This window comes from Ipomoea triloba, chromosome 8, assembly GCF_003576645.1.
Source record: "Ipomoea triloba cultivar NCNSP0323 chromosome 8, ASM357664v1".
Classification (NCBI taxonomy): Eukaryota; Viridiplantae; Streptophyta; class Magnoliopsida; order Solanales; family Convolvulaceae; genus Ipomoea; species Ipomoea triloba.
The window spans coordinates 3,031,712-3,101,438 of record NC_044923.1 but is presented as its reverse complement, the minus strand read 5'-3'; the positions used below and the strand labels follow the sequence as shown (position 1 = coordinate 3,101,438).

The window sequence follows — 69,727 nt, the reverse complement described above, 5'->3', positions numbered from 1 at the left end:
GGTAGTGATCCATTGTCACTCAATTGCAAATCTTGGCAAAACCCATCTAAGATCGTCAAATGATTAATTTAATAACCACAAGATTTCAAATATGACTTTATATAAAAATGACCGAATAACATAATGTTTGGTCTTATCATAACAATCTAAATTGATTTACGTCATGATTTGAGTCTTTTACCAACTAAGGGACGAAATTTAACGGTACACCTCCTATAGTAGTGATTATGAGTTTTTCTGGTTATCATTAAAAAAAAAAAAAAAAAAAAAAAACTAGGGATTCTCATTAGATTGATGAGAAAGAGGGATGAAGTTCATATAATTAACAAGTGGAGTGATAAGAAAAAAAAGGTTAAAATGAGTCAAGCTAAAACCATTTCAAGATTTTCCACTTCAAGATGCCCATTAATGGTACCTTCAATTGGCTTGGTGTCCAGGAACTCCGTCATGTAATATTCGAATTTGGCGACAATTTGTTGTGGCAGAGAGACCAGAACCCTAGCAGCGTTGGGGTCACCGACAAGGGGCACAAATAAGCAGTAAATATCACTGGTCAGAGGCCCCATGAACAGCGGCTTCCCTTCTCCGAAATCCAGATCCTCTAACCCTAGCTTCGACCACTGCGAAATCACCAAGCTCGACGACAGATCCGTCGTCACCGATTTATCCTCCAGGAGATCCACGGCGGATCTGACGTAATCGTCGGTCATCGCGAGCTTCGCGCGCTGGATCAGCCTCACCGCGTCGCGCAGGTTCGCGCCGGCCAGATCCTTCACCGGCGCCTCCGCGCATCCGAGGACGAATCCGTTGCCGTAGTACCCCGCCGGAAGCTCCGGCTCCACGCGCTTCCTGATGTTAACCGAAAACAGCAGCTTCACCGCCAGCGACGGCGGCAGATCGAGCGATCTCGCCCAGCACCGCCACGTGTGCGCCGCCAGCGCCTCGAAGCTGGTGCACTTTAGCGGCGGCGCGCACTGGCTCTTCAGCCGGAGGATCTGCGGCGGCGAGAACGTGAGCGATGAAGGGGTCAGTGGCTGGGACTGTAAATATCTGGTGATGTCGAGGGCAGAATGGGAATTACAGGACCTGGAAAACGCCGGGTGGAACGACGTCGGTTTGCGATTCTCCCGGGGCTTGAACACGTGACGCGAGTGGAAAGGGGTGATGAGTGAATCCACGTCATCTCTGGCGAAGTGGGCCCAGGCGTGCAAGAATTGAGCCGTTCCGATCCCGTCGCACAGGCAGTGATTCACCGCCGTGCACACAATCATTCCCCCGCAACGGAGCTTCGTTACCTGTATTATAACCGCCACTCACTTAATAATCACAAATTTTCAAAAATAAATAAATAATCACAAAATTTCAAAAAAAAAAATAAAAAAATAAACACAAAATTTCAAGTTCAAACTCTATATGAGAACTGTCTATTGATATTCTCGCCCGATCAACTATAAACTATATATACCCATGTTCGTTTATTGGCTAGCGTTATAAAACAATTAATTAATGAAAGAAAAAAAGGAGTCACGAGACGTAGTCTAGTTGGTTCGTCACTTAACTTAAAGGTCATGACGGAGGCGGTAATATGGGGTCCGTATCTACTAGAAGGTCTGTATTTGATTCCTTACTCGCCATTTATCTCTGCAGTAACTCTAGAAGCGGGATCCTGTAGACTTATGATTAATCTGGTAAAACTTTGATCACCCAAATTTTTGTTAAGGATTTGCCAAAGGGTTCTGTCTATTTAAAAAGGAATATTTGGTGACGCAATTTTTGTACGAAGGTCTTGCTAAAACCGGCCAGTGAAAGGAACGGAAGATAGAAAGGCAGTAGCAATAGTGATAAGCGGTAGGGCCTCTTGCTTTTAGGTCATTTTCAATGGACCCAACAAATGTCCTATGTACTAACCCCTAACAAGCTGCTACCCATGCTTAATCCCAAGCCTATAAAATGTTAAGGATAATTTTTTTTAATCATACTAGATAAATTCCGTTTCTGTGTAATAATCGAGCTTGAGAGAATATTGACAATAATTGAATTTATAATTTTATAGTACGAGAATCATATTTTACCAACTCAAACACCCTTTTTGAGACAACTAATGAAACAAGAGTTAACAATACTTAGTATAACTCAAAAAGTCATTATCTAGTATTCCTGTTTTTTTGAAAAGAAATTATTGTTACCGACAATTACATGTGACAATATGCGATTGACTTCATTTTTAAAATTTAAAAGAAAAAAGAGTTTTTTTGTTACTTGATACTTGATACTTGATATTAATGAAGTGTACTTTCTTACAAGGTTAGTGGGACAGTGCCAAGTGTACGCAGGTTACAGGTGTCGTGCTTTGGAATCATCACACCTCACCAAACAACTTGTACTATAGAAAGGGAAAGCTCTGTGCTTTCGATTACTGTTTTCCTTTGCCTAAATTTACCACAATTGGTAAACTTAAAGTCATGGAGTGGTAAAATTTATTCCCCATATAAAATATTACTAATATTACTTCTTTTCTCAATCAAATTGGTAAGATAAGATTTTTCTAATACAATTATCTATGTTACTAGTTTTATACGCGCATTGCACGTATGGGTTAATGCCCAATGTTTATATTTAAATAAATATTTGAAAGTATATCAATGTAATATTATATAGGAGAAGTTTATACATGGGTAATTGAATGTCGAATTTTTTTATTTAAATATCTAACTCAAAGTATATGAATCCAAGATAATATAGAAAATTCATTATAATTATTACTAAAATAAATTTTTGCAACCTTGTAAAATCGATAATCTAAATATTTGGTCTAAAAATGATAGTCTAAATAAATACTACTTTTCATTTGAATTTTTTATTCTTAATTCTCTTTTGAATAACATTATTATTGCCTTCATCTTTACTATTTGTTCTATTCCTTTTTGTTGGTAGTGTGTTATTTGCAATTCGGTTATTGTTGGTAGCATATATGACAACGTCATGCAATGAGATTATGATATAGGAGATATGGACTTTCCTTTAGGTGTTCTGCTTGGGGTTCATTTGGTTCAACTATTATTGTTGAATGAGTTACTGTGGATAAAGAAATCCCTAGTTTAAGAAAGAAGATTAAATAAATTAATAAAAATTTGAAAATTTAAAATATTATATATTCCAAAGATATTAAAAGGTAGTTTCTCGCTTCAATTTGATGGGTAATGGGTTATTTGAGTACTTTCATTGTCAACAAATCCCCCAAGTAGTTAATATGATTGGTTTCAAACTATTCTTTTTTATTTTTTTATGGTATTAAAGAAATACATATGTATCATTTTTTGGTATAATTACTAATTTATTAAATTAAATAAGAGTAAAATAGAGCGATTCCGCTTCAATTTGTTGGGTTATTTGAGTACTCTCTTTGTCAACCAATCCCCAAGTAGTTAATATAATTAGCTTCAAATTATTTTTAAAAAAATTTTCATAGTATTAATAAAATACTTGGTAAATAAATATATAACATTATTTTGTACTATAACTTTGATATTTAATTACAAGATATTGTAAAAATAAGATAATGGACAATGTAATTAATATCAATTAATAAATTTGAATGTAAAGAATCTTTGAATGAGAGAAAATAAAGACAATATAACTAATGAAATTATTTCTCTTATTTAATTTAATTTTTTGATAATGAATAATTTTTTCAAATAAAGGTATTGTAGACACATAATTCTAAATTAAAAAAATATATATGTATCATTTTTTGTTGTACCTACTAATTTATTTAATTTAATAAGAGTAAATAGAGTGAGAAACTTAATTATGTCAAATTTGATTGAGATGAGGTTCGAACCAAAGATCTTTCTTATAGAAATTAATGGGTAAGTTAAAAGTTAACGGAATATTAACGGAGAAGAGAATATTTAACGGAAAACTTAACGGATAATCATAAAAGTAAGGTTAAATTAGGTAGTCTCTATTAATAATATTAATCTGAATTATCTTAGCTATCTATTTGATTAAATAATTCATCTGAACCATCCTTTTGATTACCGCCATTTTTTCTACCCATTTTAGGCCTAACTCTCTTTGACTCTTATTAGTATAGTAGACATAAAGCAAAATTTACTTAATACACATTCTGAAATAGTGACTGCAAATTTTCTGCATTACTAATTTTTTTTTTCTTAGTTAGACTTTTAAAAGAAAATAATATTTCTTACCCTTAAATTGTTTACACCTAACTTGGTTGGCGTGAGAGTGGCTCGACACTTTTGCCCCTTAAGAGGAGGTCGGGAGTTCTGCCCCTTAAGAGGAGGTCGGGAGTTCTGCCCATTAAGAGGAGGTCGGGAGTTCGACCCCCCTGTATGGAAAAACCAATATGGCCAGCACTCATGATTCTTCAATTTTCGAAATTTAACCAGTTCTCTCGAAAGGAGTATGGAGTTGAGCTGAGTACCTGAAGTACAAGAGGAGGGATATGCAAGAAAGTGGGAGCTTCAACTTTATAGAGCAGCTTTCGCCAGGAGCTATTGGGCTTTGCGGAGAGCTTTAGGAACTCATCGGCGCTCAAATCCATGAAAGCTTCAGCGAAGACGGCGCCGGCGCCATTGCAGTCGACCTCGAGCTTCCGATGGTCGTCCGGGCAGGGCCGGAGCCTGCCGGCGAGGGGGTAGTAGTCGACGAGGGCTCTGGCGAGGGCGCATTTGAGGCGGTCGACGGCGACGGAGGTGCGGAAGAGGTAGAGGTATTTGATGGAGAATCTGAGGAAGTTCTGATCGTCGAGGTTGGAGAGGGGGAGGGAGTGGGATGGGGTTTCGGAGGTGGGAGGGATTAATGTTGGGGTGGTTGGGTAGAAACAATCTGGGAGGATTTGCAGAGGTTGTTGTTCCATCATGTTGTTCTTGTTCTTTGATTCTGGGTGGTGATGGAGAGCTTACAAGGTTGACCATGGTGGGAGGTTTAATTTGTAGACAAAATGGGTGGGGGTGGAAGGGGAGGGGGGGGGGGTATGAGGAATTGTACGGATATGGATAAACAAATTGCTGGATTTTAATTTGGAACTATGCCAAGTTGAACCAACACAATTGGGAATTCCATGATTTTTGACCACCTACAATTGATTTAATTTTAAATTTAAATTTAAATTAAAGAATAAAATAGTTGTAAATAAGTTTATAGTTTCACTTTATTAATAGTTGCAGAGTGCACGATTCGATTTCTACTAAAGACTAAAAAGTGAGATATGAAATAACTTTTGCACGACATTAGTATACAACAAACATTTGGGAGCTTGTGAGTCAGGTGTAACGTCGAAAATATGAAGAATGATATTGTATAGATTCGTTAATATTATTGACCAACAGTCAATATGGCCAGTGATATTGACCTCTAATAATAGGTGTCGTTAGAAAAAAAAATTTGGACGGATAGGTCACAAAATAGAAGTTGATTGGTGAGCCGGAAGTAGGGTTGCAATATTCTATCCTTTAACTCAAATATACCCTTGCTTCATACATTATATGACAAACGATGGATGAGATACTCGAGCCTGGGTGGTTGGCCTTGGAGTGGTCTACAAGTTGAACTTAGGTAGGTGCTTGGTAAATAGTCCAAAAGGCGCAAAGACCCAAAATAGTTGTGGCGATTCAGCCTATGAAAGTAGTTCAATCAAAATTACTAAGAGATAATTACGACAATGATCAAATAAATCTAAATTAACTCCTACTCCCTAAATATCTTTCTCTATGCTAATTAAATTAAAGTGGAGTATATATGTAATTAATTAGAGTAATATGCAACTAACGTAGGAGGGGAGGGGGCCGGACATGCCGTCATGCCGTCAATTGTTTGGATGTTAGGGGACTATATTATGGATTGCCAGAATGGATCCATGATTGGATATATTGCCTTTCAATTCATTTTTTTTCCCCTCAACGACTCAGACTGCAACACACAAATGTCCTGCTATATATCCCTTTTCCTAAACTTTTTACAAACATGGAATGACCCAGAGCCATGAATTTAGCCAGGCTGACGAGACGTGAACCTAAATTTATCTCAAATTCACGACTATAATTCATAAATCCAATTCTTCATCTCTAATATTAATGTTGTAGTAGGGCTCTGAGTTGTCGACCCTGGACTTGTCTACTAGTCAAGTTCTAGGAGGTGGACGGTCCAAATGCATGACGGTTCAATCCGTGTAAGTAGTCCAATCAAAGTTATATATATGATAATTTTGCAGTTATGGAAGAACAATCACATAAATTTTATGGCAACGATCAAATATTAATAGTTCTCTATGGCAACGATCAAATATCAAGTAGTACCAAGAGTGTGTCGGACCAAAAGTCCCTCCATTTGAGGGGTTGTTTAAATTTTATAGCACTAGGTGAGGAACACATGTCGTGATTTTCGTTGGCAAGAGCACGTGGCCTGTGGCTCAATTATAGTTTGATTAGGTTGATCACACCACGTGTCTATACTAAGTTGACTCAAGCTAAAAACATGCACACTAGAAGTCTTTTCATGGTTTACTGAAATTGTCACATGGAAGAGAGAGAAGATAGGTGAGAGAAATAAAATGTTCATTTGCGAAAGTTTGGTTTCTGGAACAGTAAAGCCCTGACTGCTATTCACTGGAACATCAGTGCGCGTTTCACGCACAACATTAGTGTTTGTTTTTATTTTTAGATCTTCTGATCTGTGATGCTTCAAGTCAGGCGACTAGTAGACGTCGCTAGTTTTCTCGGGACCTTGGGGTCCCTCCATCTCACCAAAAAAAATTAAGGATGCTATTGAAAAGATATATACTTCATGAATCTTTTGTTTGTCTAGGTGGAACAATTGATTTTTTTTTTATTTGACGTGTCAAAAAGTTCATTTATTAGGTCGAATATAAAAAAAAAAAAATTACCCTTTACATTCTTTATATCCTCATCAATCTCGACCTAGTTTAATTTACACCAAACCATAACATAACCCAAACCTATTCTCAACCTCAAATGTTAATAATAAATTATACTAACATAAAAGTTATCTTACAACTATAATTCAACTAACTTTAACCATACATAGATGTCAATTAACATACATTCAGCCTTATGTTGAGCATTAAATCTTGGAAGTTTTCTTTTTCTTTTTCATCAAACTTTCATTAACCTCAAGAAAAGCCATATATATATCATCATGAGGATCGGATCTCATCCTACACACATAGACTAAGGCGAGGTCGGTTAAAGTAAAATCTTTCGATCGAGGAGTTTAAAGTGAAGATAAGCATCTGATGATGATGTTTCTGGAGCATCTCGATCTTGACGATATGATATGTATAATAGTTTGAGTGATTTCATGGCTAACCAATTAATGTTTACTACTTTTGGTCTTGATGCAGAGCACGGCCGGCGTTGAAAGTGGTGGAATATCCCCCACAAAGTTTGCCGCAGTGTTCTTTTTGGCCGACGATATGATATATTTATGCTTTTAGGATTAGAAACGTTGGGAACATAATGTTCGATGTTTTACTACGTTCGATGTTTCTTGGAGGACGTAATTGAACTTGTGATTCTAAATAAGATGTCACGGAATTGATCCCGTTGTCAAGTTTAATGCATAATTGTATATAATTGACTTGTGCATGCAAGCTTGTGTTTGGCTAATATTTTTTTTTTAAACCAAATAACGAATATATTAATCACTCATGAATAAATGTTGAATACAATCAGGAATTGAAGAAATCATAAACGAGGACCAGACTCAGAAGCCGCCGCTCGAGCTAAAGCATGAGCTAACGAATTCGCTCATCTAGAAATAAAGTGTTTGCCTAATGTTGTTTTTACGATAACCAGATTGGTTTCGCGTGAGTGATTATGCACTTGCACTTTGCCGGAGAAGGTGACCACTCTTTCCTTCTCCGTGACTGGTGACTGGTCGCCGGTCACTTTTTTGCCTGAAGATTCACGGGAGGTTGGCCGGATCCTAACCAGTTTTTGGGTTTATTTGCATCAAAATGAATTGTTAAAGGATATAATTGTACCTTTAAAAAGTTGAGAGGGCTAATTGACTTTTTAGCTAAAGTTCAAGGGTCTATTTGACCATTTTCCCGCAATATAACGATTGCCGATGCACTTTGTGGGCTTTGAGTCTGGTTTAGCAGTCTTGGGCCACTTGGATTTGGGCTTAGTTGTGATGTGTCTTTGGGCTTTTTTTTGACTGTAGACTATTGCTTTGCATAATTTATGGGCCTTGTTTTGTTAGCTGTTTAGGCCCATTCTGATAATGATGCATTCAGATGATGGATTCTGATTACCACTGGGTTGAAGTTATTAGGAATTGAAGTTGGTTAATTGGAGTAAAGGTGTTCGATTTGACATATCTATAAGGAAGCTAATAACGGTATAAATTGAATGACAACAAACTTCAATAGATTTGGATCTAGTGATTTAATCCAATTTAACAACAATTACATAAAGTTAGTGCATGTCAAAAATACCATCAATTAACTATCAATTAAACAATGTCACAGTTTATGTATAGAACAATAACGGGTGTGGGTCTAGTGATGTAGTACTGCAATTTTCCTCTATGGTCCATGTATAATTAGTTTTAGAAAACGTTGTTGGTTCAATCTCCAACAACCTTTTGCCCTCAAAATTCATTGCCACGGACGAAGTTGTGTCAGATTTAACCTTTTCTAGTTCTGCTACCACTTCTTTCATGGTCGGCCTCTTTTTCCCATTCAAGTCCAAGCATCTCCTACCAAGGTTTGCAACTACCATGAGATCTTCCTTTTTGCCTTGTTCCAACACTTGTTTGTCAAGAATCTTGAAGAGTTGATTCCCCTCCATAGCCAAAAGGAATCGTGTGGCAAGACTTCTCTCTTCTTCATTTTTCGCAAAAGAAATCGCCTTGTTTCCCGTCATAAGTTCAACCAATACGACTCCGAAACTATAGACATCACTCTTTTCAGTAAACTGACTGGATCGGAAATACTCAGGATCAAAGTAGCCAAATGTTCCTTTCACTTGAGTAGTGACATGAGTCTGATCAATGGCAATAGACCTCGAAGTTCCAAAATCTGACACTTTAGCTCGGTACTTCTTGTCTAGAAGGATATTGCTAGACTTGATGTCGCGATGCAAGATTGGAATGGAAGACGACGAATGCAGATAAGCCAAAGCATCAGCTACCTCTGTTGCGATTTTTAGCCGCATCTCCCACGAGAAGGGAAACCCATCCTTAAGGTTGTCACTGTGAATCAAGCTGAAAAGTGTACCATTTGTTATGAATTCATAAACTAGGAGCGGAACTTCTGTTTCGAGACAACACCCCAATAGCTTCACCACATTTCTATGATTGACCCTCGAAAGAATGACAACTTCGTTGATGAATTCTTCGATTTTGCTTTCATCTACTCGGACAGATTTCTTAACAGCAACAATCCTACCATCTGCTAACATGCCCTTATACACTGTTCCCTGACCTCCTCGACCTAAGATCCGATTTTCGTTGAAGCGATCAGTGGCCTTTTCCAGTTCCTTTGCAGTAAAAAGCTTTGTTCTGTCAATAATGTCGTTTTCATTGGATGATAATTGTTGCTGCAATAACAATCCACCATTTTGTTTGAAAAACTTGGCTCTAATTCTCTTTGCCCTTCTCTTCTTCAGCACTTTGTACAAGAAAACGATACATAATACAAAGAATATTATGCATATACTTATCAGTACGCCTGTAACAAATTTGAGTAGTATTAGTCACACAACATCATTTCCTCTTCATATTATTGCATTGTCAAAAATACATTTTTAATGTGATATAAATTGTAAAAAGTTAATGGATTTTGTAATTACTAAAAGATTTGATTCCGATAGTAGGATAACAAAAGTAAGCAAACAAACATGATAATGAATATTAGAACTCTTAATAGGATGTAAAAGCCTCCAACCAACCACGCTCTTAATGTTGTACTTGCATTAATTCTATTGTGTTTTCATGTAAGACAGACCAATACACCTTGGTATAGATCTAGATCGAAGTTGGATTGAGTGCAACTAGAATATCCCTACCTATCATTTATCGACACCTCGTTATGTATAAAAAAAAACATTTTTGGTTCATTAAATAATCGTGATAGGTCATTTAGTTCTCCACTATTAAATGTTGTAAAATATACTACTTAACATTGTACCAATTTTGATCCTTCATCAAAAAGAAAAAGTTATGTATGTAAACAGTACATTGGTTAGAATTTTCTACATACTAACAATCTTTACATTTTAATTCATTGTGGGATAAAAACACAATTTTATAAAGTTGAAAAAATGGTTGCACTAGATACTAGACATTAGTTGGGCGGTAAAGTAGCGCCTAGCGTCTAAATGACTAACTAAAAAAAAACAGTGCATGTGTGTATGTCTTTCTCTCTCTTTCAAACACACACACGTGTATATATATATATATATATATATATAATTAAAAAATTAACAATGCCGACTTGACTAAGACTAACTTGGCCGAGTTCACCGTCAACTCAACCGAGTCAGCTGCGTTGGCCGCCTAGGCCGATTTTCGCAACAATGGTTGAATATATATATATTTTTTAAATGACGAAAAAACTCGTAGTCACTATGCTAGGGGAGTTGAAAATATATTTTATAACTTACAGTGATAATTAGTAATAATGAGAGGAGAACAATTTCTTACTGAGTCTGAATATGTTCAGCTTCCGGTAGGTAATAACGTCCACCGGTTCCAACGGGCAATGGGCACACGCTGATCATTTAGAAATGGTATTAGCTACAATTTAATGATGTCTAAATATTTTTTTTAAAAAATACACTACCAAAAAAATGCATTTTTATTAGTGTTATAAGTTTTACGTACCTTGGCATCCATGAGCAATGTATGGGTTTCCCACCTGCCCTGTTGGGCAGTCACATCGGAAATTAGTTACAGACGTGCCGTCGGCCAGCTGAACGGCAGCATTATCGGAGGTGCGGCAGGTTATGGCCGCCGGAAAGTCCTGAGATTGAACCGTCCAAATCCATACAACGGGGGCATAATCAATAAACAATGAGGTACTTTGATTAGGAATCCATCTCTGATCAACCAAAAAAGCGGAATTACATCTCTTGAGATTATCGTTAGGTTTGCCGATTCCCGAATTCGTGAAATTGGCGGTGTAGGAGCTGAGATCGAAGGGGACGGGAGTTTCGCAGCAGTCGTAACCGTAACATCCGGCGAATCCGGCGCTGATTTTGTCGCTGCAAACGGCGGTGCAGCCGGCGAGGACGGCGGAGTTCTGAGTGAGCAGGGAGTTGCCGCAACCGCCGAACAGGAATTTGTTGCGCGATTTGGAGTAGTAGAAAGGGGAGCCGGAGAGATCTGTGCCGTTGGCGATGATGGCGTTCCTATCCGCGGAATTATCGCAGAAATTCGCAACGGATTTTAGAGTGGTTATGGTTTGGTCTTGTAGCGAAACGGCCACCACTTGTCCTTGGAGCTCGATTTGGAGGAATGAGTTTAGGTATGGTTTGGGAGGATTGCTGCTGCGGTCGCATTTTACTAAGAACCATGGATTGAGAGCGCAGCCCTCGCCGATTCCGAAAGGGAACGGAATTGAGACGTTTCCGCACCACTCTTCGCAGCCCGGCTTTGCCAGTGACGGCGCCGCTGCCGCTGCCGGCGATGGAAAGAAGAGGAAAACGAAAAGCAGGAGGCGGAAGATCATTTTCAGTTAGTTCTTACAGTTCAGCTTATGATTAATCTATTGCTATATATAAAGTTTAGAACTTAGAAGTGGCCGGAATGAAGCTTGACTTGATCAGTTTCATCATATCGCCTGAATGAATATAATAAATTCAGTGCGAAGAAACCAAAGTGTATATGCATGCCATGCGACGGCTGATTGACTAGGACATCTTATCATTAATTAATAGAAAATACTATATTATTATCTCATTTGGAACGAATCCAAAACAAATAGTTAAGAAGAGACGAGCCAAGGCAATCCGAGCCAACCTCTAAGGTTGGCCCCGAGGCTGACTCTAGTGGTTGCAGCCTCGTGCATCGAAGGCTTGTTCCATCAACCGACCTCAGGCACCCAAGGTCAGCCACATGGCCAACATTGAGCGACCAAGGCCAAGTGTAGCACTCGGCCTCGAGGGCCAAGGCTCAACTCGATGCTCGGTCTTAAATAGCCAAGGCCAAGCTCGCTGCTCGGCCTCAAACGGTCAAGGCTGAGCGTAGCACTCGGACTCAAACGACCAAGGTCGAGCTTGCCGATTAAGTAATTTGCCAAAAAATAAAAATGGACGTGGTAGTGGGCCCGCATACATGATAAGCGATCCCAGCTCGAGTTGAAAGTTTTTTAGTCTAGACAGGAGACGCAATAGTAAACAATAGCATCATATCGGGTGGGTGCATATATATAGCCGTGTGGGTTTGCATTGCTCTAGAGGCAACCCACATGCGTGTACTAGGCCTTCGCGGCAGGGTAGGCGGCCTATGCGCACAACATATATAGCCATGTGGATTTGCATTGCTTTGGAGGTAACTCACATGCGCGTAATAGGCTTGCATGACAGGATAGGCGGCCTATGTGCACAACATATATAGCTCACATGCATGTACTAAGCCTTCAGTGCAGGCTGGCGACCCATGCGCACAACATACATAGCCATGTGGGTTTGCGTTGTTCTTGAGGCAACCCACATGTGTGTACTAGGTATGCAGGGTAGGGTAGGCGGCCCATGAGCACAATAACTTACATAGCCTTGTGGGTTTGAGATGCTCTAGAGACAACCCACACATGCATACCACACTGAGCCTGCAGGGCAAGGTAGGCGGCCGTGTATCGTACGGTCACAAAGCATTAGGGACGACCTGTACCAAAATAATTATGGTAATACATTATCCCGCTTTTTAGCAGTCGACATACTTATTATCACGCTTTCCAACAACCGACACTATTTTTATCTCGCGTCTCGATCAACAATCAACATATTTTATCCCACTTCGCAGATGTGAACTAATCATGATCAAATGTTAACTATATAGGTTTCTCGTGATAAGCGTGGACTAATTTGATCCATCCATATAGGATAATCATCAATGGCTTAAAAATGATGGTGTCATCAATTTTATAAATATTAGTATAAAGGAATCAACGGGTTCCATGCATCTATTTTTTTAATGTAACAATTAGACTAAATATATATGTTCTTTTTGTAAACTAACACCAGCAACCTAATTGCACATGAGACACTACTAACAAAAACGAAGCGGATAAGCTAGCAATGAAGATATATAAAGACAATGACAAACATGAATTAACAAAACTTAAGATTAATTCCAACCAAAAGTACGTAGTACATACTACCTAATATCATACCAACTACAATAAGTATTTTAATAATTGTTTTTAGAAAAATGTAAATTAAACATTAATTTTGATGCAACCTATAATGAACTTCTCAAATATAATTTTACATTATATTGATATACTTTAAATTATTTATTTAAATACAAATATTGGACATTAAATAAGTCGTGGGAATTAAAACTCACAACGGTTGACCAATAAGATAGTCATTACATACATAGCCAAAACAACAACAATGCTCATAACAGAAAACATTAAGCTAATGGGACAAATAACGAAACTCATCATATCATATTGCATGCATTGTTCACATGTTAACCGAAAGAAATTTAAACCCTAGTCGACAAATTAAAGCACCATAAGTCTAAAGATAAATCAGCAACTTCTTCATAACTAATAATCTCAAACTAAAAATATCAATAAGTACATCGTGATTATAAGTTAACTGTTCGACCAACTTGACATAAATTATTAAATATATATACCATATATTACAGGCACCATCAGATGCAGCCTGTCTCCCCCGTGCGGCTGTGTGGCTTGATCTACACCATTAGATCCCATGATCTAAGGCTTCATATTAATCCAAACAATACAGGCGCTTCCTCTTTAGCTACGCGAACGAGAAGGATAATGTTGACAATTCACTACAATTCCAAAACCAGATCTGACGACGACGGAGATCAGACTTGAAGTCGACGAGCACGGAGCAACAAACACCTGACGAGCGTAGAAGGGACTCCATCACCAGCGACGAGCGCTCCATTCCGAACAAAACGCACAGGTCGACTCCAACAGAGGAACGAGAATGGAGTAATTCGCAATAGTTTGTGCATTATCAACATTAATCTGGTTCATATTTCAGATAATATTGGTGAAATTCGCAATAGTATGTGTATTTGGTGTGTGGTGGTTAAGTGGTGTGTTTTAATCTGAGAACTGGTACATTTTATAATGTATAATGGTGTGTTTTAATTTTGTTGGTGCATTTGAATTTGAGTGGTGTATTTCTGTATGGTGGGGAATTGTGTGTTTTAATTTGTTCAGTTGTGCATTTTATAACGTAGAATGGTGTGTTTTAATACACATGGTGTGTGAATTTACGAGAGTAGTTGCATTTGGTGTGTCGTGGTTAAGTGGTGTGTTTTAATATGAGAACTGGTGCATTTTCATACGTTGAATATAGTGGTGTGTTTTAATTTTGTTGGTGCATTTGAATTGAGTGGTGTATTTCGGTATGGTGGGGAATGGTGTGTTTTAATTTGTCTAGTGGTGCATTTTATAACGTAGAATGGTGTGTTTTAATACACATGGTGGTGATTTTTTACGATAGTAGTTGCATTTGGTGTGGGGTTGTTAAGTGGTGTATTTTAATCTAAGAAATAGTGCATTTTAGTACTTTGAATGGTGTGCTTTAATAATACGTTTGTTGGTGCATTCTGTACTCTAGTATTACCTTCTCACTTACAATTACCATAAAGCCCCTCACTTAAGTTAAGCGAATTGAACTTCCTGAATCCTAATATATAACCTCCACCGTCAGATCAACACAATCCAATGACGCACGCAAGGCCACACGACCGCACCTAATAGCAAGGCCGCATTTGATTTATATTCCCATATATTATATATATATAGCATGTTTTATGGTGTAGAATTAACAACATTAATATTGATAATACATAATACAATAATATAACTAAACAGTAGTCCTGCATGCGTATTGTGCTTGCAGCTTCCGTCCACAATTCTTCAAACCCAATCAGCTTGCTTAGCAATCTCACTTCTTAACAGTTTCCTCCTGAGAATCTCTGCAACATACATTTATATGTATTCCTGATTTCAGAAGTGCACAGAAAATCTGAAATTCATATATTATATATAGATATAGATGGAACATTATTATTACATCATAACGACATTGGTGTTGAGTTTAGTTTCATGGGAAACGTTGTTTCGGATCACAACAAGGTTTCTGTCAAACCGCTCTTTCGTTTTCTGCAACCGAATCATTTCCATCATCCATGCATCCTTAGCAGTAACGTTGGCTTCTCTGTCTGTTCAAGACTGGACCTGCCCGTTTTGCCCGTTGGCTTCCAAAGCTTCCCCTCTGCAGGTATTTCCCATTGTTTTTGCTTCATGTTTTTTAGCCTTTTAGGTGACAAACGAAAATCGAAATAACCAGTTTGGTTAGTATGAGTGGTCCTACATTCTTCTCCTTTAAGAGAGGCTGACTGGAGTACAAAACTCCCTAGTATGACAAAATTAATATGCCAGGCCAGCACTTTGTCCCTAAACCGACTTGATGCGAACAGAGATTAGTTTGAGTATGATACGAATTTAAATGTGTCTCTTATAGTCATGATTGAAAAAACCACTAGGCCCTCCTCGGGCGCTGGACGCCTAGCTCGTGTATTTTTTTATTTTTTAAAAATTTGTTTAAGTATTTTTAATTTTTTTAAAGACTAATAATTATAAAATATATAATACTTTAATAATTAATACTAAAATATTAAATATTAACCAAAAAAATCTAGAGTTTGTACAATTTAGGGTTATTTTACTTAAAATGATGTTTTGAGTGAAATAACCTAAGAAAAGAACAATAGTTAATCAACCGACTAGGCGGTTAGCGCCTAAGCGGTCTAGGCAGTGCTTAGGCGACCAGCTCCGGCCAACCGCCTAGACCACCCTTTAAAGTTATACGCTAGGCGGTCAACCGACGCCTAACGCCTAGGCGAGGATTAATCTGCGTTTAGGCGAGATTTTTGTAACACTACTTATAGTTGAAGTTAGTTGGTTGTTTACTAATGCAGATGCAGACGTTGTTGATCACACTTGGGTACATGGTACATGACTTGGTGTGTTGTCTATATTATAAGAAAATAAAGGCTAGTGATGCGTTGCACCATTTGGTTACCTGTATTGGAATTGGAACTGGACTTGTCTATCAAATGGTAAATTGGATCAACAATTTTTAATTTTTTTTTTTTTTAAATTTTGGTAATCATATATGATGATCTTCTTCTTCAATTCCTGGTTAATTTTAATTTATTGACTGGGGAAATTTTTAGTCTGGATCAGAATTGGTGGGAGCATTGTGGATTTCAGAGATTTCTGGTCCATTTGAAGACTTGAGAGTCATTCTCAAAGAGCTTGGTTATAGGGACACCAACCTCAATCTCGCAGTTGATGTAATCAAGTTTTATTTATTTATTTATGCCATGAATTGAAGTAGAGTTTAGCTATATAAAAATTTATCATTGTACTACAAGATTCTTGACTTATTAAATCGACCAAATTGTTGTGCTGATTTAATTTAATTTAATTTTTCACAGATATGCTTCGCAGTTATTTTCTCATTTGCTAGGATGATAGGAGGCACTTATCTCACATATCTCACTGTGTCTGCTGATAATCCAATCCTCATCAAGGTATTATATTATTTAACCCATCATTGAGTAGAGTGGTCAAATTTTAGATTGAGTAAGAGGTTCTGTCCGAGACTGACTTAAACTAGTAAATTATTGTGTGGACCATAAAAAAATTACTAACCCTTTATACTCTGGTCTAATGATCTTGGTCCATGTTTGAGCCCAACTTGAGAAACATCAAACTAGACCTTTTTTTATGAACTCGTTCAGGGCTGATTTGGTCCTGAACCGACAATTGGTCCAGTAAGCTAAGCCCTTCCCCAAAGACTAACTATATATATGCTGTGAACTACTACAAGTACAATTAAGATTGTAACACATTGGTCATTGTTATGCAGGCAATGGGTGTTGGGCTGCAGAGTGTGAGTACATTCTGGTTCTACAGGATTGTGAGAATTTGGAGATTCAAATTGTCAAAGATCACTAAATCTAAGAGTTAGGTTTCACCTCAAAGAATTGCTGATATGATCGATATATAACATCCCTGTCACAGAAAGATCTATTCTTTACACCAGCTTGATAAAAAAAGAAAAAACACTACAGTACTATTGCATGGGGCTATATGAAATGCTTCATTTTATAATTTAATCTTAATTAAATCATATTCTGTAATTAATAAAATATAAAACAAAAACATGTTCATTACTTTTTTTTTAAACAAATGGGTGTTGGTTCATGTTTACAATTTTACATATATTCCTATAATATGATTGACCTCATTATACGTAATTTTTTTTAATGTAATTTAAAGATTATTACGTAAAATTAGTGTTTACATAATGCACATTCTCGAGATCGATGATAAGCTATAAATTTAGGTTTAGTTCATGTTTCTTTGCTGTGTTTCCCTGTCGGAAAAGGATGTTTGCAAGCTGCATGGTTGTTGTGTAGTTTATGGGCCTTGTTATGTTAGGCCCATACTCATAAAGGGTTCTGAACCACCTCATGTGTATAGACGTCTAGAGTTGTCTTATGCTAGGCCCATTCTCATAAACGTTCTTACCCACCTCATGGGTAAATTATTATGTGACAGTGGTCCATGTAACTGTATGAATCGTGAATGTAATATACATTTTTAATATACGAGTACTAAAAAGTTTGTGTGAGATTGTTTCACGGGTCTCAATTTGTGAGACAGTTCGGATATTTGATTAATGAGTCAAACCTTTGAATAATGGGTCGGATCTTTGATTATGATTAATCAAAGATCCGACCCCGCCTCATTACACAAGTCTTTGCAAGGATAAGGATAACTTAAACAAAACTTTTTCCGTGTCCATATAGTCGAAGGAAGAAAAAAACAGAACTTTAAAAAAAAATTACATGAATTTAGGACAAATAATTGTAATCGTAAATGTCAAAAGCAACTATCCTAATCCATTAGGCAAGATGTCGTCCTTGTAACTGCCCGCACGCACTGGGCGAGACTCGCTTGGGGTGGGTGGTTAGGGTCAGGTCGGATACCTTGGGCCCACTTTGAGGTCGTCCTTGGCACGGGGACCGATCTCAAGGAGGACAACCCGATCTCATGAGCTCCCATTCTTATATCATAGATCAGGGTTTATGTGTACTGAAGACCCTGGTACATGTGTATGTGTTTTATGCTATAAGTTTTGGGCAAAAACTTGTGTGAGACCGTCTCACCTTAAGACGGTTCGGGTCGGGTCGAGTAAAGATGCAAATGTAACATTTATATGCACAAATGTCATACTTATATGCTCAAATGTAATACTAATTAGGAATAAAATTTTTGTTACTTATTAGGGTAAATGTAATACTTTTAAGGAAAAATACAATACTTTTACATTTCAATTTAAAAGTATTACATTTTTCCTCAAAAGTATTATATTTGCCCTTATAAGTGATAGGCACTTGTCAACATTACTTATTATGAAAAATGTATTACTTTTTCTCTTATAAGTAATAAAAATTGTATTTTTGATTAGTGTTATATTTGAACATATAAGTGTGAGATTTGCACATATAAGTATGACATTTGCATGACGCTTTGACCCGACCCGACCCGACCCGTCTCACGAATAAGGATCCGTGAGACGGTCTCACACAAGTGTGACCCTAAGTTTTGATGTCTTGTGTAATAAAATTCTGTACGAGTATGAATTCTGTACCTAAAACAAATTAATAATTGTGTCTTATGTTATGAATTTATGTGTCTTGTGTTGTGAAATTCTGTGCCTATGAACACAAATAATTATATATCTAAATCAGATTTGAAAAATAAGTAAATATATAACATGTGTATATGTTTTGTATGCTTTGATTTTTTGTGTCTTATGTTATAAAATTCTGTATCTTATGAGTATGAATTCTGTAATTCGTAGACCCTGGTCCATGATTTAAATTGCCCATGAGCTCAGGTCGGACGACCTCGGGGAAGGCCGGTCTAGCCCGGGTTTGTTTGCCTCCTCTCGAATTGGTTCTCCTTAGCATCCATTCAGGACGGTTCGTTCTAGACCATTCTTTATACATCCATCACTAACTTAATGCTTTCGGTAGGTGCATATTAATATGAAAATTTGTTTTTTTTTTTAAAGACTTTTAGGACATGAAATCTCATTTAACGTACGTAAAGAATATTCAATGTATTTCTATAATTATATGCTTTTTTTTCTCATGTTGAAAAAGAAAGGAAACTAACTGTCATACTTGTTCATGCGTATTGTGTTTGTGATTTCCTTCCACGATTCTTCAAAGGAATGTATTTTCTTTTGGAAAATACATTTCCGAATGTTTTCAATATGAAAATTATCACGAAACATTTTTGAAAATTCTTGAGTTTTTAAAGAGGAAATGTGTTCAAGAGTCCAAGACACTCAGTGAATAATTTAGGTTAATTTTTATTTATTTATAATTTTATTGACTACAATCACGAAATGAATTTCCTAGTGTACATTTAAAGGGTGAATTTTCCGTTAATCAAACTCCAAAAATAGAACAAGAATGAGCGGTGGAACTGCCGTGACATTGGATAAAACGATAATGAATGCCCACTCCTTTTGTACCAACCAAATAGGGTTTTATGTTCCAACATTAAATAATTTTATTTTTATTTTTATTTAAAAAAAAAAAAAGAATTTTGTATGACCGTTATTAGTTGCACCGGAAATATAGTTGGCGGCTGCACCCATGAGAGAAATTATTATTATTTTTTTTTTAATACTATTGACTCTGTTACAATCATGAGAAAATGAAAATATGAATCGAATACATGTTTATCTATATATTTTTATGATTTAAAAAATAGATAATAAAGAATGAAAATTTAGTGGGAGAAGGATCAGAAAAAATGATTTTTTTCGCTTCTAAATTATAAAAAATTAATATTTGCCCCGCAATTTTTTTTAATAGCACAATCCTCCTTTTTTTTTTTTTTTTATGGGGAACAACAATATAATGGATAAGAAAGTCATATTGTGGACAAAAAGTGACCACATATATAGTCGCAAGATGAAAAATGTTACCTGTATGAGCAGGTCAACTGATCGCAAAGGTAAAATTTATTATAAGAGATCAAGGATGGTGTCAACCTGAGGTACAGGAGCTCATGAGGTGGGCAATTCCACTTTTGTCCCCACATTGAAAAATGTTGTTTTCCCGAAAAATGAAAACAAAAGCAGGCTAAACCACCTCACCAGCTCACCTGTATGGCTATAATTGGAAGAATAAATTAATGAAACAAAGAAGTTCGAACTATTCACATTAATACTCCCACCTCCCTCTTTGTTTCCCATCTTTTCCATAATTTATTATATAAAAACCAGTTTAACGTTTTCTTCCTAAGAAACCCTGCAAGCTAGCTAAGGCTGTTCTGTGAGAACTCACTCCATTGAAGTTTAGAGATAAAGTTAATATATATAGAGATGGAAGATTATGCGATAAAGACAGTGGCGTTGAGCTCGGTTTCATGGGCAACGTTGTTTGTGGTGACAACAAAGGTTTTGCCGAAGCGGTCTTTCGATTTCCGCAGCCGAATCGTCGCCACTTTCCATGCATTCTTGGCTATAACGTTGGCTTCTCTGTCTGTTCAAGACTGGTCTTGCCCGCTCTGCCCCCTCGCCACCAAGCCTTCACCTCAGCAGGTATTTGATGCGCCATTTTTGTGCTCCCAACCTTTACTTCTTCTGGTTTTTAAGGTGTATATATATGTTTGAGAGAGAGAGAGAGAGAGAGAAAGAGGGGGAGAGATCTTCTTGATTGAGTTTTTAGTATATATCTCGATTATAATGATTTCTTAAAGTTTTTGTTTTTGGTTTTGATTCGTTTCAGTTTTAGTTCTAGACTTTAGAAGATGTTATGCTTTTTTGTTTGAAGGGAAATTTGCAATTTTGATGATTAATTGTTAGTGTTTAGTCATTTTAATCCATAGCCATCATGAGTAGGGGTGTAAATGAGCCGAGCGGTTCGCGAGCCGCTCAGTCAAAGCTCGGCTCGAGCTCGGTCAAATTCGAGCTCGAGCGGCTCGTTTAGTAATCGAGTCGAGCTCGAACTCTAATGTCTTAGGCTCGTGGCTCGTCGAGCCGCTCGCGAGCCATATAAATAAATAAATAAATAAATAAATATATATATATATATATATATATTTATTTATATAATATAATATATACATATAAAATTATAGTTTATTTTTAATTGAAACATGAATTTAAAATCAAACAGGTAAAATTTGAGCTCAAAATCAACTCGAACTCGAGTTCAACCCTGATCTTGAGCTCGAATTCAAGCTCGAACTCGAGCTCAAGATCGAGCTCGAACAATCGAGCTACTCGAGCCGAACTCGAGCAGCTCGAAAATTGGCGAACTCGAGCTCGAGCATCAATTCTTGAGCTTAATCGAGCTCGAGCCGAGCCTTCCTTAACGAGCTCGAGCTCGAGCCACCCTATGCTCGAGCTCGGCTCGGCTCGTTTACATCCCTAATCATGAGTAAGGAAAAAGTGGGATTTTGGCTCTTCAGTTGTTAGCTAGTATTTAGTGTTTAGTCGTTTTAATCCCTAGTTATCATAAGTCTAAAGGAAAAAGTGTGATTTCGGCTCTTCAATTGTTAGTATTAGTCATTTTAACCTCTAGCTATCATCAGTCTAAAGAAAAAATTGAAAAAAGTTTGATTTTGCCTCTTCAATGGTTAGCATTTAGTCGTTTTAACCCCTAGTGAGATCACTAGCATGAGTCAAAATGGAAAAGTGTGATTTTGACTATTTAATTGTTAAGATTCGGCCATTTTAACTCCTAGCTATGATGAGTCTAAAGGAATAATTAGAATTTTGGTCATTCAATTGACGGCATTTAATCGTTTTAACCTCTAGCTATCATGAATCCAAAGGTAAATGTAGGACTTCCATTGTTATAATTTCGTCATTTTAGCCCATATAACTATCATGAGTGAGCAAATGTTATCTCAATTATTTCTAATCGTTGTGATTTTTCACTTTTACCAGTAGTTTAAAGATACTCCATTAGGTTTGAGAAAACATTTTTTTAAAGTCAAGAACTAAGCCTGAAATTAATCAAAGTAGACAGACCAAACGTGAAAATACTATTGTAGAGAGACTAGAAGTGAAATAGATTGTACAAGTTTTGCTTGCCCAATCCCCCATGCCTTGTTTACTAACGGTGCTAAACTACAAGTGCAGAACCAGGCGTTAGCCATCACAACCGGCTACATGATATACGATTTGATGTGTTGTGTGTATCATCACCAACAAAAGACTGAGGATCTGGTGCACCATTTGGTTACCATTTTTGGACTTGGAGCTGGTCTAGCCTATCAAAGGGTGAATGTTCTTAGATCAAGTTTTGTTCTACTGAATTTGTTTACTCACTCTTTTTTCTTTTTTTGGTCCATTTTTTTCTTAATTTATTGATTTGGGAAGTTTTTAGTGTGGATCAGAAATGGTGGGTGCATTGTGGGTTTCAGAGATTTCAGGTCCATTCCTCCACCTGAGGGACCTTCTCAAAGAGCTTGGTTATAGGGACACTGCCCTCAACCTTGCAGTTGATGTGAGTTCCATAATTTTCTATTTTCTACTTTCTGGGATACATTTCAAAAAATTGAGACATAGGGAAAATTAATGCCCAATGTTTGTATTTAAATAAGTATTTCAAAGTATATCAATGCAATATTATATAGCAGAAGTCTGTGGACTACATTTTTGAAGTTATTGGCAAGCCATCTTAATACTCATAAAGAACTCATGGAATCAAACAAATAATTGATGTTGTATTGATTTTCCACAGATATGCTTTGCAGTCATTTTCTCATTGTCTAGGATGATAGGAGGCACTTACCTCACATATCTCACAGTCTCGAATGAAAATCCAATCCTCATCAAGGTATTACTGTTCTTCCATCTTCTTCGCTACATCAAAGGATTTATCTTTATCGTACTATCAATCGGTTGGGTGTTATGCAGGTGATGTCTGTTGGGCTGTTGTCTGTCAGTGCATTCTGGTTCTACAAAATTGCGAGAATGGTGATATACAAGTTGTCTAAGAGGAGTAAAGCTAAGAGTTTCAACTCGAAGAGCTTGTGAATTCAGTGCAGATGGTATAATAATCCCGCTATCTTGATTCCCAAAACCATTGTTGTTATACCAGTTTGATCAAAATAAAATAGAGTGGTAATGTGGCTATATGCAACGCTTCATTTCTACTTAAAATGATGTTCTATATCCACTGCAAATGATTAATAAAAAAGACGAGACAAAAACAAGTTCATTGGCAAAATCGCAAGAACAATTGGCTGAAGGAGGCATGGAATATGGATGGTTGAACAGCATAATCCGCTGTTTTGGAGGGTAGGGTTGTCTTAACTGAGGGATGGGCCGACGAGGAAGCATATTACTAAGCTTTCAATATCCCGGGGGTAAAAGAGGAGATTAATTACCTGTGCCTTCCATGAATCTTGACCCTAGTCTTTGCCGAAGTCTGCATTGTAGTGAGCACTTGACTCGAGCTTCTTGGCCTCGTTGAGCTTTCGAACGGCCTAAAAATAAAATAGTCACAAAATACATAATAGTTACCATGTCAACAGTATAAGCTTTTTTCCATAAATATAAATCACAAATGAGCCACTGGAGAAGATTTCAAGATGGTAAATACTCTTACTAGAGAGTATATGAATGTAAAATTTAGAAAATTTACCTTCATAAAATCTTCGTGGATAACATAATCTCTTTCTGCACGGATAGCTGACATTCCAGCCTCAGTACATACATTACGAAGGTCAGCTCCATTGAACCCCTAAGAATAATTAAGATTAATTGCGTACCATAATTACTCCACATAATAACTTTTTGTTTTAGAGATTGCACAGTTACCTCGGCAAGTTTAACAACAGCTTCATAATCAATTTCGCCATGTTTGGCTATTCCAGAGGCGTGTATTTTAAGAATTTCCATTCTTGACTGCTCATTTGGCAGCGGGATTTCAATCTTCCTGTCTAAACGCCCAGGCCGAAGAAGTGCGGGGTCAAGAACGTCAGGTCGATTTGTTGCCATAATCATTTTTACCTGCACAAGAAATTTGTTTTTGCTGTTGTTTCTTCCTTCTCCTTCTACAAGAGATACTATTTAAGCTTTGAAATACGTAATCTTGAAGATAAATCTGGAAAATGTGATCTTACTTCTTACAGGATTTATTTAATTGTATATTTGTATGCTTTGCATAACTAAATATCCAAAAACTTGAATAGAGAGAGTACCTTTCCAAGCTGATCAAATCCATCCAGCTGATTTAGTAACTCCATGAGTGTTCTCTGAATTTCTCGATCAGCACTTGTTCCCTCGCTAAAGCGTCTTCCACCAATCGCATCAATCTCATCCATAAAGATTATGCATGGCTGGTAACAAGAAGAAAAGGATGAGCATCTACTTTAGATGTGGGCATTCATTGATTAACTGTCCCGGATACAGACTTACTTGATGATCACGTGCATAATTAAACATTTCCCGAATCAACCTCGCACTTTCTCCAATATATTTGTCAATTATAGCACTTGAAACAACCTATGAGGAAATGAGAGAATGGTGCAAAGTGAGCCAGATCCAAAACAGAAAACGGGTTTAGAAAACCAAGAGCAATGGGAAATATGTGCAAACCTTTAAAAAGTTGGCATCTATGTTGCTGGCAATAGCTCTTGCTAGCAACGTCTTCCCCGTACCAGGAGGCCCATAGAGAAGTACACCCTGAAATCATATTCCCAACGTCTTCAAGCCAGAGTACATCTACTTGTCAATTGTCATTGAAGAAAAGGAGATCCAAAGCCCTTACTTTTCGAGAGGGGAAAGAGGAATACCTTTGGAGGTTTGATTCCAACTCTGAGGAACAGCTCGGGATTCATAAGAGGCAGTTCAATAGATTCTCTAAGTTCTCGAATTTGATCCGATAAACCACCTACAGCAGAGTAACTAACATTTCCAGGATCCTCATGGAGCATGTTATAAACAACAGGGTCAACCTGGACAACGTTACATAACAATATGCGGGATTAATAACAAATTAAAACTTGAGTGTCATAAAATCACCGACAACAAACAACATTCTCGAATTGGTTTAGCCTAAAGGTAGACTAAGCCCCTCTTTGAGCATCTGGTTAGACTTTAGAGTTCAAATTCCTCCCTCGGCCCCCTATGTACCAAAAATGGAACTCATGCTACAAAAAAAGGGGTGGATAACAAACCTCGCGTGGGAGAGCTCGCATGATTGTGAGGGTAGTCATGTCGAGGACCACCCTAGTTCCAGCAATCAATTTTTCCTTGTCAAGTTTATTTCGGCAGCCAACAACATATCTCGGGCCACTGCTCGCTTTGACAATCACTAGAGCAAAAACACACGCCATTATTAACCATCTTTATCATGCTTTAGCGAAAATATGCCTAATCAAATCACAACCATGGGTCTAATAGTTCAATGTAGCAATTATATGCAAGTATCACAAATGTTGGACCACAAAAAGAACAAGCTTTTACAAATTCACCACTAACCAATTCTTGAGGTGAAGATGCATATATGAATAATAAGACTGATAATCAGCAGAAAATTCTCTTCTTTCTTCCCTTAGGGGGGGAAGAGGGAGTGAATATGTAGACATTATGTACTTTTCAAGTTTTCATGCACTTTGATCTCAACAATTTAAGTAACTTTTTGCTTCTTTATTATAAGCCTCTAAACAGAATCAGAAATAAAAGAGGACTGGGAAATAAAAACAAAAAGGTCAAAGATTAAAAAAGCTTTAGATAAAAAATAAGAGCAATTACTTCGCTCATGGTCAAGAGGCCTAAGAACTTCACCAATTATCTGGCCTACGCTCTGAAGAGACTTCAAATCATCCTCGGTTTTGTTGAAATCCTTCTTCGCAGCTCTGAAATTATCCCTAACTGCAAGTTTTTCAATCATAAGAAAAAAAAAAAAAAAAAAAAACTCTCTTACTCAAAATCATAACAAAATTAGCAAAGGCAGTACCTGTGCGAAGCCTAGCTTCGAGCTCTTTGTGCTGAAGGAGCTTCTTCCGGTACTCCGCCGTCACATTGCGGCGTCGAACTGCATCTTCCCCTTCACTCATCGCCGGAATCGGAGAGTTGATCGGAATTCAGAAAGTTCAGGAATCGGAAAACAGAAGAAAGTATAAAAATGGCGTCTTTACAGCGGTTGAAACTTGAAAGCTTTCTACAATGATGATTTGGAAGCTTGGAAGAGTTGGAGCCTTCTGCAAGAAAGGAAAGATTGGAAGGTTTTGTTTGCAGGCTATATGGATTGATTTTGGGCTGAAAACCCAACTTTTAAAACATTTGACCCAATTGAAGGCCCATGAATAAGTCAATGGCCCAACAAAATGATGTACTTTGGTCAAAGATTCACTTTTTTTTTTTAGTGCATATAGAGAAATACACAAAACAATACAATTTGATCATAATTTGTTCATTGACTATTGATTTCGTCCCATATTTGATCATCTTGTTAAATATTCTTTTAATAGGGGCATTAAATCTAATGATCAAAATGTTAAATATTCGTTCCATTTTTTTTTTTTTTTCACATTTCGATTAATGATGAACCTAGTATATAAAGTTTATGAACTTAGTTTTGCTCATCTTAGTAACAACTACCAAGCATATGGAAAAATGTAAATCATTGTAACTCAATTGAACACAGAGGCTAAACATTTATCACTGTGCACAAAAAGCCCTCTCACTTTGAAAGGTTGTATCCATTATTCTCTCTATTCTTTGTCTTTCATTTTTATCTCATAATTTTATTGCGATCGAAACCATACAATTATTCACACGAAAATACTTCTAATTTTACAACAATGGCTACATTTTAGAGTGATAAAAATCACATGGTCGTAAAACACCCGACATGAATCTAGTCAAATTTCGTAATGTTTAATTATTGAAGATTTCATATTTTCCCAAACAATACAAGATCCTACATTGGGCGACTCACAATGTCTACTCAAGTTTTTTTTGGTTCCTCCCTTCACCCAATTAAGTCCACTAACCACCCCAATCATCTAGACAAAAGCCCATGGGGCAATATGACAATGGGTCCTATCTCTTCACAATTGTGAGGTTAGAGGTGGGCAACTCTCCATGTTGGTCTAGGACCAATATGAATATATGATGGCTTGGGTGATGGTTAGTTGTTATACAATGTACCAGGTCCATCTGACAAGGTGGACCATGATCCTAAATTGTGTATTTTTTGTATTGAAATTGTGAACTTCTAGAAATGTAAATTGTGTTTCTAGATTTTGAGAATTGTGAATACAATACAGGGTAATCATAAATTTTGAATTTTTAAAAAGTAAATTGTAAATATTTAGTATGTAAATTGTGTATCTTTGGACCTGGGTCTACATTGCAAAGTGGATCCGAGTCCATAGAATAATTTGCCAGTGATGGTAGGGAGATAAGTTGCGCTATATTGAAATCGATTTCGTTTTTGGTGTACTGACTGATCATTAGTTTTATAGTCATTCTTTGTTTTCCTTTCGTCTTGTCAATTAAAATTATATGACCAAAGTAGAGTTAATACCCGATTTGGTCTCTCGATTATTAGTATTTCATCACTATGGCCATTGGCTTCCAAACTTGCTTAATTCATCACAACTATGTAACTTTTACCTTAAATAGTCAATTGCATGTCCAAACCAAAATAGTCATGATTAGAATTATTGACATATACAGTTTTTATATAAGAAATTTATATATGCATGGATACTCATTAGAAATTTCAATATTGACCCTTGTTCTCCTCCTATGTGAAAATATTATTATTATTATTATTATTATTTTTGCAATACAAAAAGGAGGGGTAACCCAAAACAAAAATAGTCTACACCATCTCAAGAATGAGACGATTGCAAAAATATTACTTTTATCTTTTATGAATTATGAATATAAGTTTATCTTTTTTACTCCCGACATTATATGGGAAAATATATGTTACTTTGTATTATTTTTTCTCAATAAAACAAAAATATAATTTAATTATAATTGTGCCAACCAATATCGACGATATTGTGAGTAGAATTACTACGAATAGAGATTGAATGTCTAATTTGACATGATGTTGAAGCAACCTTATGTTTACTAACTCGATAGGCGTCATGGGAACAATATCAAATCCTATCAAAGCATGCATTGAATAGAGAAATAGTATATCATTATCTTCTCTCTCTTTTCTCAATATGACAAAGAATATAATTTAATTACGACTATTTCAACGGATCAATATCAACACTATTGGAATCAAAATTACTTAGAAACTGATTGTCTGATATGACTTAACGTGAAGAGGACCTTATGTTTTCCAACTCATTAATCATCATGACTGCAGTGTCAAATCCTATCAAAGCATGCTTTGAATAGAGAAATATTATACTGTTAATTATTCGCTCTTTTCTCAATATGACAAAGAATATAATTTAATTATGAATGATTCAACGATTGATCAATATCAATGATGCTGCAACTAGAATTACTCTAGATAGATCGAGATTAATCATCTAATCTGACTTAACGTCAAGAAGACTTTATGTTTACTAACATGCATGGTAGTCTTGATTGATGTAATGTCAAATCCTATCAAAGCATGCTTTGATGTGTGTATGGTGGTGGTGCATGCAGCATGAGGGACTATTGCTCATTCATCAAATGACTTGTCACCAAACATGCATCTTGCTCTTTAGGTCAATTCTAGCTAGGGTTTCGCATGCTTGGATGAATATATGGGCAGGCATGCATGCAGTGCATGCTTACTATAAACATCACAACCAACACTTCCTTATACCCAACTTCAAATATAAAGCAAATTCTGCCAAAGACCTTGTGGTCTAGTGGCACCCGGTGTCCCAGTTTACACTCTCACATGAATGATGGGAGTGGGTTCGAGCCTTAGTTCTTTGTGCTTCAGTAGGTTGAGAAAGTAGCTATGAACAGATACTACATTGTATTAGAGTCAGCAGTACTCAAAAAAAATATAAAGCAAATTCCAATTTTAGACCTCAACTATTGTAACATTGTCATATTTAGTCATATACTTTTATTTTGTCTCATTACATCCCTGACTTCCATTTGTTTGTCATAATTATATTAGTCGTCTATTTAAATTTTCATTATTCTACGATTTAAATATACTTTTATTTTGTCTCATTACATCCCTGACTTCCATTTGTTTGTCATAATTATATTAGTCTTCTATTTAAATTTTCATTATTCTACGATTTAATAAAAATGAGTTAACATATAATTTCATCGTCAATTAAAAGAGTTTACGAGAGATAGATGGAGAGAAATTACATGTTGGGGCAAGTAGTTTGAATGGTTAAATTACATGTTAATTAGTTCTCTTTGTTAAAGGCTCAATAACAAAATTTTAAATGGACTGATTGTGACAAACAAACAAAAGTTGAGGATGTAATGCGACAAAATTAAAAGAATAAGGCTAAATACGACATAGCCACCATAGTCGAGAACTAAAAGTAAAATTTGTTATATACTAATAAATTATAATGTTTACATCATTTGGCCATGTTCACTCTTCCATAGTTATTTGAATATTCAACTTGCAAATAGTTGATAACTTGACTCCAATTTTCTTGGTCATTGCTCAATTATTGAACAACTACATACATGAAGGAGACAAAAATGAATGCATGAATTATAATATATATTTAGATTAGTTATTAATTTTTTTTTAAAAAAATTAATATCAATTCATATAAAATTAAATAATATTATTAGGAGGAATATAACTAAATCCCTCAATAATACCAAATCTTTTCTTGAGTTTGGGAGGACCAATTAGGTTGAACCTCATACACGTACACACACATGACAACTCATGCATACACAAAATGACACAAATAGGAACACAACATGATAAGCATTCCAAGATTTTGGAAGATACTAAGAACAAAAATAAAGAAAGTTCTATTAATAGATATTATTAAATTATATATCCTAATAATTTGCATAGGATTATTATAGGTACGTAGGATAGCTAGCTATGTAGTGGCCCATGAATATATGATGAATCCATCATGAAGCATCCATTCATTATTAATGAATTATAAGAACACTGATTGAGAACATCATGTGTTAATTAAATGAATGAGCTGTGAAATTGTCTTGGTCTGATGTGAAAGTTTGAACAAAGCTAGGTTTCTGATTAAACACCATTGGGCTAATTAAAGTTGTAACCACACTTTAATTCATGTTCATGTGTACATGTCTCTCATATTTTCAGTGAGAAAATGATAGACATGTTATACATAAATTAATACATAACTCTAATTTCGTAGCAGTTGATCGGAAGTAATAATAGATTAAGTTTATCTTCAATCATAGTTGATTTTGGATTGTCATCGTTGTATTGCATGAAGAATGATAGAATTGCAACGAGTTTTTGGAAATATTGTCTACCACTTAATCTCCTATAGAACTAGATGGTGTAGTGATTATGTCATATGCACGAGCCGTGGGAGGACTAATATGCTTAAAAGTCTGCGTGCCATCATTTTAGGCTGTAGATATTTAGGTATAACCAAACTAAACACCTAATAACCTGGTATGACGTACCAAACTTCTAATTGGCCTGGCCTAGTTAAACTTGCACCACATGAGACCGGCCTTTTATATAATATATCTAATAGGAAAAAAATCTTACAAGACAAACTTTCCCGAGCAACAATATGCACTCAGCTCTATGATTCAGTGTAACATTGTGATTGATTCACTGTCTAATCAAGTGATTCTTTAATTAAATAACTAGCGCACTAATCATGATCCACCATGCCAAGAGAGTAGTTTCACTCTCGAAATGCATGCATACATATCATTTTCGGTATTTATCTTTCAGTCATCTTCATGTACCCTTCATTTCAACTCAATCAAGATCAATCTTTTTCTGTTCTGATTTCAAGATACAGATAAATATGTATTATATTCTAATTTTAATTAATCAAACTAGCATCCAATTAACAAGATATTGAAATTTCAATCTTATCAGCTGTTAGGTCAATGAAATTAATTATAAAACTCCACCATGCGTTATTCATTTATCAAAGACAGCATGCTACATGTGTTCGGATCTAGTACCTACCAGGTTTACATGTGAGGTCGGAAACATACATCTTCTGTTGCTTTGTCTCTTGTTCAAAACATATATTTATTCATAAATTGAGAACACATTAAAATGGTTTTTTTTTTTTTTTTTTTGTGTGTAGCTCAGGGTTTTCACCGTTAGATGCAGTAACTAATCTCCTTGCTAGATTGTAAGCATCTCTATTGAGTGGGACAACTGGTCTATTAACAATTTTATATGCACATAGGACTCCTCTGTGAGACTCGCCCTTTGTCGCGGTCCACACAGTTGGGTGAATCACAGTCCAAAAACACATAAAGTACATTATTCTAACTCATAAAATACATTATTCTAATACATACAATACATTATTCTAACTCAAAATATATTATCTTACTCCAGAAATTTCATTATTCTTCTAACACATATAAAGTACATTATTCTAACTCATAAAATATATTATCTTTCTCTAAAACGTTCATTATTCTAACACGCACGTGAAGTAAGAATTTTTTTTTAAACATCAAATAACGTAGTTTTAGACTGTGATCCACATAATAATTTGCCCTAATTAACATCTCTTTGTACTGATCTTAAGAAAAAATAAACTATTTGCCATTTATCTATATAGTTTGTGAGTGCATATTCTTAGGCTATTCTTATCCCTGCAAATCCCTCACATTTTTTAAAATGAGTCCCACTTCCACATCATCAAATTTGTAAATTATACATTTTTTATTCTACATCCCTGCAAATCTCTATCACTCTAAAAAATGAGTCTCACTTTCCTATTATATTATAAACATAATACTAAAATAATATTAACAGAAATAATCAAAATAAAAAAGGAAACAAAAGGTGGGTTGGCAAGCACAAAAGGTGCATCATGACAAATTAGAAAATTCTCTCTCCTATTGCTAATTTAGCTAATTCTCTCTTCCTTGTCAATACACATCAGCTTAAAATAAAATAAAAAAATATTTCTCTCTCTTGCCATGTCACATTGCCAATGCTAAATTTGCAGGATAATGACAGCCTTACATAATATTAATTTTAGTAAGATTCGAATCAGGAGATCAGAAAATGCAGCTTTTAGATATTTTTTTTAATTACTGTGTTAAAAGGCCGCAGTAATTAATTAATGTAAAATCAAATTAATCTTGGTGCGACACTAAACATTCGAATCCGACATTCCAAATCTCCCTTTTTCTTCTTCACTTCAACGCAAAACAGGCAATATTTTAATGGCAGTAATTAAATAATTATTGTTACAATATTAAATTATTATTACATGGTTGGTCGGATTTCGGAGTTATGGTATCTTTAAAGTAACGTTACATGGCACGCAGTCTTTATTTGTTTCTTTTTTCTTTCTTCTTTGTGCAGCAATATAAAAACAATAATAATTAATGCCTTGATAAAGTTGGTCGAGATGATGGAACATTATTCTCGTTTTAAAATGTCACGAAATCAACACTCTTCCGGTCGAGTTCGTCGCACATAATCTTCCTAGTGCAATACTGTTTATCTTTTCTCTACAATTTTTGTACCTACAGTTGACAGTTTCTGTACCTGTAACTATCATATTATGTGTCAGTAACTATCAAAATTATTTGTTTAGATGTACAGAAACGGTTAACTATAGATACTAAAATGTGCTAACTGATACATAATTTTTGTATCAAGGTTTACAATAATGTAATATGAACCTTGGTGTATGATAAAATAATTGACTTATGGAGTTATGGAATCTAAAATATAATCGAACCAAGTTAGAAAATTGGGATTATAAAAAGAAGAATAATTAATTAATTATATTAGCTAGCATATAGTTAGATGGCATAGGAGAATAAAATCTAGAAATGAATAATTGTTAAGAGAGAAAAAGAAAGGCTGGAGATTCTCCCCTCACAAAAGTACGTACGTGTCAGTTGGCTAGGTCCACCTTGCCTGTTGCTTTGCACCATCACAGTTGGCTAGATCATCACTTTCCATTGGAAAAGGATGGATTAACTCCATAAAAGCAACACAAAATATTAGAATATACATCCATATAATTAGTGGTCATCACGGCCCGAAAAATAAAAAGTGTCTCTTATAAATAAGAACTCGTTTTGAATTGTTTAAAAAACGGGTTAAGATTGATTTCGGTTCGAGGAAGGATTTGGATCGTTTTTATGAAAATTTATTTTGCTCTAATTATGAGTTATATCTGAATTGTTCTATCTCTGCAGTCATTTATACATGTAACATGCGTACAAAACCATGTCCTGTTACTACTTCATGTGCTTTGATTTCGGTTTTAGGAAGAACTTGACGTACTTGAACGATCTAACAATAGATCAAGATCGATTTTGGTTCGAGGAAGTATTTGGACTGATCTTATAAAGATAGATAGATAGATCTGTGTTCAATTATGAGTTATATCTAAATTGTTCTGGTGACCACTTCTACATGTAATATGTATATACACAATAGAGTGCTATTATTATGTCATGTGTCTCATTTCAGATTGAGGAAGAACTTGACTCGAATTGTGTAAGAATATAGGTCAAGATCAATTTCGCTTTGAGGAAAGATTTGGACCGATCTTATAAAGATAATTGATCTCAATTTCGACATAAGCATGCATGTATATATACAACAAAACCCTAGCTATTATTTATATTATGTTATTATTAGGATTTTTTTCCTTAATTATATTACAACCAATTGCAAGCTGATATCTTAGACAAACTTTATTTAGACTTTATTGATTGTTTAAAATTATATTGGACTCATTTATAGGATAAATGGATAATATATTAGAACTTTACCTAATTTGTTACTACGTATAGTATTTGTTAAATGAAAGAAGAATATATATTTTAGCATCTATCCTTGAGAGAATCAATATATTATAGTTTAAAGTTTGATAATATCTATATTAAAGAAAAAAATATTTAATGTAAAATTAAGAGTTGGAAATTAGTTGAGATAATAATAAGCCCCTTGTAAAAAGATTGGATTAATCTCATCCGTCCATCTATAATAATATTAGTTATACGTGGATGCAACACTATCAAACGTTTCTTAATGTAATGAAATAATTATAAAAATAAAACATTATTTTTTTTTCAAATTTTTCTTATATGATATTTCAGTCATTCACCCAAGTGAGTGGCGGTCTGTTCGGTGGAAGAGCGGACCGCGCAAACGAACTACCCAGACGGACCGCTCAGGCGGACTGTTCAGACAAACCGTACGATTAAATAACCATCAATCACAATAGTAATAATTTTTAAAAAAATTAAAGTTTCTACGTGGATTTTTTTAAAAAACCAACATTGAAACTATAATTCGAACATGGTAGTTCAATTCCGAAGAGAAAATTGAGCAAAATTAAACATGATGCATGGATGATGCCAATACAATTCATTATTCGATCATATCAAGATTGGGCCCTCTAATTGATCTTGTGAATTAAAATATACATCCAATTGGGATGCATGATTCGTGATGGCAGGTATATATACCCAAATTATTGCACAAGAATTTATATCTATCCAAAATATTAAGTTCATAACTCTTTGATTGATGCTGGTACCATCTGATACTTGATACAAATATGAAAGTGTAACAAATTATACATGTTGAGAAAAACGGAATCAAAAATTAAGAACAAGACAAAGATGAAAAAACACAAGATTTACGTGATTCAATAGTGTGCCCACATCCGTAAAAACAAAGCAGTTCTTTTACTCCGTATTATATTAAGTGTGATGATAATCCATTCAACGTTACAAGTATCATATTTATATGTAACCCTAACCTACAGTACATTTACAAAATTACCCATGTACCGCACCCACTCAAACTAACCCAGTTTGAGTGCAAACCCTATTTGGGAAGCTTGGAGATCAGAGACTAGTGAACTTTGTGCCAGGCTAACCCTTGTCATCTTTCAGTAACAGATGACAGTATGAGACCTATACAATAATATCAAATATTGTCATCATGCACTAATAAATTGTTAATTAGAGTACATAATAAATTGTAGTATATATTTGGAACGTGAACGCCTAGTTCTCCATTAATAAAAACATATGGCCTTGCAACATGAGAACTATCTTAAAGGATGAGATCAATCATCATATGTTTGAGCCAATGATGAATGGTTCATGGAATCATGTTGATGAATTTTAAAGTTGTGGGTGTTTAATTGTTATCCATTGTAAATTTTTATAAATAGGTATAATTAAAATTTTATAGTAAATATATTCAATTTATATCGCCTCGTCTGCTAATAACTTAAGTTAGTTTGAAGGCAAAATCCATTTGTCATGAGTTCGAACATTTTTGAAAATTATATTGTATATATATAGTTCTTATGTGTAGAAGAGTATGACACTAAAAATTGTATTTACAAATTCATTTGAAATTTCTATTTAAAAAAAGATATTCAAATTATAACTCAATTACATTGGCAACAAATAGAATATATAGTCTGCTTAATCAGAAATCTTGCGCGAATTTGAATTCTAAGAATGTAACTATATCTTAAAACTCATAGAGGGAAAATTTTGTCACTATTGAAGTCCTACCCGATACAATTGTGTAGAATTAGTCTTGGTGTTTATGATTCTAGTTGCTGAAAAAACCTATGGTTAAATTAATTAAAGAAACAAGTGTAATCTAAAATGTAAATAAAACTCTTTAAAAAAAAAAACCAAAATGATGAATACAACTCAATTCACCACAAGTCAATAAATCTTTATCTTGTCTACATGATCAAAGTATAAGTATATCCTTAATCATTAAACTACTACACATCAAACACATAATAACATGTCTAACAATTACATTTAATATTAGAAGAAAAAATAAATAAAAGAGTCGTAGACAATAATTACACCAAATTAGTTGGTAATCACAAGATCCTAAGTTCGAATCCCTATGGAAGTTATCTATTAGCTTTCTTGGGTTGACTCGTTTAGCTATATGCAACTAATAATTAAGTAATTAATGGATGTAAATTTTCCCTTAAATCAAAATAATCAAATCCCTAATTCCAAACCGGGGCCTCAAAATTTTCTATCAAACCAAGCTATGATGACGAAAACAAATCTGGATTTGGATATGGAAAGCCTGTATGTCCAAATACATTATAATAAAATGACATTTGATCATCATGAGTCATTAGCAATAGGCCGGTTAAGAGGTAATTAAAATAATTAGATTAACATAGGAATGTCACAATCTTCAAGTTGAGTTTGGACGTCACAATATTTAAAGGTCAAAATCAATAGATTTGGAGCTACTTTTGACGAGATCTTGTTAAGGTTCTTAATCCACTTTCATGAGGAGTAGTCAAATATTTTGGAACACAATGTGCTATATAGTCCATTGTACATCGTTGTTGACAATAACATAAGCTAGAATTCACGATTTGAAAATGATTTTATCGTTTAAAAAATATTTGGACGGACAAAATGGGGTATGCTGAAAACTTAGTATTTTTGTTTTGTTTTTTTTTTTTTTAAAAAATTGAATTGATAAGATAATAAGCTTGATTTGATAAGTCTAGCTAATAGTTCAATTGTTATACTATGGGCTAAGATTTATATTACATTGTGAATCCTAATATAAAAATTATATGCACACAAAGTTTCAAACAAAAAATTGTGTATATTTATATAGCTTCATTTAATTAATTTGTGATGACTCCGCAACTAATTTACTATTGATCACCAATCAATATAAATAGTTCTGATAGGTACATCAACATATGGAATTTCCAATTCTTTCTTTTTTTTGGTTACCCAAAGGTATCCCTTCAGCCGATAGCCAGAAGACTAATCATCCGTCCCAATGGTCAACACACTAAGTGGTAGGGGACTGGCCAACATATGAAAATTTGGTTGATCTAAGTTATATATATATATATATATATATATATATATATATATATATGTATGTATATGTATATGTATGTATGTATGTATGTATGTATTTAGTATTTTACTATTAAAAATGTTTTGCGCAAAAAGTGATATATTTTCAATAGTCGATAATCAAATCTAAAGGAAATTTATATTTGATGATAAAAACAAAATAAAAAGATGTAATAATTGCAAAACCAAAACTAAAACTAACTCTAAGTGATCTTTGATGTTTCAACGTGAATTATATTCCTAGAAATTAATGTAATTTTAGGGAATGTGTTTTTAGGAATAATTTTGTAGAAACATTAATAAGCATGCTTGGTATTACCCTACAAACATTTATACCAAAGTAACAATATAACTAAATTTTTCTTTGGAAGTTATTGAATCATTTGATTCTTTAAACTTTAGAATGATTGTTTTTTTTTTCTTTCTTTTTTTTTTTTCAAAGAAAAATAATTAAATATACCATTGACATATGCAAACACTTAATTAGATTTCAATTTTTAGTGCCTCTTAGCTACAGCTATGTCGGTCAGCCACGACTTGCATATATATACTGGTTTACCTCATTGATTAACTTAGGGCTTTGGGACAGGCCAATTAAATTTCACCCAAAGTGCACTCTATTAGGTAGCGACTACAGGCCTTCATATATGTTCAAGAAGCTATGGATTTTCATAAAATAGCTTAATAGATAGTGGTAGATAGATGAACATAAAGAAAAACACATATGGTGGCTCCATAAAATAGAAGTAAACAATAACATCATATAAAGAGGAACACATGGAAGAACAACAAAAAAGTATGTACTTGTGAAGAGAGAGAGAGAGAAAAGAAAAAGTAGAAAATTAAAACTAACAAAAAACATCTCCCATGTATACACATAATGTGTGGGGAATGGCAATATTTGGGTGATTTACATTTTCAAAAATGGTGTCTACTCCATCTTCATTCTCATGTTAAAACCCCCTTCAAATTCATGAGAGTGTGACACACATTATATTGGACCGACATGTGATGAACAGAAACATGACACCATTATGTTGACCACAATACCCCCATGTGTGTAATCCTTCCAACATTTAACCTCGTCGACAACATTATATATAGTACCTTATCTTGGATTGATATGATATGTATGTGATGACGAATAGAAACATGACACGATCAATTCAAAGTTTGAAACCAAAATCAATTGTTTGTGGTTCTCCAGACATTTAACGTCAAGATTATAGGTGATAAAAATATTGAGATAAGAGTTTTTGATTAAAAAATTATCAGAACTGTCAGTTTTGTCGTCACATCCAATTACTCGTCGATGCATCTTGGACAATCACATTCATATGAGAGTATGCATGTATGTTGGGTGCGTCTTGCCACCTTCGTAGGGCATTTGCTGCTACTCCCGAAGACGGACTACATTTTATGGTGATTCCATGATTTTTGTAACTTCACTAACTTGTTAATTATTCACCACGTCAACAATCAAAGACATCGCACATTATTTCATTACTAAAAAACTAAAAATGACAATTTTTTTGAAACGCTCATGATTTTTTACAAGGTAGCTAGTATATGTTCTATACTTTCGATCTCTATATTTTTCAACCCTAATAATCAATGCCCTCACCATGTATTGAGGTTCGATCCTGTAACCACCTATTTGGAATGGTAACAGATGCGTCATCACACTACATAATAATTGGCCTAAATATAACAATTTGTTCCCAAAGAAAGTTATAATTAATATGATCAATTATTTAAAATTATGGTTCACATTGAAGTCATTCATTCACAAATCACATTGAGCAGCCATAGCACAAATATGTTGAACAAACCCAAGTCATCTAGAAATGTAATGTGTACTTGGGTCAACAACTTTGAAGATATTATTTATTTATTTATTTATTATAATTATTAATATAATTAATTAATTAAATAGAAAAGTGATGATGATTATTATTCTTTTGCTGTAAAACTATGCGTCAGCTCGCTGTTGAGAGCTTACTGGTCGTCGCCATAGCAATACTTTAGATTTTGCTCTATTTCAATAATGGAAAATTTCACCCAAGAAAAAAAAAAATAAATCTAGTATAGTATAATAACAAACAATATAAATCGAAATACATTAATAAAAAGGACATCCACCACCAATTATATATATCTGTTCCTGTCCTCCTTCAAGTAGGCATATTAAGTGGTTTGAATTGACTATTAATTATTTTTCTTAAAAAAAAAAAGAAATAATAATAATATTATTATTTTTTTAAAAAAAAAGATTATGAAGCTAGTAGAGTAATACACTCCCTTTTTGAATTTTTTAAAATATTATCAAAGTTTATTTCATGACAAACGTGATCCCGCGAGGATAAGCTAATCCCAAAAACCCATCCTCAGTTCAGATTGCATGCTGCAACTCGCTTGCATGAAGTCGGAATCGCTAGTAACTGTCTGCCAGTCATACGGCGTGGTTAAAACATTTATTTAAATTTTATTTTGAAAATTTTTTGCGATTGGAATTTTTTGGTACACTAAAAAGGCCAAACAAATTATTTAAACAATAACTATCAAATTAAATGAAAGCATTCTCTTTATAGAGACTCTACTCAACTCTCTAACTAATTTGCAACTTAACTCATAACTACCTTTCACTTTTTTTAATTAGTACATTTATTGTTGGAGACGTTAGAGAGAAAAGAACAAGTTAGGCTAATCCCCAACTAATTCAATATGATGTGCCATTCACATCTCCCAACAAAATTTGACCAAAGTTATCTGTCAAGCTTCTCTTAAATGATCAAACCCTGAAAGCATATTGATCAAGATTAGCGAGCTGATAGAGCTTTTTATATAGCACACCAATTTTTCTCTTGAAGCATGTGCTGCATCTCGATGACCCATCCTTCGACAATGATTCTCATGTGCGACTCCCTACCTGCGCCATTCAACCAATATAATTATGTTAAATTTGTCAACTAATTAATACAATTCATTTTTCTCCCAAAAATATGCAAATGAAATCCTATAAACAACTTTTAACTAACATTGGATTTTTGTTATTAAATGGATATGAACTAGGCCAATAATATATCTTCAATTGCATCTGATTTATATTTCATCTTATCCTCAGTTGAATTATGCCTTGTCGGCCGGTCTTTCTCCCAACAGATTTTTAACTAAGTCAAAACTTACAATCAAACATATATATCAACCTTTTTCGTCCAATAACACACATGCACATCAGTCTTTCTTGTCGACCAATACATAGTAACGTTTTTTAGTATCCATGTGTCGATCGCCCATTAGTTTTTAACCAAAAATGAGTTCGTAAATATATTCCATTTGAGCTATACACATTTTCTTATCTTAAATAAATGCATGGTTGTTAGCAGCTCATAATAGCATAAAGTGATATTTATTTATGCCCAAAGAGGTAGCCAGTGAATTGGACATGATTCACGTATTTTAAAGTTACGAGTTTTATCGTTACCAACACTCTCTTGGTCAAACCATACAATTTACATTATTTCATGTCCAGTTTATAACTCAATTCACTCTACTGCGTAGTAACTGTATGCGAGTTTTCTAATCACTCATGTGTAAAAGTTTGTAATTCACAGTACACAATAGAGGTAAACTGTATTAGAAAGACCATATGCGATGTGTTTGACTGAGAGAGTGTTGATAAGAATCAAACTCGTGACCATTTAGATACAAGAATCGTTCTCCACTCTCTTGATTTTAATTTTTAACCCAGTTGCTTCATTTGCATGTGAAATAAGTGAACTGTTAATGCAATTTTAAGATTATGTTAAACTTTGCTTTCATGACCATATATAACCAAGTACAAATTAATTTCACAATTGTAAAGATATTGAATGATTTATGAACAAAAAAAAAAAATCACCATTTTTTAAAAAAGTTTTGAAGTGATTTTATTTACGCTGGAAAAAAAAAAGAGGTATCCATGCCGACAGTTGGAGATAAAACAACCAAGTACATAACCCTTTTTCTTCCCATTTTATCCATATAGATAAATATACACTATATATTTCACCAAAAAACTATTTGAGGATATTTACCTATGTTTTCTTGCATTTCATAGAGAAGTTTATGTTATAGATAAAACAATCACATAACATGTATTTACATATTATTATAACAGAAGTTACGTTATAAAGATTGAGAAGCTAAAAGGGATTTCCAACATTCTTGATCAATAAAAATATAAAATTTCTACCAAAATATTATTTATATATGCTTCCGGTAGACATGTATGAATAAATATATATATATATATATATATTATATAAATATATAAATATCTAACATGTTGATATTCAAAGGTGTTCTGGGTGAGCCCGTCTAGCTTGGTGTCTTGTGACTGTAGCGAGCAAATGATAATAAAGATCGAGTTAACAAGCTTAGGTCACTCATAGCTTATTGCCTCAAATTGAAAAGTTCAATAGGCAAGTATTACAAAGAGGTGGTATATATCAAAAGCCATATATGCATGTTATATATATGTGATTAATCAAATCTTAGAAAAACGCATGCAGAAAGTCTCCCAGTGCATTTAACGCAAAATTAACAGTACAATTATTCATGATTCTTACCAGGCCATTATACATCCTTAAATTATTATTCTTAATTATTCAGAAATATATGATTGCATATATATAGATAGAAGACCATTATCCGACCACAAGCAAGTCATTCTTTATACAAGATTATCTTGTTCAGTCATATCACATTTGGCTACACCTTTTCTATTGTGTTAGTGTATGTTAGTCATATATATTATTGTTCAGTCATATCACATTTGATCGCTCACATTATCATGTTCATTTATCGATTGACACCTCAATGAAAAAAATAAAAGAGAAGAAGAAGTTTTTTAGTCCTGGCCCTCAACAGCACAACCTACTATGATAACAATCAAAATTAAGTGATTATCAGGCCACTACATCAACTAGTAATGAATGTACAACTTTATTTCAATTCCTTATATTTGCATAGCCATTAGCGTTATGTTTGAATGGCAGAATACCAGACTCGATCGTCTAATTAAGCTTCCAGCCAACAAATTAAATTTATTTTTTAATAGTTACGTTGTTGATCGTTATACGGCAATTGTACACACTTACTCATATTTCATTCCCAATCTTTGAGCTGAGGCTAGGTTCCAAGTATGGAGGTTATGTGTTGTCAATAGAAGAGGCCACATTTGCTTCCACTCAACCAACCATCACATCATCAATTACCACATGGTGTGACTAACCTGAGCACCCAACCGCAAGGCACCATATCTGTGTCCTTAATAACAATTTAAAATGCTATTCCTCGACTCATCAGTATAAATAGGGGACTTCATTAACTTGTTAAGAATTTCTGACGAATTTCTCCACTAAAACAAAGCATTGTGAGCTCTAGATCTTAGACAATTGTACTTAAATTATATTAACAGTTTTCAGTTTAAATAATATTTCTACTATTCAATCCAATTTGTTTGCTCAAGTTCTATGGCTTAGCAAATCCTAGCCTGTTGCTTGAATTGGATAAAATTATCAATTATTGAATACATGCATCTCTAACTTTACAATTAAAAGAAAAAAAAACCAAAAAAAAACAAAACAAAACAAAACAAAAAGGTTATAATTTTCGTCTTTCAAATAACAAAACTATGAACCTTTATTAGCAAAAATTACATTCATATGTGATTTTACTAAAAAAAACATTTACTAATCAAACATAGAATATGAGTTAATAAATCATAATGAAGCTTCACGATTTCATTGTTCAAAAAATAAAAATTGCTACTTTTTGTAAAATTAGAGACGTATTCTATAACGATTAAATAATTAAAAAAAAAAAAAACCAGAGTTACAAAATCGAGGGATAAGGGAAAAAAAAAACATATTTTTCTCAATAAAATAGAAATACCTTTTCTTTAATGCTCAAGCTGACCTAAAATATTTGCAACCATTAATTGACCTAACTAAACTAATTTGAAGCATACCATAAGGCAACAACTATCCAAATTTTGACATTATTCGGAATTTTAAAAAAACATAGTGCTAAACATTCATTGTTAATTAAGATAGACGTCACCTAATTGAAATGTGCAATCTAAACTTAACCTGTTTAGACTATTATATATTGATATTAACCTCTCTTTTTGTTGTATTATGACTATCGCACTAAATTTCAACCAATTCATGGTCAAGTTACATCTACATCTTATTTTAAAGAGTTCTGATCTATCAAGGTTTAATTTATTTATTTATTTATAAAATTTGAATCAGATACCTTACTCAGTAAAATCAATTTATTTTTATTCAGACAAGTTAAATCGATAATTTGGTATTGATAACGACCCTTTGAATACATAAAATTATACTCCACAATCCACCCCATTAGTCCAAACCTAAACTCAAAATAAGAGTACAATTATATTATACAGAGTTTTTTTTTTTTTTGAATATTATACAGAGTTTAATTACTCAGTGCGCAAGTACAATTGTATAATGATTGTTGTTTCCTTGGTTACCAAACGAAAGAGAGAGAAAGAGAAAAGATATATATTGAACAATTAATATATATAATAACTATCTTTAATTTCAATTATATCTTATTAATCATTTTATATTTATCCAAACATCCATGTGAGCATCCTATATATCAAAATTTAATGATGTTATTCACTAAATCTTAAGAGAGTTTTTATTTTTATTTATGCATCTCATATAAGTTGCTAATGAAAATTCAGCCCAAAATATAAGACTTGCGTTAAATTTACGCTTATATGTTAGATTTTGTAGTGTAGTTAAAGTATGAATTAATATCATTTAATATCAGAGTCAGATTAGTGAATCGAGTGCACATTATCTCTAGTCCTACTCAGCTACTCTTCTTGCAACTCCACCACGCAAATCACTTATTGAGACCGCGTTGGACCTTTCACGAAGATGTTCGGCATGAGTTCAGAATAACTACTTTTTTAGAAGAACTCGAGACTAAAAGGAACCTTTGGTCTTAACCTAATCCTTATTGTATTGTCGAATTATATTGACTTCATATTCATTTAAAGTTTGGCACTGAACCATTATCTCATTCGTGGTATAACTAACGAACCTCGAAGAGGAGAATCTTTTTTGGTTGGGGTGCAAATGTAAATGCAAATGCAAAGTGAAATGGCAGTGAGGTTTCCTTTTCTCCTTCTATTACTAGTTCTATTGAATTGTGTGAATTTTGGCGTTTTAGTCCATTGTTGGCATGTAAGGAATTGAAGATGAAATGAATGTATGTATATGTGTGATTGAATGGGAGAGCTGAGTCGTCTTATTTAGCTCAGCTCGTCCAGTCGCTGAGCCCACGTGAACGGCTTCCTCACTCCCGGCCCCACATAGATCCTCCGTATCCTTCCTTGGGCCCCACTCCCCTCCTTCACACGTGTCTCCCTCTCCCCTCGCACGTGAACCCCTCTCCTCCCCCCTCCCTGTCCTATAAATTCTCGACCTGTATCTCATTTCCTAGACACTAAAAAAAACTCAAAAAACTCAAAATTAAAAAAAATAAAATTATTATTATTATTATTATTATTATTATTAACGTGAATGATATTTGCAGAATCTCGATCTCTGCATGTTAAAGCGCAATCCGGCTTACGTTAGCTGCTGCCAGGAGGTTTTGTTCCGTTCCCCATACTAACTGCTCCTATCGTACGCCGCTCCTTCTCCCGGCGCATTCTCTTATCCTTCACCGCTCTAACCGCCATGGCCACGAAGCTTCTGTTGACGCTGGCGATATGCAGGCTGATCGTCGCCGTCGGGCTAACATTGGACCCGACGGAGCTCTCGCGCCTCGCCGTGCGCGGCGAGCTCAGCTCGGAGCCGGCGGACTTGGCGGCGGCGTCCGTTGACTTCGGCGGCACGCGGAGGGCGGAGGCGATGGCGGTGCTCTATCCCGCGGACGCCGACGACGTCGCGCGGCTAATCACGGCGGCGTACGAGTCGGCGCACGGCTTCACCGTCTCCGCTCGCGGCCACGGCCATTCGATCAACGGCCAGGCCATGACGGCGTCCGGCGTCGTCGTGCAAATGAGCCGCGCCGCCGCCACCGCCGTCCCCAAGCCGCTGGTATCGGAGAAGTTTATGTTCGCCGACGTTTGGGGCGGGGAGCTATGGATTGATGTGCTCAAGTCCACCTTAGAGCATGGACTCGCACCCAAATCGTGGACCGATTACTTGTACCTTTCCGTTGGAGGTACTCTCTCCAATGCAGGCATCAGCGGCCAAGCATTCAATCACGGCCCTCAGATTTCCAACGTCCACGAGCTCGATGTCGTCACAGGTTCGTAATTTTTTCCCTTTTTAATTAACCTTTTTATGTCAGTACAAAAAAACATCATTAAATTTTCTAATTATATTAAGGTTACGTAGATGATAATAATTAATTAACATGGAACATGGTGTGTTAGGCCGATATTTTGTCACCTAATCTGCTTTTTCTTCATTGGAAGATTTGAGATTGCATTGGAACATGTTTTCCAGACATGTACTTGACACTGTCTCTGATATAATTCCACATGGGATGTTTTGTTTTATGCTAAATCTCTCAATAATTGAATAATCTCTTAATTGATTCCATGTAATAATCATCAGCTCAGCTGTCACCACCCTAGTTAATTCTATTTTCTTTTCCTTTTTTTTTTTTTTTAAATTTCCACCAACAATAAAACACTCCACAATCTCGATCAACATCGATATAATTACATATTTTATGATAGTGGTCAGTGCAATGGGTACCGGTATTTTTTGTCGTGGGCTCAACTATGTATATTTTTGGAGGTTATACTGAGTATTGTCACTTCTTGTCCCAATAATACTTGGCTGGTTGGTGGGGCAATTCCAGTCAAGTTAGTTGAGCTGTTGGTTTGGTAACCATAACGTTACAAGTTTCACTTCAATGGACCGACTAGGGTTACATGACGGGGTTTCTCTAGTGCATATTCTGGGATAATGGTTGCAGGTTGATGCGTCGATATATTTGAATTTTGGGTTAATTTAATTTAATTTAAAGTAATTAATTAATAATATAATGTACAGGTAAAGGTGAAAGTGTGACATGTTCAGAAGAGCAAAACTCAGAGCTATTCCATGCAGTGCTGGGAGGACTAGGACAGTTTGGGGTAATCACAAGAGCCAGAATTGCACTTGAACATGCTCCTCAAAGGGTAATTATATTTGGCCCTCTCATATGTTTTGTTCTATTGTTCTATCCTTTTCACTCATAAATCTGCAACCTTTGCTGTCGAAGTATGGTTTGTTGGGTCTAAAGTTGGGGTAAATGTAAAGTACCTAGTACCCTTTGTGTGAGCCGACAACACATGCCAAAAGAAACATAATTGACCTGCCTAGTACAATTATGTATATTGTTTTTCTACTGTATCAAATACCATTAATATAGGTGTAAATAGTACCAGGTAAAACTAATATACGATTTTTCTATAGCATTTGTCAGTATCGGTGCCAATAAATACTGATACATGCAATTAGTAATTGAATTGGTTTAACAAGATTTTTTGTTTTAATTTGAGTAACAAGAGAAATACGCAGTTATAACACAAAGGTGTGGCTTAAATAAACTTGCCCTTGTGACTATAGTCAGCAAAAGATTACATAAATCAGTCAGGTTCAAACTAGGAAGACTAATACGCCTTTTTTGATGAGAGTGAACTTATAACCTTATAATTACAAGTCAACAATGTAATTAACTTGACTAGGTTGCTCCGATCCAGACGGATAATTTCTTGATTATAATATTGACATAATGGGATGTAAGAATTAACGTTAATTAATGATTGTACAGGTGAGGTGGATAAGGGTACTGTACTCGGATTTCCAGGCGTTCACGAAAGACCAAGAGTATCTCATCTCTCTGCATGGGCAACCGCCGTCGCAGAAGTTCGATTACGTCGAAGGTTTCGTGATAGTCGATGAAGGCCTCATTAACAACTGGAGATCATCCTTCTTTTCGCCGCGTAATCCGGTCAAGTTTTCGTCTGTCAAGTCCGACGGCGGCGTGCTGTACTGCCTGGAGATCACTAAGAACTACGACCAATCAACCGCCGACACCGTGGATCAGGTTCGTTATTAAGTTACCTTAACCCTGGGGGAAACTCTGATTAATTAAGGATATTAATTAATTTAAGATGTTTTATTAATGTTAATTATGTTTGCTGACTGATGCACACACATGATATGCACTAACCATGTGGGAATCAAAAGGGAAATAGACAGAATCAACAAAAGATGGATAGAGGGTTTTGGTGCGGTAACATGCATGCTCTAGTTAGATTAGACTTTAACAATAATTAAATTTAATTAATTAATAATTATATCAAAATTAATTAATTAGTGTTTTCCAATTCTAGCTAGCTAGGCTTAACATGGAGGTTTGCTTTATTAGCTGCCCACTTTCTTTTATGAGTAAATTATAGATAAATAGGTCAGGTGTAGTGTATGTAGTGTTGTAAATAAAAAGTTAATAACCTATGAGATATCGTAATTTAGAATTAAATTAAGACGAGCTTCTGTAATCTGAACTTGAAAATAGAGTAACATGCTTATTTTAGGTTCAATTTCATTGCATTAGCATCGTAGACAATTTTAACCTTAAATTGAGATAATATATCATAATCTAGACTCGAAAAGGCAAAATCATGCTTAGTTAGATATCTTAACCTTAAATTGAAATAATAATATATATTGTAATTTGGACCCACAAAGAGAAAAACATGCTTAGTTTAATTTCAATTTCACTATGCTAGTGTCGCCGGCTATGGCGGTGGCCCGCCTATAATATATTTTTAATTCTAAATGAAGAAAATCTTTCGTAATCTGGACCAGAAAAGAGAAAAAACACCACTAGCATCTCTGTCATAGCTCTTGTTTTTTCCACATTTATCAACCTAAACTAATCTAGGAAGAATCCAAAGTCATTAGATTATATAAATGATTCTTGTTATTATTAGGGATTTTAGTTAAATTGAATGTTGCATGACAAGCATCATCGGTTGTTAAAAGACAAAATAAAAAAGGCACAAGAAAACACACAAGATCTTCCATAATCTATCAACTAGGGCTCATCCTATGATCGAACCCAACTTTATTCTATGTTTTTATATAATAATTAACACATCAATTAACATAAGCTGTCCACCCACCCCAGTTGCTAATAATTCAGTTAAGAATTAATTAATTCAATTTAATTAATAGCATTAGGAATTAATTAATTAAAGGTTATCCCTGACAAAAGTAACAGCTCAGCCCCGCCGCTCCTTTTTGTGTACTTACAATCATTTCTTTAATGACTTCACTTTGACAATATTAATGATAATAATTACGAGGTGAATTTTTTTTCCTTTTAGTCTTATGGGACCATTATTACATTTAGTTTTGACTATTATTATTATTATTTTTTGTTTTATATTTAGTTCATCCGACGATAAATAAGTGATTTATCTTAAAAGATAAAATTATCATTTTTATTACTTTTTTTAGTACTATTAACTCTGTTACAATATAGTATCTGTCCATAGTTACTTTTCTCATTTTTATTACTTGTTTTTTAACTTCTCTCGGAATGGTGTCTGTAAATGACAATTTTACCCTTGCCTAAAATTTGGTCAGTGATGATAAAAAAAAAAAATTAAGTTATTAGACTAAATGTGAAAAGAGTAATAATTGGCGACCAACTGTAGAAATGATATCATAGTCGTGGAACCCTAGGGTTCCTACCCCCAGACTAACAGGATAGTGGAGACTAATTAATTACGTTTATTTTGCTTGCAGGAGATAGATGCGTTATTGAAGAAGTTAAAATTTATCCCGAGCTCAGTTTTCACAACGGACCTACCCTACGTAGATTTTCTGGACCGGGTTCACAAGGCGGAGTTGAAACTCCGGTCCAAGGGGCTGTGGGACGTGCCGCACCCGTGGCTGAACCTCTTCGTCCCCAAATCAAGAATCGAGGAGTTTGACAGAGGGGTGTTCAAGGGCATTTTGGGGAATAAGACCAGTGGGCCTATCCTTATCTACCCCATGAACAAGAACAAGTAAGTTTAATAATTCAATTTTTTTGGTTGTTGTCAATTCTTTCTAGCTGTTCATACCTATAACGTTACAAAATTTTCATTTATTTTGTTTGTTTTGTTTTTTTGTCCTCTGTCTCTCTCTCTTACGTTGTTAGGTAACATGTATACATACATACACCCACACTGCCATGCTGCATGCATGCATGCAATGTGTATACTGTATCTATATATGTCCTCTTTTGTCCCGTGTTACCCGTAATGCCACTCCACTTTTTGTGACATTTTTCATGTTTTCTTATAAGACCCTATACACTGAATAGTATTTAGTATCAATTATTTTAAAGATTTTAAAAAATGATACTAGACAGTTTTGCTAACAACAGTAAAATGCAAGCTAGGTTTAATATAATGTACAGTTTTTACCAATAAGAGCGTATAGAGTTGACCTGGTATTGTGGATAATAGTGTACAAACACTTTTGAGATTTTATAAACCAGACACATCTTGCGGTTTATGTCATTCGTGAAGATTTTAGGGTAGGGGTAGTTGAAATGCTCGGAGTTGAGGGTAAATTCGTCTTTTAGTATTTTTGGTATGAAATATAGAAAGAATACTAGAAGAAAAGAGGGGAAATTTTTTTCTTTTAGTGAAGCATTTATTAGGTGAAGGTAGCAGTTGTGGAATAATAATGTGGTGGGAAATTAGGGCGACACGTGTGATGTTACACGTGGCGCACATGCAAAACGCTTTTACACGGTGTATAGGAGCCAGGTGGGACTGGAATGGCACGGAAGCAAGTGATTTTCACGATGTTAATTAGACGGAGAGGGAGAGAGAGAGTAGAAGAAAAAAGAAAAAAGAAAAAAAAAAAAAGGAGTGAAATGGACGGTAGAGATGGTCCAAAGAGGAAGATCTTGATGTCAGGAGAGATCTTCCAGCTAGAGGGGACCAACTATGACTGATGGGATGTTCTGTGTGTCGTGTCGATCACTACGTTGTTTCAACAACCTTATATACCCTACATATTATAAGTAGAAATTCTCCTATGTACTCAGTTTACTCCAAATAATCTTTAAAAAAATATATAACAAAATATTCAAGGCAAATTGATCATGCTATTAGCTTCATAATTTTATAAATTTGGTTCATATTTTAGGTTATAACAATTTTTGGATGGATTGAATTTTATTTCACTATTAAACGTTACGGTGTTTGATTTTAATACTCCTTCACTATTATAACTTGACTTTAAAAAGTGTACGATTATTTAAGGAAATTTTAAGATTTAATTGTCACTTTGCCTTGCAATTTGCATCAGGTGGTTGTACTCAATGCAATTAAGCATATTATATATTGGTGTTTATACCTTAGTACTAGTATACAGAAATGAGTATGGTGTTGATTGATATGTTGAAAATTCTCTTTTTTAAAAGAAAGAGTAATTAATTTTGTGAATTTTTTTGATAAATTTTACTTTATTACTCTCTAGAAATATTTTGAGCTAAAAGTGAAATGTGAACAGATGGGACGAGAGGACTTCGGCGGTGACACCGGAAGATGAGGTGTTTTATCTAGTGGCGTTTCTAAGATCCGCCGTAGAGAATGGCAACGAATCTCAAACGTTAGAAAATCTTCAAAGCCAAAATCGAGACATCCTTAAATTCTGCAAAGAATCAGGAATCCAAATGAAGCAGTATCTCCCCCATTACAGCACACAACAAGAATGGAAAGAGCATTTTGGAGAGAAGTGGGAGAGGTTCCAGCAGAGGAAATTACAGTTCGATCCAAAGCATATTTTGTCCACCGGACAACTCATCTTCACCCCATCTTTTAACGCCATGACAGCTTCATGGTGACAGCTAGCTCAGCTAGCTATTGTGTATCATTAAGTCAGTTATCAAACGTTTAACTTTTATTAGTAGTGACAGGTTGTACATAATTAAGGGGTAGGAAGTGAAAGTTGTAGCATTAATTTTTTTTCCCTTTGTTTAGGGTTAATTCCTCGAGGTAATTTAATAAAATATTATATTTTCATGTCATTCAATATTCTCACGATTGTTCACAACTACGAGACTAATCCAAATTTAACTTGAGATGTGCTTGTAGAAGTTGATTAACCATGATTTGACTGATTCAGGTCATGTTTACAAGTTTTGACTCTTGAAAGAGTTGTTTGCATTTGTTTCGACTTGTTGGGTTATTCTTGTTATGGTTTTGGTATGGTAGTGATAGAGTTGGTATTGTTATGATTTTGGTATGGTAGTGATAGAGTTGGGAGATTTTCCCTCACGGGTAGCTTAGTTGATTTTTGAGTGACAAATTGTAAAAAGTAAAAACATATGATCAAACGTTAATTGTCACATTGTAAGAGTTTTACCTTCTCATAAAGGTGATGCCTTGTGAGCAACACGCAGATCTTCCTACTTAATAAGCGTTTCAATCATTTAGAACTTTTGGAGCGATAAATTTTACTTTTTGTGGGCAAAGGTCGGAGAGGTTTTAATAAGGTAAGGTAAGGTGCGGTTGAGGAGTAGTTGTGTGACGTGGAGTGAGGTGACTGGGCAAATTGTCATTTTCTGCACGCGAGATTTTTGGTTTGCAGTGCCCGTGATCCCAGACCGCCCGACCTGTTTCCTTCCAATCATGTCTTCATATGTTTTTATGTTTGAGGGCTTTCAGTTCCAACTTTCATGGATTGGCCCCCCATCTTTTTCTTTTTCTTCATTCTTTTCTTTCTTTTTTTTAGTTTTTTTACCCTCTTTTTGTCTCCTGCTTCCTTTTCCTTTCCTTCTATTTATAATAGTAAACATTCAGCTCAAAAGTGAACAATATTGAAGACTCCATATATGTATAAAAAAACTCAATTTTATTTCCCAAAGGGTTCTCAATATATATATCAAATTATCAGTGAACAATGCATTTATTTATCATTTTATGAATTTGAAGAAATAAAAATTAATTAATGGAAGAGTTTCTTAAGAGATAACCCCTTGGAAGTTCTGTGATTTCCCAGCCAGTGTTGCATATGGACTCCAATGGCATCCAGGTAAATTCCACTCCTCCCATGGAAGCCGACAACCTTTCCTTCTGTCATGTTTGATGTAAAATATGTTCCCATTTCCTTACCAAAGGGCCCAATCTTCCTTCTGGTTGTGTGGAATGTTAAAGATTTGATCACATTCATGCCATGGTTGATAGGTGCATGGTACCCACTTATGCAAGATAGTACTTCATTAGGATACTCCAATTTCACCTGCAAATTCAGTTCATAGCCATCACTACAATCCAAACATGACATATGGCAAAAGATCATAGCCATCACTACAATCAGAGCATGACATATGGCAAAAGAAATGCGTGACACAAGGATGTTGTGCAATGTGCAGTGGTACAGTCACGATTTTTGTTCAGTGAGTAAATCTAAATGATCAGTATGCCATGCACCACGTGCTCAGATGGCATGTAGTGATTCTCCCATATAGGAGGTCACGAGATCGAGCCTCAGTGGAAATGATATTGACTCTTTGTGCTTCAACAGGTTGAAAAAATATAGATAAATAGATACTACAATGTAACAGGGTCAGTTATATTCAAAAAAAAAAAAAAAAATTTTGATTAGTATGGGTACTTGGGCACTTGTATGGTGGAGTCAGGGTTTTGTTCAGTGAGTGTATCTAAATGATCAGCGTGGGTACTTGGGTATTTGTGTGGTGATGGAGTCGGGATTTTTGTTCAGTAAGTGTATCTAAAGATCAGCGTGAGTACTTGGGTACTTGTGTGGTGATGGAGTCGGGATTTTTGTTCAGTAAAAAGATTAGCGTGGGCATAGTGTGTAAGGATGACAAGAATTACCGCGTTTATTATTTCTCCACCATTACCGCCACCATGCTTCACTGACCAAACAGATTGCCCATATCGATCATACTCGATTTCAATACAGCAGACTGCCTCTTCTGATCTCGTCAGGATAACCTGTTTAATCCCAGTGAAAACTCCATCATCCCATGGTTTCCCACTATCCCCACCCCATGGACCTGGTCCGTATGGGGCGGGGTCTTTCACAACCCGTTGTGCTACCTATAAAGATCAAAGATTTGAGGTTAGAGCCAAATAGAATCATGGCATACAAATAACAAAGACCATATATCAGTTTGGTCAGGCAGTGCAGAGTATAACCTCTGGGGCAAATCCTCGGTTTCCTAGTTTAAAAGACCACTTGGGAGTTTCAGCCTCAGGTGTTGATACTTCGTTGAGGTTAATAATGGCGTTGGATGCTGGGGAAGTGGGTGGTGGTGTGAATACTTTCCCTTCCAGCATGTGTACACCAATTGCATCAAGAAATAATCCCTTCCTCCCGTGAAAGCCAACGATCATTCCTTGTTTCAACCTTGTAGTGAACTTTTCTCCTACTTGTTCTCCAAAGGGACCATATACTCCCTTTGTAGTATGGAACATGAGAGATCTTATAACATTAGGCCCCATGTACATTAAAGGGCCATAATAACCAGTTATATGAGTTAAGATCTCGGATGGATAATCAAAAACGATCTGCAGAAAGTAGAAGAATAGTTACAGTATGACCGTAAATCAGAACAAACTTGAATTCGGAATTATTTGATTTCATCTTCTTACCCTGTCAGTTTTAAAAGATCCAGTGCCACCATTTTTGCTACCCCAGATAGGTAGTCCATTTTGCTCATAGCAAACTCTGATTGACACAATCCCCACATTACGGGATACATGAATTTGCCGAACACCATCATAGATTCCATCATCGAAAGCATAGCCACTGCTACCACCCCAGGGTCCATATGTAACGACACCTTTAAATGTCTTTGAAGGTACCCTTTCAACTGGTCCAAGGAGAGCAACAGGAACCTGTGGCATACCATTTCAAGAAATAATCAAATCCCGAGTAATCCTTTGGATCGAGCAAAGAAGATATTTATCTGCTATAGTATTTTTACCTTGTTCTCTGGGTCTGCATAACTGAAATTTGAGGATTTAGAACTTTGCCTCGACATAGAATAGGATTCATTGGAGTTGTAATCTTCCTTCTGCTTCACAGCAAAAATGAATTCATGGTTGTTACCAAGATTCCCCTGAATCATCGAGTACTCGTATTTCTCACTTCCCTGGATTACAGACTGTTGAGAATGGACAATGGTTTTTGCTGACAAAGGCTTTTGAATTGGCTCTACAAAAGCTCCAATGGAATCAAGAAACCAGCCACTTTTTCCATGGAAACCAATGATTTTTCCTCCAGAAGTGATTGGCACAGAAAAATATGTCCCCTCTCTCACACCAAAAGGTCCATATACCCTTTTATTGCTCTCAAATGTAAGTGATCGCACGATGGCAGGCCCCCATTCTTGCAGGCTACCATAATATCCATGAAGAGAGGTCAGAAACTCATCTGGATAATCAAGTCTAACCTGCAACAGAAGTAGAATTTGTTTTCTGAATTTAGCAAAGCCTAGCTCATTAGTCCTTCAATGATCATGAAATTTGACTACATCTATGATCTATCAGGGCTTAGTTAAAAACTCACCTGATCAATTTGAGCACCTCCATTACCACCATGCTTGTCTGACCAAACTGAGGATCCATTTTTATCATATTCTATTGTGATGGAGTCAATGCCTGCTCCATGAGCTATCTCCAATTGGCGTATGGTGGAATACGCTCCATCATGCCAGTGAGATCCACCTTGACCTCCCCATGGCCCAACTGAGGTGATCTGTTTGCCATAATCCCCAAAATTCTACAACAGAAAGATCACAAAAATCTATATGAACATAGAAATGCGTTGAAAGTAAGGTTAAAAGACAGTGTAACAAGTATAATACCAAAACTTACCATTTTCTGAACCCCCTGAAAGACAATATTTGGAGAAGCAGATGACAGGGATATGTAAGAAGACAAATACAAATTGTTTTATTCACTCTGCTACGGGGCAGGTATATGATAGCATATTTGAAGACTGAGAAAGAATGGGTCTGTGTATGGGACTATGGGAGGTCATTTTTTATTGGAAATTCCATTTTCCACTTTGGAGGGGAAGAACTGAACGGGAGAGAATTTGATTCTCCCAGGAAAACCAAAAAAAAAAAAAAAAAAAAGGAAAAGAGAGCATTTGGTCCTTTTAGACCTCCCTGCATACACAATGTCTGATGGAAACAATGTTCTATACTTCTATTTTACAGATTCCAACTAGAACCATAAAGAACAGTTCTTGCAAAAGGATATCCAACCAGTTGTCATGCAACATTTTGCAGTGGAGGAATATTGTCACAGCATTGATGATTGATGCCATTTGCATGAGATTCAGATGCTTGATTCTCTTAATGGTTCCCAGTCACATGAGGAGTGTCAAGAATTTCACCATTCCAATTAGGAAATGACTATTAATAATCTTTTTAAAAAATTATTAATAATAAGGGGTCAATTTACACAGCTCCGGGGTGGCAAAGCTTGTTTCTATTACATTCCAAGCCATGACACGTTAAAAAAATTGAATAGCAGAGACGTCATTTTAAGTTCAACTAATTAATATTATGAATCTAAAAAGGATCAGCATTTCTGGGATGTTTATAACCATTTATGCCTATGCATCTTCAATACATATCATGTTTAAAACACCCTGCTCTTGATTCCTAGTTCCATTCCTAACTGGCTAACTCACAGACCAAATAGAGGACTTCCTAATACTGATGAGAGACAGATATAGTCAAGAAAAGAGCCCAACTTGATATCAATACATGGTTGCAGATGTACATTGGCACAAGGAGAATATATACATTGGCAGCACCTACAAGAACTTTGAGTTAAGGAAATAGCAGGAAACTTACTTCTATTTACTGCAACGTAGCATGTGAATGATGTGAGAAATTCTTTTTTGGAGCTTTGTCCTCTTTCTTTATTGAGATGATCCCCTTTAGCATACAAAAACAAAATTTGTTTCCATAGAGCCATGATTCCCTCAGAAAAGCGGAATCCTTATAAACAAGAATGGTTAACATGTACTCATAACTACCAATAGTCTCTACAGGAACAATAACCATCCTTAATATGGTGCAAGCACTTTGAGTCATCTAAGTATATTTCACGCCCATGTGTCTTGGAGATAAACTTTGCCATGCTATGGCAGTCACCACAAATTCTCAGGTTCTTGACAATTCTAATAGCGTCAGAGGATTGAGGAAAGTTAATAAGGTTATAGGCAAGTGCAAGTTTTTCACTATGAACCCAACCTGTATCTTCTTTCTCTTCCTCCATGATGCATAGTCCTTTACAAGGATATGACCGTGTGGTTTTCCATGCATTATTTTTTGTTAAACATTGTAGAATCTCAGCTTGTAGTTGACTTTTGTGACACATATCAAAAGTATGAACTGTGTCTTTGTCTATAGTGCAGCTCCAACCAAGTGATGCTTCAGCCAAACTTCCCTTCACATGCCACTTCCTGTTTAGTGCATCCTCAGAAATACAACATAATGCATACAACTGTAAACCCAAATGATGAATCACAACATTTCCAGGATCCAGTTCTAGCAGACGTTCCACAGCATGGATTGCTAATCTTACATTACCATGAATTCGAGAAGCAGTAAGTAAGGCATCCCAAATAGAAACATCAGGCTTTATGGCCATACTTTCAATGAACTCCATTGCTTCTTCAAGCATACCTGAACGACCAAATAAATTTATCATAGCCACCGAATGGTGTAAGCCAGGATTAATTTCATACTCTCCTATCATGTTAGAGAAGATATGCTTCCCCTCATCAACCATTTTCGCAAGACCATAAGATGAAAGCAAACTTGCAAAAGTAATCCTATCTGGTTTAAATCCTTCTTGTCTCATTTGGTCAAAAAGCTCAATAGCATCTTTTGAACATCCATGCAAAACATAACCAGCAATCATAGTATTCCAGGAGATGATGTCTTTGGCTTGCATCCCATTAAATATTGCTTTTGCAAAGTTTATGCTAGCAGACTTTGAGTAAGCGTCTATTAGAGCATTAGAAATGGACAAGTGAGAAGTGAAAAAGTTCCGCAATGCAAAACAATGGATCTCTTTCACCTTTTTGGCTGCAATTATGTTTGCACATGCTGGTAGAAGACTCAGCACGGTAATTGGATTGGGTTTAACATGAGAGAGAAGCATTTTCCGAAATATACCCAATGCTTCATCTATCTTCCCATTTTGCACATAACCAGTAATAAGACCATTCCATGATGCAATGTCCTGTTGAATACTCCCATCCTTTTCCATTGCCAAGAAAAGATCCAAGGCCTGATCCTCATCTCCACTTTGCATGTATCCATTAATCATCACATTCCATGTGATAACATTTGGTGGTACACCAGAGTCCTGCATTCTCACAAAGAGATCATAGGCTTTGCCAGAGTATCCAGCTTGGCAGTATCCTCCAATCATGGAATTCCAGCTCCAGACATCCTTCTCTGTGATCATATCAAAGACTTTTCGAGCAACCTCAAGTTCAACACACTTAGAGTACATATTAATAAGGGAATTTCCCACTACAACATTTTCATCGAATCCCAGCTTCACAGCAATTGAGTGCAGCTCTTTCCCCTTCCTTATACTTTTAAGAGAAGCACATGCTGATATAGCAATCACAAGTGATACTTCATTGGGCTCAATCCCACTAAGAACCATCTCTTGGAACAATTCTGATGCCTCGTTGCTCCTATTGTTTTGAGCCAACCCGGATATCATGCAGGACCAACTGAAGACATCTGGAATCGTCCCATAACTCTCCATCTCTCTCATCATCTCCATTGCAGCATCACACATCCCCAACTGATTATAGCTAGACATCAAAATATTCCAAGTAATCACTGTAGGTTCAAACCCTTCTGTTTGCATTAATCCAAATAACCTCTGCACCTCCCCAATCTCACCTCTCTGACAATACCCCAACAGTATGGAATTCCAAGAAACTATATCTCTAATCTCCATATAATCAAAAACTCTCTTCGCCGAATCTAACCGCCCATGTTTGGCATAAACTGCAAGAATCGAATTATTCACACGAATTTCCATATCCATTCCTAGCCGAAGCACTATAGAGTGTATCAACCTCCCAGTCTCAACATCCCCACACTTCCCACAGGCTTTTAAAATCTTGGGAAACAAAAAACCGTCGGGGACAACACCATCCCTCATCATTGAATAAAAAAGCTCTACAACTTCAATCCACCTGCTTTCTCTAAAACACGCACCGATCATCGCGGACCAAGTAAACAAGTCTCTGCTACGCATTCCGTCGAACACCTTATATGCATCTGTTATAGACCCGCATTTAGCGTACATGCCGATCAATTTTGTTTCAATAAACGGGATTGCATCTTCGAGTACGTATTCTATGCAGCTGTGCAGTTTACGGCCCAAATGTATTGACTGTGAATCAACGCAAGCATCGATTAAGCGCGAGAGAGTTCCTGGGTTTACCTTGGAGCCGCATTGGGATATGGTGTCCAGAGCAGTTATAGCTTCCCTGAGGCGTCCGTTTACGCAGAGATGGTGCAACTGGTAATCAGTGACATAGGGCACTGTTTTGCCGGGGGGAGTTTTCAGCTTTTGCGGTGGTCTATGCGGGATTTCAGGGATTTTTGGCGCGGCTTTGCAGGGAAGAAGTGTACTCTCCATGGAAACCGGTTTACTACTCTTTCAACTTCTCCTTTCCCCCCCTTTCTTACATGAAGTTTCAATTTCGCTGTTCTTAGCGAGGTTGAGAGCGACGAAGCTCCGGTCGTTGATTCACGGCGAAGCTTAGAGCGACGAAGCTCAAATCGGTCCGAGTTGCCGAGGGTGAAGGGTGAAGGCTTCTGAGCCACAGAAATTGGAGAGTCAATCGTGTGCGCCGTAATCTGATTTTCTGTGATCATATCTTTCCACGTCATCCTCTCCCAACTATTTTTTAAATATTTAATTTAATTTAGCAAATTAATATTTATATACTTAAACTTAATGAAAATTCTACTAATATAATCAAATTTAAATTTTTTTAATTTAAAAAAAAAACATTAAAATTAATTTTTGCCAATAAAAAAACCATTTAAATTCCACTATCTTTCGTCATTCTCAACCCCAAGGGCCCCACGTCCCGATCTTGATCTTTTGTCATTCCCAATCCCAAGGGCCCCACGTCCCGATCTTGATCTTTTGTCATTCCCAACGCAGCCCCACGTCTCAACAGAGGGCCGGCCCCACATCCCAATCTTTGGTCATTCCAAACCCGGCCCCACGTCCCAACAGAGGGCCCCTCGCCCCGATCTTGATCTTACGCTATTCCACACGCCCTAAGAGGTTATACCTCGCGCCCTAAGAGGTTATACCTCAATTCCTGAGAGATTGCTCCGGATTGTTTCACGGATCTTTCATCTCAAACTTGAAACTTCACCCATGTAACCTACTGAGCTACCAATGCGTGTAGGGAGCCCGGAATGCTAGGGAATTTCACCTGTGGGCAAGAGTTCACAATTCCTATTTATCACCCACTTTCAGGCATTTCAGCCCATCCTTTTAGTGAAAAAATCTATGATATTAGGGGCACAGCCAATAAACATGAATCCAGTGTTCATTCAAATAGCATCATAAAGCTTCACACATACAATGTTGTGATCATCACAATGGCAGAGAGTATAGAGACAGAGCTAGAGAGTAGCTAGTGCTGTCATAATTATTGTTACATGACAAAAGTAAAACCAGATCATCCCTCTTCACTGAGAGACTAAGCAGTCATGACTGCTGCAGCATGCTTAGTTATGCAGTTCTGCAGATCATCCTTCTTTGCACCCACCATCCTATCCACTTCATTGCCATCCTTGAGGAACACAAAAGTCGGCATTGCCTCCACCTTGTATTCCTCAGCCACAGCCTGCAAAAAGATCATGGCTTCAGTGTGGGATACTCGAACTACAACAACTTCAGTATGTTCACAAAACAAAAATGAAAATCAGGGACCACAAACCTGCAGTTCATCAACATCAACCTTGACGAATATCACATGAGTCATTTTCTTTGCAATTTCAGCCAGTATTGGAGCAATCATGCGGCAAGGGCCGCACCATGATGCAGTGAAATCAACCACCACCTACATTTAAGAGCATAAAGTAAGGTTAATCAGCTTTTTGTAAAGCCAAAATGTTAAAATTCAAAAAAATGCTCAAAGCAACTTTTTCAATTAGGTCTATGAGAAAAGAAATTATACCAAACAGCTATTAGCTAACAGTTAATTTACCAAATTAACTACAATCGGTTAATGTTATCAACTCGTCATACCAGCTAACCAAGCTAACCGTCATTTAGCAAACAGGCCTATTAGTAATTTAAAACACATAGGTTTGGCATAAAAATTCTAAATTGCAGAAGTATAAGTGAATGATCCCCAGAGTCCAGATAGCTGTTAGCCTTGCAGAAATCTCAGAAATGACCAATAAAAGCACAATCTAAGGCAGATAATACATCATAAACACACGGATTTCTCTAAACACAAGAGGTAGGCATAAAAATCTCCAACATAGAATCCAAATCACATCGAAAGAGAAAATTGAACAAAAAATGACGGAGTATACAGTCGAAGATGAGTTAATGCAGCCAAAACATTCACCATAAAGCATCTAACCAACGTAAATCAAATTCTACATTTCAACTACAACAAAACGTGCTGATCAATTGCAGTTCAACGAAACGAAAAAAGGAACAGAAACAACAGAACGTGCTGATCAATTGCAGTTCAACGAAACGAAAACAGGAACATAAACAACGTGCATGTGCTGATGTGCATATGATTCTAACTAGCAAGGTGTAGTAAGTACGAGTAATTTCAAAAATTGTTTCAGCAAAACCGCAGAAAAGCAGATTCGAAACCCTAGATCGACGAAACAAGAGAAAAGAAAAGCAGATTCTCCACACTGATCGATGGAAAGAGATGATATATACCAGTCTTTTGGTCTCAACGCCCTTAGCGAACTGCTCCTTCCAGTGATCCACGGTGTGGCAGGCGATCACCTGTCCCTCCTCTGAAGAAGTCGCGGCGGCCATTTCCGTCTCTCCGAATTTTCTAGAAGCAAAAAGCCTGAGATTCCTAAGATTCGAGGTTGTTTTTTCGTATTGGTGGGAAGAACATTGGAATAGGGAGCGGCTTATATAGAGGGAGCGGTGAGGTGTGAAATTACAAAAATTACGGACTTGACCCCCACGAAAACGCGGTTTCACACTTCATTTGCTTGGTGGGTCCAGAAGTCCAGAGTCCAGAGGTGAGGCAATATGTCATTTTGGAGTTCCAGATTCTTCCGCGGTTCTGAGTCCTAACATTATCATGTATAAACGGAAAAAGTAATTCGACTCTCAAATTATATTCTCTTCTTTTATTTTTCACACAAAAATTTAATATTAACATTTTTCTTAAAATTCACGAAAATAACCTATTATACTTTATCACGGTTAAGAAATAAAAGTGAGAGATAAAAAATGAGAGTCCATATAACAGAACTCGTATAAACATGTGAAAATGAGAAATATTTTTTAGGAAAAAATGACATTTTTTTCTCCCTATGTTATGTACTTATAGCACTTTTCCCCCCTGTGTTATTAAAGTGGCAGTTTTCCCCCCTCAGTTATTTTAAAAGTGGTAGTTTTCTCCCTTGTAATATTAAATTGACATTTTTGCCCTTAAAAATAACCATTTCATTTATTTTTATTCTCCAACCAATTATTACTAATATGTATGGAAGATCACAGTTCGATACGAACCTAATCGAACACTGTAGCAATTGAACTTAAATAGTATAGACGGTTACAGTTACGATTCAAAACCGAAAAAATAAAATAAAATAATTGTTGAATTTAGACTATTTTTAAATTAGAAATAAAATTATAAAAATAAATAAATAAATAAGTTTTGATTGGCGGTTCAAAATTGAAATTGGAACCGAACCGTACCGATTTATCAAAATAAGTGTTTGATCATTTTTACTATATATGACTGTGGTTAGGTTCCAGTTCACGGTTCAACAATTATTTAATTTTATTTTTTGGTTATGAATCGTAACCAGAACCGTCCATACTATTTCGGTATGATTGCTACAGTGTTTGGTTATATTCGAATCGAATCGTGATCATCCATACCTATAAGTAATAATTTGTTGGAGAAGAAAAATAAATGAAATAATTATTTTTAAGGGTAACAATGTCAATTTAACATTTCAGGGAGTAAAACTGCCACTTTAATAACACAGGGGGGAAATGTGCTATAAGCACATAACATAGGGGAAAAAAGTGTCATTTTCCTTATTTTTTATTTATAAAAAAAGTTACGGACATTTTGGACGTCGCCCTCCAATTCTAATTATCCAAAACTCTTTTTCTAAAATTATACACCCTAATAAATTGCTAACTACTTAATTGACCTAATTACGAAAACAATTATAAATGTTTTGTGTTCTCCAAAATGTTGTTGTTATAAAGTTTTTATCGACATTATGAAAAGACATTATGAGAATTTAATGTGACATTTTGTAACAATTATTACCTTCCATTTGTTATCCTGTACTATATATTTAAGAATGAAATAATAAGATGTTACACCATTTGGGATTTCCTTATCTCTTATTCTTTTTTTGGAAAAAGTGTCAAATAGGCCACTGAACTTATCGCTTTTGTGCAATTGGGCCATTGAACTTAAAAAGTGTGCAATTCAACTATCAAACAAGCAAAACTTGTGCAATTAGACCATTTTTACAAAAAATTTTAATTCAATTTGAGTTAAAAACATTTCAATATTGACTCCCAACTAGTATGGTAAAAGAAAATGTCACTCTTAATGCATATATGTTAGTAATATAATTGGATTTTACCAAAAAAAAATTTGTAAAAATGGTCCAATTGCACAAATTTTGTTTGTTTGATGGTTGAATTGCACACTTTTTAAGTTCAATGGCCCAATTGTACAAAAGCGATAAGTTCAGTGGCATATTTGACACTTTTTCCTCTTTTTTTTGAAAGATTATCTCTTATTCTTCTTATCCTAAAAGGTTGAATCCCCAACCCCAAAGACCAAGAGCCCCGCACTTTGAGAGGTTCTCACATTACCGCTGGTGAGACTCAATTCCTAGTCTCTTCTACCAAACTTCACCAGTTTCTTCTCCCAAATTTCACCCATGTAACCAGTTGAGTTGTTCATGCAGGCTATCTCTTATTCTTCTGCATTGTATAATCTTGTATTTCAATATTAATTACCTTGTAAGTTCATTAGTTAGGTGCAAACAAGTAAATGGACACAATCAATTACAACAGTATTGAGTCCACATATTTTTGGTTTAGTATTACTGGCTCTGTTACAATACTCACAACCTACTGAAGCACAAAGAGTCAATATCATCTCCACTAAGGGTCGAACTCACTCCCTTTCATATAGGAGTGCAATCAGGTGTCTGGTCACCTATTTATTTATGACAAGCTGAAATATGAAATTATTAAGGGTATCTTATCGATCGCAATTTGAGCATGAATTGTAAAATATGAACAATTGAAACAAGAAAATTTTGAAAAAATGTATCAATTATACATATTTTACTTGTTTGATGGTTCAATTGCACACGTTTTATATTCAATAACCAAATTGCACAAAAACGAGAAGTTCAATGACTCATTTGACACTTTTTTCTCTATAAAAATAAACTCTTCAAACACAGTTTATTTAAAAATGTTTTCACCAATTCTTATGCAGATCAGTGCATGGCAAATCAGAGAGTGATGTGGAGAGAAAAATGTGATGATCACAACATATCAAGACATCAAAAAAGTGCAGAGCTAAGAAACAACCTCAATACCTTAACTAAGAATATTCCTTATCACATGTACTACTTTCCCAATCTTCTCACAGATAACTTACAACCTCCTCATTAGTATGCAGCCCAGTGTTCTGTAACTTAAAGCTGCCATTTTTTTAGGGTTACTGCTACACTACAACTAGATTCAGCTGATGTTGATGAATCGAGACGTCGAATGTGGATTGTTCAATACTCCTTGATGCTCGAAGGCCTGCCTGTCGTCCCGTGTCGTAGCGCTAGTGTGACATTGCCGTTTTGCTGAAAGCCAGTTTGTTAGTGTCTTGTGCAGAGCGGAATAATAAATAATGTGTAATGTGTGCGTAACGTGTGAATCAAGCAACCATAAATAAATATGTAAAGCAATACAGAACACACGAAATTTATAGTGGTTCGGAGGTGTACGTAATCATCATACTCCAAGTCATGATAGCCATTGTCAAAGCGAGGATAACAGATAAAATATAGGATATGAGATATGGGAGGTTAGGGAATAGGGGGCCGACCTTGAGGCAGATATTCCTGGTTGTATCGCAGATAGGGTAGTCGCTAGGGCAACAATGTTTACCATCGGAGCAGCAAACGGCTGAATCGGACGCACAACATTTCCACGAAAAGCATATGCCTAAAAATCTCCAAGCGCAGCAGCAGGTTTCGTCGCTATCACAGAAAGTGAAGAGGCTGCATTTGGTAGGACCGGGGCCGGGAGAAGGGCTAGGAGGATTAGGGCTCGTCTTAATTGGGTATGAAGCGAGCGTGTTGATCCCGCACATCCCTTCCGGAGTGCCGGTGTTACGTTGCATGTACATGTAACCCTTGATTCCCCAGCTCGTTCCCCACGAGTTCTTTACAATCCAATAATCATCGCCATTCTCAGAGTCGTACCCCACAATCAACACGGCGTGATCTAAATCCGTTGAACACGGCCCGGTGAATACCCCCTGGAAAATAAACCACATGGCATTACGAAATTTGCTTAACAAAAATTTTCAATTTGAGGAAAACGGACAACAGAAGTTTGTTACGGGAACCAACCCCGGAATACAACTGAAACGCTCTCTCGCTGCCACATATACCAACGCTCACAGGCTGAGACGCGACCGCTTGTAGTAGTTTCTTCTCATTGCCCGAGGGTACATCCGTATATCCATCAATGGTCACAACGTGTTTTTTCAACTGCAACGTAAGCTCACTGAAGATTAGAGAGAATCAAATGTTCCACCAAACGCTTTATATTGAATTCGGGTTATTCTTATCTCTGTATAAGGTTAAGAACATGAAGAAAAGGAAAGACATCAAGAAAAGAGCCATGTACCTTATTGTTGTTGCACGTATTATCTTTACCTTTATAGGGGTAATCATCTTCAGTGTCGATACCTTTATTTTTAACCACGAATTCATATGCATAGTCCATCAGCCCACCCTCGCAGCCGCTATTATACGATTTGTCACAGTCAATTAACTCTTGCTCGGACAGGCTAATAAGAGATCCCGTCACAATCTGGTTAATACCCTCCATCGCACCCGTGGCCGAGAATGACCAACATGCACCTAGAAAATGAAACAGAGAGTAATTTTAAAACGGAAGTTAGGACTTAGGATGCTAATACATAACATACATAACCTGATTTATATAGCGTTCAGAAAAGGAAAAAAAAATACATAAATTAACCGGCAAAATCTTCTGTTCTTATGTTTAGGGTGAATCAAATTCAACTCTAGGCAATACAATATTACAATCACCTAGAGATAAAAGAAAACAGTTAGAAAAATACATCGAGTCAGCTTGAACAACAGCAGTGCAGCTCAAGTATAGACATTAATAACAGTTTTTTGAGCACTAAGTTGGTACTTATTGCAGGCAAAAACTTAAAGATGACGATTAGGAACACTAAAAATAACGAAACCACAAAACCTTCAAATCCACCAAACATTGATTCCGCAATGCAGAAAATCTTATGCCCTAAGTGCTAGTGCACTACCATCATATACTCCTTCAGAGTGTCAAAAACGCAGATCTTCGGGGTTCAATTAACATTTGAAGCAAACAATTCTTGCTTGGTGCCTTCGAGGCTTTATATAACCATATTCCATATCTGCATTACTACTTGCATCGTCTAAACTTATCTTAAACGGTGTATTCTGCACCGCTGCAGAATCATTCGTTACCAATCCAATCATATATCACCTTAAATGTATGTAATTGGCAGCTATTGCGAGCAGAGGTGTCTAAAGTACATTCTCAGTAACAGAACCACAACCGAGATATCTAATCAACATTTTCCATTTTTTGCATACTCTAATCTAATTCTCAATCAACAGAAGCAATCTCAAAAGGCAACATATCATGTTTTATGCCCAAAAATAATGTCCAAATCTTTTCAGCAGATATGAAAATCTCAAAACACACTACAGAACCATAACATATTCATCAATGGAACAGCAAATAACTTTAATACTAATCTGAAAACACTGGTTTCCAATATAAAGCTCTGATCTTTTTCAGCAAATGCAAACAGCTCAACACTCATTTAGTGGGGCAACCCAAGCCAATTTGGCTTGGTAACTACAAGATTACAACTCTCGACAGGAGTGGCCTATTGGCCTTATGGTTTTGGTTTAAGCCATAACCAATTATGAACAACCTAAACTTGTTTACCTTCTCGTAGTTCTTTGTCTAACCACAATGTTACATATTACAAGTCCTACCCCGACCTAAGCTATACGGTGTGGGTTTCAGCCGATCAATTATGGACTACCTAAGCTGGTTTACCTCCTTGTGGTCGTTTGTCTAACCACAATGTTACATATTACAAGTTCTACCCCGACCTAAGCTATATGGTTTGGGTTTCAACCGATCAATTATGAACAACCTAAGCTGGTTTACCTCCCTGTGGTCCTTTGTCTAATCACAATGTTACATATTACAAGTTCTAAACCGACCTAAACTATAAACAGTTTAGGTTCTTATCACAATCCTAGTAACCAAAGGAAAAAAAAAACAAGCTTTATAGATTTATGTGAAAATACCAACATACCACAACTGCCTTGATCTTTCACCTCCGTGACAGCTCCTTTAGCCCTCCAATCCAAAGAAGCAGGAACATCATCAGAATCTCCGACAACATTGGACCCAGAATCCGACCCACGGTTCAATCTGATCAACCCATCATTCCCAGAAGCCGAGAGCCCCAGGTACGCCGCCTTGAACTCATGGTGAGTGAGATCCGCAAAGGCGTTGAGGGCAAGGGTATAACTGGAATTCCTCGCGCCGTTGTGCTGCACGACATAATCATAGTTATCCTCGAACACTCCCAGCCTGTGCTGCCGTTCTTGATCCGAGGAGTACGCTCTCCCATGCTGCCGGCACCAATCGTCGAACAGGTCGGAGATTGACGAGGATGCGCAAAAGGGTGCCTGAAACAGTGACCCAATCAACAGAAACCGCCACAGCCAACCCATTCTGGGAAGACAAAAACGGAAACCCAAAGAGAGAGAAAGTGAGGAACTTTGTTGTGTGTTTATTTTTTGTTTCTATCTTGTGGTGTAAAGTGAGTTTCCTAGGAGTGTGGCGAGCCAAGGGAGACGAGAAACATGTGCGGTGCTTATTGGGACAAAATGGCTTGGGAGGAATTCAGTAGATTGACAAGGACTCGAGAGGAACTGAAGAAGATATCAGAAGGTTGAATCCCATCTCAAGGTCCTTACTTGTTACGCCTGGGCATTTGAAAATATATAAATCCATAGTAATTCAGCTGAATTTAGAAATTAGACATTTATTTATTGAACACAATTTTAATGGTCCTTACATTTCAGTATTCGAGAAGATATAAAATATATTATTTAAAAAAAGAAAATTTTGATCCAAAAGATTGCGCAAATTATATTGTGGACCATGGTCCACAATACATTGTAGACCATGCTCATAGTTGATACTTCAATTGTGTTGAACGAATAGTGCAGTTGTAATGAAAAGATACTGCAGTTGTGTTGGAAGGAAATTGCAGTTATGCGGAACAAGATCGTTCATCCGTTCAACACAACTACAGTTCCAAACGGACGACACGGCATCTGTTCCGCGCAACTGCAATTCCTTTTCAACACAACTGCAATATCCGTTCAACACAACTGTAGTATCAGCCAAGATTCATGGTTCATAATGCATTGTGGACCATAGTCCATGGTATAACGACGAAAAGGACTGGGAACCCAGTGCCTATGTTAAATATTTTTTAAATAATACTACGTATTTAGTTTACCTCTATGGCTCTAAATATTTTTGCCAATGTAGTATTAAATAAACCCAACCAACTCATTGAATCCTATCACATCAGACATCACTCCCCACCCGTACAAAGAAAATAATAAATATTAGGGAGAAGAAAATAATAAATATTATATAAAAATATAGTTTATTTCGTGCACACTATTATATAATGGTCGTAAATTTCTCTAAGATCATCTACATTAGTGAATTTTAGATAGTTTTTGAGAAAATATGAGTGATGTGGAGAAGAGATGGTGAGATAAAAGAAGAGATGAGGTATTTGCAGTAGTGAAAGTTTTTAGTCGGAAATGTGAGATAATGTTGTGCTTTACTATTGTCTAACTAATTTGATTATGGTTGTATCAATCAATACACATCACTGACATCACAATGATAAAAAAGTAAACAAATCAAAAAATATATAGGTTCAGTTTTGAACTAATGGTTAGAGTGATTGGCGGTAAATATTGTTATCGAGTATATTTGTGTATTAGTAAATAAAGGCAATGTTCAGTATATACAGGAATCGAAGTGTTTCGTATTGATATGGTTTGTGTACAAGAAAATAGAGCCCAAAAACTTGTTACATGAGCTCCCCTTTTGTATTAACGACCACAATAATGACGTAGGCGTAGAAGTAACGGTTCTTAGGATCTGCCTCATCAAAGAACCGTTACGAAGGAACGCACAACAATTATTGAAGAGTCGGGCACTTATGCAGAGGAGCCGCTGCCCATTATTATGGTCGTCATTATTGTAGTCGTTAGTATAAAAGGGGAGCTCATGTAACAAGTTTTGGGGGCTCTATTTCTTGTACACAAACCATATCAATACAAAGGGGAGCTCATGCAACAAGTTCTGGGGGCTCTATTTCTTGTACACAAACCATATCAATACAAAACACTTCGATTCCTGTATAGCTGAATATTGGACTTGTTTCGTTATTGGCGGATCCGCCAATTTTTTACGGATCCACCAATTTTTGGCGGATCCGCCAATTTCAACGTTTTGACCAAAGTCAAAACGCTGAAAAAACGTTTGGTTATGGCGGTTTGAAACAGCAGATTTGCTCCAAACCGCCAACTTTCAAAACAATGGCGTTTTGGGGAATAATTGATTTTCCCAAAACACCTTTATAATTAATATATATAAAAAAAATTAAACT

The 69,727-nt window shown here is 35.8% G+C and overlaps 10 protein-coding genes across 11 annotated transcripts; 3 read left to right on the top strand and 7 right to left on the bottom strand.

The window, feature by feature from the left end:
* Positions 1–262: 262 nt before the first annotated feature.
* On the bottom strand, positions 263–4,917 carry LOC116026746 (omega-hydroxypalmitate O-feruloyl transferase). The gene is made up of 2 exons (XM_031268123.1): positions 4,448–4,917; positions 263–1,295 (listed from the first exon to the last, which is right to left on the bottom strand). The coding sequence occupies exons 1-2, from the start codon at positions 4,883–4,885 to the stop codon at positions 363–365; spliced, it is 1,371 nt and encodes a 456-aa protein (XP_031123983.1). The 5' UTR covers positions 4,886–4,917; the 3' UTR covers positions 263–362.
* Positions 4,918–8,479: 3,562 nt separating this feature from the next.
* Positions 8,480–11,719, bottom strand: LOC116027832 (wall-associated receptor kinase-like 1). Its single transcript, XM_031269591.1, has 3 exons — positions 10,873–11,719; positions 10,693–10,761; positions 8,480–9,718 (listed from the first exon to the last, which is right to left on the bottom strand). Exons 1-3 carry the CDS (start codon positions 11,717–11,719, stop codon positions 8,517–8,519), a joined length of 2,118 nt encoding a protein of 705 aa, XP_031125451.1. The 3' UTR covers positions 8,480–8,516.
* A 3,544-nt stretch (positions 11,720–15,263) lies between these two features.
* Positions 15,264–17,246, top strand: LOC116027572 (TLC domain-containing protein 5-like). The gene is made up of 5 exons (XM_031269274.1): positions 15,264–15,488; positions 16,189–16,329; positions 16,447–16,566; positions 16,711–16,806; positions 17,145–17,246. Exons 1-5 carry the CDS (start codon positions 15,264–15,266, stop codon positions 17,244–17,246), a joined length of 684 nt encoding a protein of 227 aa, XP_031125134.1.
* A 3,321-nt stretch (positions 17,247–20,567) lies between these two features.
* Positions 20,568–23,547, top strand: LOC116027838 (TLC domain-containing protein 5-like). The gene is made up of 5 exons (XM_031269598.1): positions 20,568–20,906; positions 22,455–22,595; positions 22,702–22,821; positions 23,059–23,154; positions 23,235–23,547. The coding sequence occupies exons 1-5, from the start codon at positions 20,688–20,690 to the stop codon at positions 23,352–23,354; spliced, it is 696 nt and encodes a 231-aa protein (XP_031125458.1). The 5' UTR covers positions 20,568–20,687; the 3' UTR covers positions 23,355–23,547.
* Positions 22,886–26,514, bottom strand: LOC116027837 (26S proteasome regulatory subunit S10B homolog B-like). The gene is made up of 11 exons (XM_031269597.1): positions 26,284–26,514; positions 26,079–26,198; positions 25,502–25,638; positions 25,118–25,279; positions 24,921–25,007; positions 24,741–24,827; positions 24,524–24,661; positions 24,141–24,332; positions 23,965–24,063; positions 23,708–23,806; positions 22,886–23,275 (listed from the first exon to the last, which is right to left on the bottom strand). The coding sequence occupies exons 1-10, from the start codon at positions 26,381–26,383 to the stop codon at positions 23,732–23,734; spliced, it is 1,197 nt and encodes a 398-aa protein (XP_031125457.1). The 5' UTR covers positions 26,384–26,514; the 3' UTR covers positions 22,886–23,275; positions 23,708–23,731.
* Positions 26,515–44,895: 18,381 nt separating this feature from the next.
* Positions 44,896–51,478, top strand: LOC116026732 (cytokinin dehydrogenase 5). Its single transcript, XM_031268102.1, has 5 exons — positions 44,896–45,689; positions 46,445–46,572; positions 47,208–47,483; positions 49,193–49,455; positions 50,957–51,478. Exons 1-5 carry the CDS (start codon positions 45,113–45,115, stop codon positions 51,288–51,290), a joined length of 1,578 nt encoding a protein of 525 aa, XP_031123962.1. The 5' UTR covers positions 44,896–45,112; the 3' UTR covers positions 51,291–51,478.
* Positions 51,479–52,281: 803 nt separating this feature from the next.
* Positions 52,282–56,438, bottom strand: LOC116026730 (jacalin-related lectin 3). Of its 2 annotated transcripts, XM_031268101.1 has the most exons (8): positions 56,286–56,438; positions 55,294–55,308; positions 54,986–55,198; positions 54,402–54,869; positions 54,067–54,312; positions 53,611–53,982; positions 53,287–53,511; positions 52,282–52,687 (listed from the first exon to the last, which is right to left on the bottom strand). In XM_031268101.1, the coding sequence occupies exons 2-8, from the start codon at positions 55,294–55,296 to the stop codon at positions 52,394–52,396; spliced, it is 1,821 nt and encodes a 606-aa protein (XP_031123961.1). In that variant the 5' UTR covers positions 55,297–55,308; positions 56,286–56,438; the 3' UTR covers positions 52,282–52,393. The 2 variants fall into 2 exon arrangements, with proteins under 2 accessions (XP_031123961.1, XP_031123960.1); XM_031268100.1 differs by lacking the exon at positions 56,286–56,438 and having other exon boundaries at positions 55,294–55,520.
* LOC116026729 (pentatricopeptide repeat-containing protein At1g19720) lies at positions 56,014–59,882 on the bottom strand. Its single transcript, XM_031268099.1, has one exon. The coding sequence runs from the start codon at positions 59,110–59,112 to the stop codon at positions 56,467–56,469; it is 2,646 nt and encodes an 881-aa protein (XP_031123959.1). The 5' UTR covers positions 59,113–59,882; the 3' UTR covers positions 56,014–56,466.
* Positions 59,883–60,025: 143 nt separating this feature from the next.
* On the bottom strand, positions 60,026–61,593 carry LOC116026734 (thioredoxin H-type 1-like). The gene is made up of 3 exons (XM_031268104.1): positions 61,408–61,593; positions 60,437–60,559; positions 60,026–60,343 (listed from the first exon to the last, which is right to left on the bottom strand). The coding sequence occupies exons 1-3, from the start codon at positions 61,507–61,509 to the stop codon at positions 60,197–60,199; spliced, it is 372 nt and encodes a 123-aa protein (XP_031123964.1). The 5' UTR covers positions 61,510–61,593; the 3' UTR covers positions 60,026–60,196.
* A 2,545-nt stretch (positions 61,594–64,138) lies between these two features.
* LOC116026733 (zingipain-2) lies at positions 64,139–67,996 on the bottom strand. The gene is made up of 5 exons (XM_031268103.1): positions 67,334–67,996; positions 65,611–65,846; positions 65,331–65,471; positions 64,802–65,236; positions 64,139–64,556 (listed from the first exon to the last, which is right to left on the bottom strand). Exons 1-5 carry the CDS (start codon positions 67,755–67,757, stop codon positions 64,485–64,487), a joined length of 1,308 nt encoding a protein of 435 aa, XP_031123963.1. The 5' UTR covers positions 67,758–67,996; the 3' UTR covers positions 64,139–64,484.
* Positions 67,997–69,727: the final 1,731 nt, after the last annotated feature.

What these genes read in the sequence shown, in the direction of transcription:
- LOC116026746 (XM_031268123.1), bottom strand. Translation starts at nt 4,885, where the DNA reads ATGATGGAACAACAACCTCTGCAAATCCTCCCAGATTGTTTCTACCCA. An exon ending in TCCCTCCTCTTGTACTTCAG is followed by an intron (nt 1,296 to 4,447) that starts GTACTCAGCTCA and finishes GTTATAATACAG; the next exon opens with GTAACGAAGCTCCGTTGCGG.
- LOC116027832 (XM_031269591.1), bottom strand. Translation starts at nt 11,719, where the DNA reads ATGATCTTCCGCCTCCTGCTTTTCGTTTTCCTCTTCTTTCCATCGCCG. An exon ending in CATTGCTCATGGATGCCAAG is followed by an intron (nt 10,762 to 10,872) that starts GTACGTAAAACT and finishes CTAAATGATCAG; the next exon opens with CGTGTGCCCATTGCCCGTTG. An exon ending in GCTGAACATATTCAGACTCA is followed by an intron (nt 9,719 to 10,692) that starts GTAAGAAATTGT and finishes AATTTGTTACAG; the next exon opens with GCGTACTGATAAGTATATGC.
- LOC116027572 (XM_031269274.1), top strand. Translation starts at nt 15,264, where the DNA reads ATGGAACATTATTATTACATCATAACGACATTGGTGTTGAGTTTAGTT. An exon ending in CCAAAGCTTCCCCTCTGCAG is followed by an intron (nt 15,489 to 16,188) that starts GTATTTCCCATT and finishes TTACTAATGCAG; the next exon opens with ATGCAGACGTTGTTGATCAC. An exon ending in ACCTCAATCTCGCAGTTGAT is followed by an intron (nt 16,567 to 16,710) that starts GTAATCAAGTTT and finishes AATTTTTCACAG; the next exon opens with ATATGCTTCGCAGTTATTTT.
- LOC116027838 (XM_031269598.1), top strand. Translation starts at nt 20,688, where the DNA reads ATGGAAGATTATGCGATAAAGACAGTGGCGTTGAGCTCGGTTTCATGG. An exon ending in CTGGTCTAGCCTATCAAAGG is followed by an intron (nt 22,596 to 22,701) that starts GTGAATGTTCTT and finishes GGAAGTTTTTAG; the next exon opens with TGTGGATCAGAAATGGTGGG. An exon ending in CCCTCAACCTTGCAGTTGAT is followed by an intron (nt 22,822 to 23,058) that starts GTGAGTTCCATA and finishes GATTTTCCACAG; the next exon opens with ATATGCTTTGCAGTCATTTT.
- LOC116027837 (XM_031269597.1), bottom strand. Translation starts at nt 26,383, where the DNA reads ATGAGTGAAGGGGAAGATGCAGTTCGACGCCGCAATGTGACGGCGGAG. An exon ending in ATTATGCACGTGATCATCAA is followed by an intron (nt 24,662 to 24,740) that starts GTAAGTCTGTAT and finishes TCTTGTTACCAG; the next exon opens with CCATGCATAATCTTTATGGA. An exon ending in GATTTGATCAGCTTGGAAAG is followed by an intron (nt 24,333 to 24,523) that starts GTACTCTCTCTA and finishes TTTCTTGTGCAG; the next exon opens with GTAAAAATGATTATGGCAAC.
- LOC116026732 (XM_031268102.1), top strand. Translation starts at nt 45,113, where the DNA reads ATGGCCACGAAGCTTCTGTTGACGCTGGCGATATGCAGGCTGATCGTC. An exon ending in CGAGCTCGATGTCGTCACAG is followed by an intron (nt 45,690 to 46,444) that starts GTTCGTAATTTT and finishes TATAATGTACAG; the next exon opens with GTAAAGGTGAAAGTGTGACA. An exon ending in TTGAACATGCTCCTCAAAGG is followed by an intron (nt 46,573 to 47,207) that starts GTAATTATATTT and finishes ATGATTGTACAG; the next exon opens with GTGAGGTGGATAAGGGTACT.
- LOC116026730 (XM_031268101.1), bottom strand. An exon ending in GAGGTGCTCAAATTGATCAG is followed by an intron (nt 54,870 to 54,985) that starts GTGAGTTTTTAA and finishes CTTCTGTTGCAG; the next exon opens with GTTAGACTTGATTATCCAGA. An exon ending in ATGCAGACCCAGAGAACAAG is followed by an intron (nt 54,313 to 54,401) that starts GTAAAAATACTA and finishes GGTATGCCACAG; the next exon opens with GTTCCTGTTGCTCTCCTTGG.
- LOC116026729 (XM_031268099.1), bottom strand. Translation starts at nt 59,112, where the DNA reads ATGGAGAGTACACTTCTTCCCTGCAAAGCCGCGCCAAAAATCCCTGAA.
- LOC116026734 (XM_031268104.1), bottom strand. Translation starts at nt 61,509, where the DNA reads ATGGCCGCCGCGACTTCTTCAGAGGAGGGACAGGTGATCGCCTGCCAC. An exon ending in GCGTTGAGACCAAAAGACTG is followed by an intron (nt 60,560 to 61,407) that starts GTATATATCATC and finishes TCTTAAATGTAG; the next exon opens with GTGGTGGTTGATTTCACTGC. An exon ending in TTGATGTTGATGAACTGCAG is followed by an intron (nt 60,344 to 60,436) that starts GTTTGTGGTCCC and finishes ATCTTTTTGCAG; the next exon opens with GCTGTGGCTGAGGAATACAA.
- LOC116026733 (XM_031268103.1), bottom strand. Translation starts at nt 67,757, where the DNA reads ATGGGTTGGCTGTGGCGGTTTCTGTTGATTGGGTCACTGTTTCAGGCA. An exon ending in GAAAGATCAAGGCAGTTGTG is followed by an intron (nt 65,847 to 67,333) that starts GTATGTTGGTAT and finishes TTCATTTTCTAG; the next exon opens with GTGCATGTTGGTCATTCTCG. An exon ending in CCAGGAATATCTGCCTCAAG is followed by an intron (nt 64,557 to 64,801) that starts GTCGGCCCCCTA and finishes ACTGGCTTTCAG; the next exon opens with CAAAACGGCAATGTCACACT.